The following is a 60,948-nucleotide window of genomic DNA, read 5'->3' as shown; positions in this document are numbered from 1 at the left end:
TTTCACAGAACATTCCAGAACATCAATGTTAAATTTACTCTAGAGACATTAAATGGTATATATGATTATGGAGGGGAAATATTGCAGCGGGGGACAATATATGGATAGTTCAAAATGGCCGCCGTTGTCATGGAAACTGGGGCCAAGTTTTGCATTGACCCTATGGAAAAATGCATAAAATCAGCATTTTCTCAGAGAGTAGTGAACTAAAGTAAATGAAACTGTATTGATATATAACATGACATGTGGCAATGAGATGTCTGCTTTTAGAATTTTGGAATTATCTACTGTAACCATGGTTGCAGCACAAATGTTCAAAATTTCAAAAAAGAATTAAGTGCTGCAAACTGGATGAAACTTTATAAGAATAGTAACTGGCATGTGCACAGTTGCATTTTGAAGTTAGAATTTCCAAAATGGCCGCCGTAACCATGGAAACAGCAAAATTGTCCAAAATTTCAAAATGCTTCAAACTTAATGAAATTTAGCAAAAATGATAACTTGCAGGTGTAGATGCACTCTTTGACTTTGGAATTTTCAAAATGGCTGCCGCTCGCCTGGCAATGGGGGGACGAGGGTGCCATCCGTTATTGCTAGCAATTACAAATCTAGTTATTATTCTTTTTCTTCTTCTTCCTCTTCCGTCACTTTAAAAAATGAACTTGTCCGCAGCATTTCTCCAAAACCGCTTGTCAGATTGACTTAGGATTTCATTAAATGGTAGACTAATATGTCTAGGTGAGCCATCAATCTTTCGTTTGTGCATAGGGGTCTATTCAGGGGTATTTTGGGGGTAGAAAGAAGGGAGGGGTTTACTATAGAACCCTATGGGATTTTATTTTCTTAAATTTTCAAATGAATATAACTTGAAAACTGTAAGTGATAGATACATGCAGTCTTCAGAAATGATTATAGGACAATAAAACAAATCACATGAAATATAGAGGAGTCCCTGGGAGTTCATCCACACCCCCTTCAATTTGAGAATATGCTTATATCTTGTAACCGATCCAGATCCCCACCCCTAAACCATATATATTCCTGATTGGGACAATAAAACAAATCAAATGCAATTAAAGGGAGGTCCCCGGGGGTCATCCCCACCCCGTTCAATTTCATAATGTGCTATTATCTTGTAAACGGTCCAGATCCCCACCCCTAAACCATATATATTCTTGTAGGGGACAATAAAACAAATGACATGAAATTAAAGGGAAGTCCCTAGGGGGTCACCCCACCCCTCTTGTTTGAAAACTTGTAAACGGTCAACATCCCCACCCCTAAACCATATATATTCTTGTATGGGACAATAAAACAAATCACATGAAATCAAATGGAAGTTCCTGGGTTTCACCCCCACCCCGTTCAATTTGAAAATGTACTATTATCTTTTAAGCGGTCCAGATCCCCACCCCTAAACCATATATATTCTTGTAGGGGACAATAAAACAAATGAAATGAAATAAAAGGGAAGTCTGGAGGGGGTTACCCCACCCCCTCTTGTTTGAAAACTTGTGATCGGTCAACATCCCCACCCCTAAACCATATATATTCTTGTAGGGGACAATAAAACAAATGAAATGAAATAAGAGGGAAGTTCCTAGGGGTCACCCCACCCCCTCTTGTTTGAAAACTTGTAAACGGTCAACATCCCCACCCCTAAACCATACATATTCTTGTATGGGACAATAACACAAATCACGTGAAATTAAATGGAAGTTCCTGGGGGTCACCCCCACCCCGTTCAATTTGAGAATGTACTATTATCTTTTAAGTGGTCCAGATCCCCACCCCTAAACCATATATATTCTTGTAGGGGACAATAAAACAAATCAAATGAAATGTAGGTAACTTTCCTGGGGGTCACCCCCCCTCCATGTTTGAATACTTGTAAATGGTGGAGATCCCCTACTCGTAAGCCATATATATTCTTGTATGGGACAAAAAAATCAAATCAAATGAACATATAAATGGCGAGTTATGGGAGCTTTGTTTGGGAGACTTCGTAACAGCATCCTGTTACAATTACTTCTGGTTATTTATAACTGTTAATGTGAATGTCTTTTTGGTTTTATGAGTCTTTGTTCACTCCTTGGTTTTGATTGTTATTGTCTTGTTAACATGCATAAAAAATATATTGTTTATATCACTTCACTTGTCATCATACCTACTTCATTAGTTAAAAAATCTAAATTTAACCCATCAACACAACACAATTACTGACATAAGAATAATTCGATTCTGTCACCAATACAAATTCACCGCGAATACAAATATCTGATAGTTTATATCAGTGATCCCACATTGACAAACGAATATGTAGTGATATCAATATGTCTTAAAGTGTAGGCTATGTAAAAAATAACTTCAATTTCCTCCTTGCATAAGATCGATTGATGGATTTATTCAGATGTACTTATTGGCATGATTGATTCTGTCTTGTAATCTCGATCTTGGTTTAATATTCCAAACCTAATCAATTTTATGCTATCATATGTTGGTCTAACCTATGAAGACCAATATCACTGTTGATTCTTCTGATGAAAGACGAGGAACAAAACTCACCACAAGTCATTCTTTGCGACTAATAAACTTAATACATGTACATACAAAACCTAAAGCACAAAAAGAGTAAATTTTCTAAGTCTGTAGGGGAAGAGAAATTGGTTAGATGCCGAAAGCAGTATTATAAAAAAATTCCTGAAAACTACTGTAACGACAGTGTGCAGAACTTAGTAAATGTAGGACGATTCCGACTGCAGATATCAATTCAAAATTGATCGTTTGTTTTCCAATGTCAATCTTCGTGACCATTAATAGCATTATTACATCAGATTAATGAAGTGTTTGAAAAAATATTGTCATTAAACCTTACTACCTTTCAAAACATTGCAACTGGTAATCATGGATGTTTAGATAAGCACCAACGATTTAATGTGGTACCTCACACTACAGGGAGATAACTAGTCAGCTAAACGTGTTATCATGTTGTATTGTTAAGGAAATATTAAGCTTCTCAATGATCAAAATTAGTGTTTGTCAAACTGCTATGTATCCAACAGTTTTTTCCCGAGAAAGTGATTGCTTCAAGTTTTTTGAAATTTTTATATTTTTTTCAATGCTTCATAATAAATATTTTGTCAAAATTGTAAGAAAATTAAAAGAGCCAAATTAGTTTTAGTCAAGGTGTTGGGTACCACCTTAAATCAGACTGGTAAGTGATAACCCTATTTAATATTCAATGATTGATAAGCAATTGAAATATCACTTGAACATAACTAACGTCAGTCGAAAAATTGTAAAAAGAGAGGCTAAAGATACAAAACGATCATTGAAACTTATTCAACCACGAGACAATAAATTGAGAACGCAATGGCAAGAAACGTTAAAGACGAATAGACAAATGAAAGTACAAAAAATTCTTTATCAAAAACTAAATACTGATGAACACGCCCCCGTTACCCCCCCCCCCCCCCCCCCAAAAAAAAACAACAAACCAATAAAACAACCGGGCTCATTCTAGGGATAACAAGGTATAAAAATAACTTATACCAGGTACTCCGGAACATAGTGTTATAAGATAAGTTCTCGATATAAAAGGGGTGCACCAAAACAGTCATTGCAAAGTTAAACGCAATATATTCATAGTCGTTTAAAGAATATTTTTGCCATCCTAAACTGGAAAATCTGATGATTCATCACTAAAACTTAATAAAGTTGAGCATTTGAACAAACTAAGATGGTACAACTGTAAAAACAAAACAAATCTATACATACGAATGCATTGTTCTATCGTTTTGATATAAGATCACCAGATCGGTATGTCCTGCAAACATAATCCCTAAATATTGCGTATATAATAGCTTTCTCAATTTGAATGCAATTAGCTAAATTTAGCTTCCAGACATATTGTGATGAAAAATGTCGAATATTGCATAATGACAAAGAAAATCTGAAAAATATAAGAAGATGTGGTATGAGTACAAATGAGACAACTCTCTCGTCCAAGTAACAATCTTTAAATAGTAAACTATTATAGATCAAAGTACGGTCTTCAACACGGATGTTTTTTTCGTGAATCAATCGAAATACTTTATTATTATTCTTTCCTATCTCAAACTGGAACCCTGCTTAATCTGCAACTATTGAAGATTTGATTTGATACTTTGTGTTTTAACGCCACTTCTATACATCGCTTTTAGGCTATTTCGTGGTGGCCAGTTTTTTATTGAGCGAGGAAGACGGAGTGCCCGCAAAAAACCACCGACCTTCAATTGAAAAAACTGACAATCCTAGTCAATTAAGATTGGAGTCGAGTGCATCCGCACGAGCGTGGTTTGAAATCACAAACTCAGTGTTGAATGGCTAGTGCCAACTATTAAAGAAGACATCTGCATAGTTTGTAAATAGTCTTCAAATTACCTGAAAGTGAATTTTGCTCTTAAGATATTCTAAAACAGAATGTAAAGGAGATACATGCTTGTTTATATTTGGTCCTTGGTGCTATCACCTGAACAGTTATCAGTACTTGCGTGTTTACGTGAAATATCGTTCATTTGTTAATTATATAAAAATTAACTGTTTAAGTGTTGATCTTTTGAAATATTTATATTTCCCAAGTATGATTTCATTTGCCGTAAATAGTTTGAGATGTTTGTTTCTTGCTCTTAAACTTCATTTTCACTTTCGCCTTCTCTACTGATGGAAGATGGAATCAATAGAAAGAAATAATTAAATTTACAGTTTAATGTTTATATTATTATATTCAGGATTTTGGATTAAAATCAATCAACAAAAAATTACCTGTATTATTACTGATCTATGTTTCCACCTTATACATTATATATCAGTATTGTTAAAACTTTTAACACTGAGGAGGGCCATTTGATGACCCGAAATATTTGCAATTATTGTATAATTTATATCATCTGTTTAGTTTTTCCATCTTTGTGTGATGATATTCAACACTTTTTAGTGATTTGTTTTCCATCTATTTATCGGTATTGTTACACAATCTTTTAGAATCATATAATTTTTCCTGTTTGTGTAGTATTGTCAACTTTGATGATCCAATACCTATTAAGTTTACTGGTTGGTAGATTCTTATAGACTCTCTCTCTCTCTCTATATATATAGATTATTATATTGATACAAGTGGGTTATCGGATTTATCCAATCGAGATAGTTAAATTATTAATTTTAAAGTCCGAGCCTCGGCGAGGACTTTAAAATTTATAATTTAACTATCGAGATTGGATAAATCCGATAATCCACGCGTAACTGTGTAATAATCTGTTTCTCTAATGATTAAAAGATTAATTTTCTTCTTTTCTAAACCAAAATCCCCTTCGAGTGCCTTCCATTTTCCACGAAGTTGTCGATTTCATTAACACCTGTTAGAACATTTTGATCAATTCAGAGAGCTGAGAAAGGTTATGACCCTTTGACTCAGCCAATCATCTTCTGAGATCACCGGCAACCACACGTTAATTATTTTTTTTATACAATTGGTTCGGAAAGGGATATATTTCCATAGAATTAGAGAAATATATATATACTAAAGAAATTATAAATATATACGTGAATATACCTTGGTCTTTAAAAACTAGTATACAGGGATTTCCATTGGAATAGCTGTACTAGTAAAGAAATATGTAAACAGCATGTGCAATAGTGTTGTTGAATAAAACAAAGTTTAACTTGATTTAGTTGGACTGAAAATGTTATATAGAGTAAATGTCGTAATGTGAACGATTCAGTATAGTGATAGGTAATGGGTCGCACTTACGAAGTCTGTTAGCTAAGATAAGTCAAATTCTATGCACGCGTCTCTGTTGTCATTTCTAATCTCTAGTTCAAACTAATTGCAGACATTAGTATATCTACAGGGAAGATATATTCTCCTGGTGATTGGCTAGTTGTATCTTGATACCATGATGAGGAAGTAACAGATATTTTATATAAGTACTTTTTAGTTGAACATTCTGACTCATTTTGATTTCGAACAAGAGTAAATACAGAACAAATTATGGTATTTATATTTATATTTAATTTGCTTCCCATAAAAAAATCATTACATGCAAAAATCATCGCAGTATATACAGTTATTTAGATTTTTTTAAAAGTGGAAATCGTTTTGATTATTAAATTTCTATATTTGGCCATTGAAACTTATTATTAATTAACATGTGCGTATGACAAAATGTATCTTACTATTGAATTAGATTCTGTTTTAACAATGGAGCATGCATTATAATTTTTCTAGAATTTTAAATTAAGTGTTTCATTTAAAGTTTTTGACATGGAAATTAATGTAAACTAAATTTGAAATGTTGTCATTTTGGTCTCTTGTGGACAATTGTCTCATTGGCAATCATACCACATCTTCTTTTTTACAGTTTTTTTTTTAGAGCAAAAGCTCATAATGCAATGATATGCTTTAGCCTAATGAAACATTATACAGATAAAAGATACATGTATGCTGCAGTTACCCCAGTGACAATCGACCTCAACAGTCTCTTGTCACTTGTTCATAACAACCACTTGCATGTTGGGACTAGTTACATATTGGATCTCAATTTAAGCAAGTGCCACAATAACTTTTTCATTTTGTAAATCCTCTATTTAGAAACAAACCATCAAATACAGTCTGATAACGTTGTGTATACTGCAAAGATGTGTACTATGTTTAGCCGATGGATCACGATTCATTGGGCTTGGCTATAATATTCTTCTGGGAAACCCTGATGGAGGAGATCTTTCTTTAACTGGAGTCGATCCTGGATTGAAAAGTACGAGACATGTGTTAAAATTGACCTCAAATTCTGCAGGAAAATTAATTGATACAGATAACAAAGCATACTGTACAACCCATAACAGTACTGCTGTTTTCTTTGGAGGGAAGTCGTACCAGAACTATTTGTTGGGAGAATTTGTTACGTTTGGTAATTAAATTTTTAGAAATAAAGTTTATCTATCGTCAGTTAGCATAACTAGTCAACAATTTTGAGGAGAAAACTTGTAAACAATCCTGACGTTTTCGTTTGGGGTTTGTTGATTCATTATGTTAACTGGAACGGTTAGCTCACATATTCGATTTTTCGGCGATAACTTTTTTTTCTCCATTCATAATTAATAATGGAAGTAAAATCTAGTAAAGATATTTTTTTAAAAACATTTTAAAAAATGCATCATTTCATAACAACAATAAATTTTTATGAAAAAAAAACAACTAAAATACAGCAAATTCGCTCGTCCTTGTATATTTGTGCACTTTTCCTTAAATGAACGTATATTTACATTTTAGTTTAGACGAACGGAATAGTTATTACAAGTACCAGGCTCATAATTTAATAACTTTAATAAGTTGTGCTGCTAGATACCATCGTACCAATTTCTGAAAAAAAGGAACACTCGTCTGTGGCTTGAAAAATAAGAGAAAAAAAATTAGCATATACCAGAAGACTTTTTATTCTTTATTGTGGATATAGGTATTAAAACACAGTATGTTCACAGTACACATATTTTTGTTCTATTTCGAGCATCAATCTAACATTAATTGGATTAAATGTTGTATATATGTTTTAAAGGAGAATTAAGTCCCGTTTTTGGCCAAGAAAGTTTTTAAAAACTATTCCAAATTAAAAGAAAATATTTTGAAATGCATATAATTCAGGAATATAAGTGGAATGACACCTGATTTTTTATCTTATGAAGTTACAAGTATGTCATAATTACCATTGTTTTCATATGGAAACAAAAGAAATTGTAGAAATTATGCAGTTTTCTTTTTAATTTCTATTGATTATCAGATATTTTTAAACAGAATTAATCAAACGCAATATTCATCAGTTTTAACTTTCCACATTTGTTTTATATTGATCAATCATATATCTCATTGTTTTCTATATTAACATGGTATCTTTACGAAGTGAAAATATATGATGATGACATCGCACCATCTTACCAGATTTATTATGAAGTTATTTTGCAGGACCTGGTGACAGCTCAGTTTTGCCGTATGCTTTTTCGGCAAGTAGAGGTAAGTTGTTATCTCCTCTCAGTATGAAATAAACCGTCCCAGGTGACCTGTTTTCCATGTCAATTATATTTCACAAAAGACATATCTGGAACCGAACTTTTCCTCTGTCATTCAATGCAATCCATTTAAGCAATTCAATACACACACAACAAATTGCATGCGTCCGAGCCGCTTTTCTGGATTTTAACTTCATCAGGAACGTTCAAAGCCGAACATTTGAAAACCATCGATTTAATATTTTAATATTTAGCCCAGCAATGTTTAAGTGCCAATCTGCCTTAAAATCAGGCAGTGGTGAAAACACGACAAACAAAAATCTACTCAAGGCTATATGAATTTATGTTCAAAATGTATAATGTTTTGCAAATATAACTTTAGTTCCCTTTTCCTGATCTGGTCAAATCAGATATAATTGGGTTGACATGGACAAGAAGTTAACAATGTAGGGCTAGTTAGCTTAATTTGTTATCATTCTAAACAAAAAATATTTAGGGATTTCTCGACTGACCAGACACGCAGAAACAAAAGATCGTCCATTTTTAACTCAGGATGTAGGTAACTTTAAAATAGGATAGTTAGGCTGGTGGGTATTTCCCACCATGTTTGAAATCATAATTTGGCCTGAGTCTTTCAATACTGGCATTTTATTTTCAAAACTACGATGTCAAATAGCTTTTCATTCCTCAGCAGCGGGATATGAGACACAAAGCTAAGATAATGGCAGATGAACGAAATCACAGAATCATTGTTGTCTCGCTGGAGAAAGAACTAATTAAGGAAAAAGTAGTATACCGCTGTTCAATAGGCAAAGCATTTGGGACTACAAACTAAAACCGTGGGAAACACATCAGGTATTAGAGGAAACAACGAAACAACAAAAACACTGAACTGCAACAAAACAAAAAAACACAGATATACATCGAAACGGACTAGTTGATAACAACTGCAACATTCCTGACTCGGTACAGGATATTTCATGGATAGCCAAGACTCCGGCTTATATGGGAATAAATGTCAACGTGACAGGAATACAGAAGAAATCTCAGACAGAAAAATATATAAATAATATAATAGTTCATTATAACATGTAAACCACAGAATAACATCGGATACCCCCACGGTACAACATCACACCACAAACGAAGTATAAATTGTGCGCGAATCAACCAACGCCATGAAAAGTGACGTAATTATGTGACATTTATATTATCACAGTGAAATTGCTAAAAGTATAATAGATTTGTATTCTTGCAGACACGCATGGGCGTCAAGTTGGTTACCTATTCCCTATTCCCTATTCGTTACCTATTCCCTATTCCCTATTCGTTGCCTATTCGTTACCTATTCCCTATTCCCTATTCGTTACCTATTCGTTACCTATTCCCTATTCCCTATTCGTTGCCTATTCGTTACCTATTCCCTATTCCCTATTCGTTACCTATTCGTTACCTATTCCCTATTCCCTATTCGTTACCTATTCGTTACTTATTTGATTTTTAATATCCTTCCCCCTTTTTAATTATGGCATGGAATAGTTTAATATGGCTGCCGTTACCATGGAAACGGCACAATTGTAAAAAAAATGAGTTTTTGGTTTTTGGTGAACTGTTTGGATATGCTTCAACTCAGAATCATCATATTTTAAAACAATGTAGGTGCCCACTATATACAGGTGTTGGATGATTTTGGCGATCATTAGAACTACTATGTTGCCATAGAAACTACACCAAAATTTTCAAAATTCTAAAAATGCTCAAAACTTCATGAAACTTCACAGTAATGATGAGCAACATTGGAGTTGGAATTTCCAAAATAGGTCTTGTTACCATGGAAACAATGCAAAAAGGTCAAAAATTTCAAAAATAAGAATTTTCCGCAAACTGGATGAAACTTTACAGGAATGGTAACTGGCATAGGCAGAGTTGGATTTTGAAGTTAGAATGTTCAAAATGGCCGCCGTAACCATGGAAACAGCAAAAATATCAAAAATTCAAAATGTTCAAACTTAATGAAACTTTGCAAAAATGTTACTAGACATCTGTATATGCTCTCTTTGACTTTGGAATTGTCAAAATGGCTGCCGCTCACCTGGTAATAGGGGGAAGGGGTGCCTTCCGTTATTGCTAGCAATTACAAATCTAGTTGTTAATAGTCTTACATATGGTAATAGTTCTGAATTGGTTGAGGTAAAATGATCTTTTTATGACTTATTTATATGTGTTTGTGCTCAACCGATCCTTTTACTTCATGTTCGATACGCATTTGTTCCTTACTTGTTTTTTTATACGTTCTACTTTTTAACTGCTTTATGTCCGTATGATTGAAGATGGATCTTGGTTCGACGGGATGAAATCACCGTGTTAGCGCTTGTTTAAAAAACGAAGATGTGGTATGATTGCCAATGAGACAACACTCCACATTAGACCAAAATGACACAGAAATTATCAACTATAGTTCACTGTACGGCCTTCAACAATGAGCATAGCCCAAACCGTGTAGTCACCTATAAAAGGCCCAGACATGACAACCTCATACAATTCAAACAACAAAACTGACGGCCGTATTTCATATACAAAAAAATAAACGGAAATATGTAACACAAAAACAAACGATAACTACTTAATTTCAGGCTCTTGTCTAGGGACAGGCACATACTTACATAATGTGGTAGAGTTAAACATGTAAGCAGGGTGTACATCGTTTCGGAGCATGCTATTACCTTGTTTAATTCGTTCCATCACTCGCTTATAATTCGCTTATAATACGTGTATCTTACGTTGCACCTTTTAAAACATGATTTTCAATTGTTTTGTTGTCTCTGGTGGAAGATTTGGGCTCTTAGAGGTGATATAACTCTATAAGTGCATTTGTATCCGTTCCAGCGGTCGGATAATACCCTGTTAAATATTCGTTACTAATTCGCTTTTAAAAAGTTTGTTGTACGTTGCACCTTTTAGAAAAGGATTTCCAATTGTGTTCATATCTCTGGTGGTAATAATGTGTTCTTATAGATGAAATACCCCTATAAGCGCATATGTACTCGTTCCAGCGATCGGTTAATACCCTGTTACCTATTCGTTACCTATTCGTTACCTATTCACTTATAGTACGTTTGTTGTACGTTGCACCTTTTAGAAAAGGATTTTCAATTAAATTCATATCTCTGGTGGTAACAATGTCTTCTTAGAGATGAAATGACCCCATTAGAGCGCATGTACCCGTTCCAGCGCTCGGTAAATAACCTGTTACCTATTCGTTACTTATTCGCTTTTAATGCGCGGGGTATACGGTGCACCTTTAAATAAATCGTGTTTTAATTGTGTTCATGTCTGGTGGTAACAATGTGTTCTTAGAGATGAAATGACCCCATTAGAGCGCATGTACCCGTTTCAGCGCTCGGTAAATAACCTGTTATCTATTCGTTACTTATTCGCTTTTAATGCGCGGGGTATACGGTGCACCTTTAAATAAATCGTTTTTTAATTGTGTTCAGGTCTCTGGTGGTAAGAATGTGTTCTTAGAGATGAAATGACCCTATTAGCGCGCATGTACCCGTTCCAGCGCTCGGTTAATACCCTGTTACCTATTCGTTACCTATTCGTTACCTATTCGCTTATAATACATTTTTTTATACGTTGCACCTGTTAGAAAAGGATTTTCAATTATGTCCAGGTCTCGGACGGTAACAATGTGTTCTTAGAGATGAAATGACCCCATTAGAGCGCATGTACCCGTTCCAGCGCTCGGTAAATAACCTGTTACCTATTCGTTACCTATTCGCTTTTAATGCGCGGGGTATACGGTGCACCTTGAAATAAATCGTGTTTTAATTGTGTTCAGGTCTCTGGTGGTAAGAATGTGTTCTTAGAGATGAAATTACCCTTTTAGCGCGCATGTACCCGTTCCAGCGCTCGGTTAATACCGTTACCTATTCGTTACCTATTCGTTACCTATTCGCTTATAATACATTTTTTTATACGTTTCACCTGTTAGAAAAGGATTGTCAATTATGTCCATGTCTCAGGTGGTAACAATGTGTTCTTAGAGATGAAATTACCCTATAAGGGCTCATGTACCCGTTCCAGTGCTCGGTAAATCATCTTGTTACCTATTCGTTACCTATTCGCTTTTAATGCGCGGGGTATACGCTGCAACTTGAAATAAATCGTGTTTTTATTGTGTTCATGTCTGGTGGTAACAATGTGTTCTTAGAGATGAAATGACCCCATTTGAGCGCATGTACCCGTTCCAGCGCTCGGTTAATAACCTGTTACCTATTCGTTACTTATTCGCTTTTAATGCGCGGGGTATACGGTGCACCTTGAAATAAATCGTTTTTTAATTGTGTTCAGGTCTCTGGTGGTAAGAATGTGTTCTTAGAGATGAAATGACCCTATTAGCGCGCATGTACCCGTTCCAGCGCTCGGTTAATACCCTGTTACCTATTCGTTACCTATTCGTTACCTATTCGCTTATAATACATTTTTTTATACGTTTCACCTGTTAGAAAAGGATTTTCAATTATGTCCATGTCTCAGGTGGTAACAATGTGTTCTTAGAGATGAAATTACCCTATTAGCGCTCATGTACCCGTTCCAGTGCTCGGTAAATAATCTTGTTACCTATTCGTTACCTATTCGCTTTTAATGCGCGGGGTATACGCTGCAACTTGAAATAAATCGTGTTTTAATTGTGTTCAGGTCTCTGGTGGTAAGAATGTGTTCTTAGAGATGAAATTACCCTTTTAGCGCGCATGTACCCGTTCCAGCGCTCGGTTAATACCCTGTTACCTATTCGTTACCTATTCGTTACCTATTCGTTACCTATTCGCTTATAATACATTTTTTTATACGTTTCACCTGTTAGAAAAGGATTGTCAATTATGTCCATGTCTCAGGTGGTAACAATGTGTTTCTTAGAGATGAAATTACCCTATTAGCGCTCATGTACCCGTTCCAGTGCTCGGTAAATAATCTTGTTACCTATTCGTTACCTATTCGCTTTTAATGCGCGGGGTATACGCTGCAACTTGAAATAAATCGTGTTTTAATTGTGTTCATGTCTGGTGGTAACAATGTGTTCTTAGAGATGAAATGACCCCATTTGAACGCATGTACCCGTTCCAGCGCTCGGTAAATAACCTGTTACCTATTCGTTACTTATTCGCTTTTAATGCGCGGGGTATACGGTGCACCTTTAAATAAATCGTTTTTTTAATTGTGTTCAGGTCTCTGGTGGTAAGAATGTGTTCTTAGAGATGAAATTACCCTATTAGCGCGCATGTACCCGTTCCAGCGCTCGGTTACTACCCTGTTACCTATTCGTTACCTATTCGTTACCTATTCGCTTATAATACATTTTTTTATACGTTGCACCTGTTAGAAAAGGATTTTCAATTATGTCCAGGTCTCAGACGGGAACAAAAAAAATGTGTTCTTAGAGATGAAATGACCCCATTAGAGCGCATGTACCCGTTCCAGCGATCGGTAAATAACCTGTTACCTATTCGTTACCCATTCGCTTTTAATGCGCGGGGTATACGGTGCACCTTGAAATAAATCGTTTTTTAATTGTGTTCAGGTCTCTGGTGGTAAGAATGTGTTCTTAGAGATGAAATTACCCTATTAGCGCGCATGTACCCGTTCCAGCGCTCGGTTAATACCCTGTTACCTATTCGTTACCTATTCGTTACCTATTCGTTACCTATTCACTTATAATACGTTTGTTGTACGTTGCACCTTTTAGAAAAGGATTTTCAATTGTGTTCATGTCTCTGGTGGTAACAATGTGTTCTTAGAGATGAAATGACCCTATTAGCGCATATGTACCCGTTCCAGCGCTCGGTTAATACCCTGTTACCTATTCGTTACCTATTCGTTACTTATTCGCTTTATATACGTTTGTTGTACGTTGCACTTTTTAGAAAAAGATTTTTACTTGTTTTCATGTCTCTGGTGATAACAATGTGTAATTAGAGATGAAATGACCCTATTAGCGTGCATGAACCCTTTCCAGCGCTCGGTTAATACCCTGTTACCTATTCGTTACCTATTCGTTACCTATTCACTTATAATACATTTGTTGTACGTTGCCCCTTTTAGAAAAGGATTTTCACTTGTGTTTATGTCTCTGGTGGTAACAATGTGTAATTAGAGATGAAATGACCCGATTAGCGTGCATGTACCCGTTCCAGCGCTCGGTTAATACCCTGTTACCTATTCGTTACCTATTCGTTACTTATTCGCTTTATATACGTTTGTTGTACGTTGCACTTTTTAGAAAAAGATTTTTACTTGTTTTCATGTCTCTGGTGATAACAATGTGTAATTAGAGATGAAATGACCCTATTAGCGTGCATGAACCCGTTCCAGCGCTCGGTTAATACCCTGTTACCTATTCGTTACCTATTCGTTACCTATTCACTTATGATACATTTGTTGTACGTTGCCCATTTTAGAAAAGGATTTTCACTTGTGTTCATGTCTCTGGTGGTAACAATGTGTAATTAGAGATGAAATGACCCGATTAGCGTGCATGTACCCGTTCCAGCGCTCGGTTAATACCCTGTTACCTATTTGTTACCTATTCGTTACCTATTCGTTACTTATTCGCTTTATATACGTTTGTTGTACGTTGCACTTTTTAGAAAAAGATTTTTACTTGTATTCATGTCTCTGGTGGTAACAATGTGTAATTAGAGATGAAATGACCCTGTTAGCGCTTATGTACCCGTTCCAGCGCTCGGTTATTACCCTGTTACCTATTCGTTACCTATTCACTTATAATACGTTTGTTGTACGTTGCACCTTTTAGAAAAAGATTTTTACTTGTGTTCATGTCTCTGGTGGTAACAATGTGTAATTAGAGATGAAATGACCCTATTAGCGTGCATGTACCCGTTCCAGCGCTCGGATAATACCCTGTTACTTATTCGTTCCTTATTCGCTTTTAATGCGCAGGGTAAGTATACGTTGCACCTTGAAATAAATCGTTTTTTAATTGTGTTCATGTCTTTGGTGGTAACAATGTAATCTTAGAGACGAAATGACCCTATTAGAGTGCATGTACCCGTTCCAGCGCTCGGTTAATACTAGTACCCTGTTACCTATTCGTTACCTATTCGTTACTTATTCGCTTTAAATACGTTTGTTGTACGTTGAAATCCTTTTTTAAAAGGTGCAACGCACAACAAACGTATTATAAGTGAATAGGTAACGAATAGGTAACGAATAGGTAACAGGGTATTAACCGAGCGCTGGAACGGGTACATGCGCGCTAATAGGGTCATTTCATCTCTAAGAACAAATTGTTACCACCAGAGACATGGACACAATTGAAAATCCTTTTCTAAAAGGTGCAACGTACAACAAACGTATTATAAGTGAATAGGTAACGAATAGGTAACAGGGTAATAACCGAGCGTTGAAACGGGTACATGCACGCTAATAGGGTCATTTCATCTCTAATTACACATCGTTACCACCACAGATATGAACACAAGTGAAAATTCTTTTCTAAAAGGTGCAACGTACAACAAACGTATTTAAAGCGAATAAGTAACGAATAGGTAACGAATAGGTAACAGGGTATTAACCGAGCGCTGGAACGGGTACATGCGCTCTAATAGGGTAATTTCGTCTCTAAGATTACATTGTTACCACCAGAGACATGAACACAATTAAAAAACGATTTATTTCAAGGTGACACGTATACTTACCCCGCGCATTAAAAGCATATAAGGAACGAATAAGTAACAGGGTATTATCCGAGCGCTGGAACGGGTACATGCACGCTAATAGGGTCATTTCATCTCTAATTACACATTGTTACCACCAGGGACATGAACACAAGTGAAAATCCTTTTCTAAAAGGTGCAACGTACAACAAATGTATTATAAGTGAATAGGTAACAAATAGGGAACGAATAGGTAACGAATAGGCAACAGGTTATTTACCGAGCGCTGGAACGGGTACATGCACGCTATTCGTGTCATTTCATCTCTAATTACACATTGTTACCACCAGAGACATGAACACAAGTGAAAATCCTTTTCTAAAATGGGCAACGTACAACAAATGTATTATAAGTGAATAGGTAACGAATAGGTAACAGGGTATTAACCGAGCGCTGGAACGGGTTCATGCACGCTAATAGGGTCATTTCATCTCTAATTACACATTGTTATCACCAGAGACATGAAAACAAGTAAAAATCTTTTTCTAAAAAGTGCAACGTACAACAAACGTATATAAAGCGAATAAGTAACGAATAGGTAACGAATAGGCAACAGGGTATTAACCGAGCGCTGGAACGGGTACATATGCGCTAATAGGGTCATTCCATCTCTAAGAACACATTGTTACCACCAGAGACATGAACACAATTGAAAATCCTTTTCTAAAAGGTGCAACGTACAACAAATGTATTATAAGTGAATAGGTAACGAATAGGTAACGAATAGGTAACAGGGTACTGTAAACCAATTTATTTTCGCGAATACTTTATTTCGCGTTTTACCCTTTCTTGACCAATTTGCGGCTATTTAATTTCGCGATTTTCTGATTTACTTGATGAAGTTTAATAAGGAAAGATCCAAGTTTTACATATTCGCGACGATTTATTTTCGCGTTATTTTTCTACTCGCGAAAATCGCGAAAATAAATCGCTCGCGAAATTAAGTTGGTTTACAGTATTAACCGAGCGCTGGAACGGGTACATGCACTCTAATAGGGTCATTTCGTCTCTAAGATTACATTGTTACCACCAAAGACATGAACACAATTAAAAAACGATTTATTTCAAGGTGCAACGTATACTTACCCTGCGCATTAAAAGCGAATAAGGAACGAATAAGTAACAGGGTATTATCCGAGCGCTGGAACGGGTACATGCACGCTAATAGGGTCATTTCATCTCTAATTACACATTGTTACCACCAGAGACATGAACACAAGTAAAAATCTTTTTCTAAAAGGTGCAACGTACAACAAACGTATTATAAGTGAATAGGTAACGTATAGGTAACAGGGTAATAACCGAGCGCTGGAACGGGTACATGCACGCTAACAGGGTCATTTCATCTCTAATTACACATTGTTACCACCAGAGACATGAATACAAGTAAAAATCTTTTTCTAAAAAGTGCAACGTACAACAAACGTATATAAAGCGAATAAGTAACGAATAGGTAACGAATAGGTAACGAATAGGTAACAGGGTATTAACCGAGCGCTGGAACGGGTACATGCACGCTAATCGGGTCATTTCATCTCTAATTACACATTGTTACCACCAGAGACATGAACACAAGTGAAAATCCTTTTCTAAAAGGGGCAACGTACAACAAATGTATTATAAGTGAATAGGTAACGAATAGGTAACGAATAGGTAACAGGGTATTAACCGAGCGCTGGAAAGGGTTCATGCACGCTTATAGGGTCATTTCATCTCTAATTACACATTGTTATCACCAGAGACATGAAAACAAGTAAAAATCTTTTTCTAAAAAGTGCAACGTACAACAAACGTATATAAAGCGAATAAGTAAAGAATAGGTAACGAATAGGTAACAGGGTATTAACCGAGCGCTGGAACGGGTACATATGCGCTAATAGGGTCATTTCATCTCTAAGAACACATTGTTACCACCAGAGACATGAACACAATTGAAAATCCTTTTCTAAAAGGTGCAACGTACAACAAACGTATTATAAGTGAATAGGTAACGAATAGGTAACGAATAGGTAACGAATAGGTAACAGGGTATTAACCGAGCGCTGGAACGGGTACATGCGCGCTAATAGGGTAATTTCATCTCTAAGAACACATTCTTTCCACCAGAGACCTGAACACAATTAAAAAACGATTTATTTCAAGGTGCACCGTATACCCCGCACATTAAAAGCGAATGGGTAACGAATAGGTAACAGGTTATTTACCGATTGCTGGAACGGGTACATGCGCTCTAATGGGGTCATTTCATCTCTAAGAACACATTTTTTTTGTTACCGTCTGAGACCTGGACATAATTGAAAATCCTTTTCTAACAGGTGCAACGTATAAAAAAATGTATTATAAGCGAATAGGTAACGAATAGGTAACAGGGTATTAACCGAGCGCTGGAACGGGTACATGCGCGCTAATAGGGTAATTTCATCTCTAAGAACACATTCTTACCACCAGAGACCTGAACACAATTAAAAAAACGATTTATTTAAAGGTGCACCGTATACCCCGCGCATTAAAAGCGAATAAGTAACGAATAGGTAACAGGTTATTTACCGAGCGCTGGAACGGGTACATGCGCTCTAATGGGGTCATTCATCTCTAAGAACACATTGTTACCACCAGACATGAACACAATTAAAACACGATTTATTTCAAGTTGCAGCGTAAACCCTGCGCATTAAAAGCGAATAGGTAACGAATAGGTAACAGGTTATTTACCGAGCGCTGGAACGGGTACATGCGCTCAAATGGGGTCATTTCATCTCTAAGAACACATTGTTACCACCAGACATGAACACAATTAAAACACGATTTATTTCAAGTTGCAGCGTATACCCCGCGTATTAAAAGCGAATAGGTAACGAATAGGTAACAGGTTATTTACCGAGCGCTGGAACGGGTACATGCGCTCTAATGGGGTCATTTCATCTCTAAGAACACATTGTTACCGTCTGAGACCTGGACATAATTGAAAATCCTTTTCTAATAGGTGCAACGTATAAAAAAATGTATTATAAGCGAATAGGTAACGAATAGGTAACGAATAGGTAACAGGGTATTAACCGAGCGCTGGAACGGGTACATGCGCGCTAATAGGGTAATTTCATCTCTAAGAACACATTGTTACCACCAGACATGAACACAATTAAAACACGATTTATTTCAAGTTGCAGCGTATACCCCGCGTATTAAAAGCGAATAGGTAACGAATAGGTAACAAGATTATTTACCGAGCACTGGAACGGGTACATGAGCGCTAATAGGGTAATTTCATCTCTAAGAACACATTGTTACCACCTGAGACATGGACATAATTGAAAATCCTTTTCTAACAGGTGAAACGTATAAAAAAATGTATTATAAGCGAATAGGTAACGAATAGGTAACAGGGTATTAACCGAGCGCTGGAACGGGTACATGCGCGCTAATAGGGTGATTTCATCTCTAAGAACACATTCTTACCAACAGAGACCTGAACACAATTAAAAAACGATTTATTTAAAGGTGCACCGTATACCCCGCGCATTAAAAGCGAATAAGTAACGAATAGGTAACAGGTTATTTACCGAGCGCTGGAACGGGTACATGCGCTCAAATGGGGTCATTCATCTCTAAGAACACATTGTTACCACCAGACATGAACACAATTAAAACACGATTTATTTCAAGTTGCAGCGTATACCCCGCGTATTAAAAGCGAATAGGTAACGAATAGGTAACAGGTTATTTACCGAGCGCTGGAACGGGTACATGCGCTCTAATGGGGTCATTTCATCTCTAAGAACACATTGTTACCGTCTGAGACCTGGACATAATTGAAAATCCTTTTCTAACAGGTGCAACATATAAAAAAATATATTATAAGCGAATAGGTAACGAATAGGTAACGAATAGGTAACAGGGTATTAACCAAACGCTGGAACGGGTTCATGCGCGCTAATAGGGTCATTTCATCTCTAAGAACACATTCTTACCACCAGAGACCTGAACACAATTAAAAAACGATTTATTTCAAGGTGCACCGTATACCCCGCGCATTAAAAGCGAATAGGTAACGAATAGGTAACAGGTTATTTACCGAGCGCTGGAACGGGTATATGCACTCTAATGGGGTCATTTCATCTCTAAGAACACATTGTTACCGTCTGAGACCTGGACATAATTGAAAATCCTTTTCTAACAGGTGCAACGTATAAAAAAATGTATTATAAGCGAATAGGTAACGAATAGGTAACAGGGTATTAACCGAGCGCTGGAACGGGTACATGCGCGCTAATAGGGTAATTTCATCTCTAAGAACACATTCTTACCACCAGAGACCTGAACACAATTAAAAAACGATTTATTTCAAGGTGCACCGTATACCCCGCGCATTAAAAGCGAATAGGTAACGAATAGGTAACAAGATTATTTACCGAGCACTGGAACGGGTACATGAGCGCTAATAGGGTAATTTCATCTCTAAGAACACATTGTTACCACCTGAGACATGGACATAATTGAAAATCCTTTTCTAACAGGTGAAACGTATAAAAAAATGTATTATAAGCGAATAGGTAACGAATAGGTAACGAATAGGTAACAGGGTATCAACCGAGCGCTGGAACGGGTACATGCGCGCTAATAGGGTCATTTCATCTCTAAGAACACATTCTTACCACCAGAGACCTGAACACAATTAAAAAACGATTTATTTCAAGGTGCACCGTATACCCCGCGCATTAAAAGCGAATAAGTAACGAATAGGTAACAGGTTATTTACCGAGCGCTGGAACGGGTTCATGCGCTCAAATGGGGTCATTTCATCTCTAAGAACACATTGTTACCACCAGACATGAACACAATTAAAACACGATTTATTTCAAGTTGCAGCGTAAACCCTGCGCATTAAAAGCGAATAGGTAACGAATAGGTAACAGGTTATTTACCGAGCGCTGGAACGGGTACATGCGCTCAAATGGGGTCATTTCATCTCTAAGAACACATTGTTACCACCAGACATGAACACAATTAAAACACGATTTATTTCAAGTTGCAGCGTATACCCCGCGTATTAAAAGCGAATAGGTAACGAATAGGTAACAGGTTATTTACCGAGCGCTGGAACGGGTACATGCGCTCTAATGGGGTCATTTCATCTCTAAGAACACATTGTTACCGTCTGAGACCTGGACATAATTGAAAATCCTTTTCTAATAGGTGCAACGTATAAAAAAATGTATTATAAGCGAATAGGTAACGAATAGGTAACGAATAGGTAACAGGGTATTAACCGAGCGCTGGAACGGGTACATGCGCGCTAATAGGGTAATTTCATCTCTAAGAACACATTGTTACCACCAGACATGAACACAATTAAAACACGATTTATTTCAAGTTGCAGCGTATACCCCGCGTATTAAAAGCGAATAGGTAACGAATAGGTAACAAGATTATTTACCGAGCACTGGAACGGGTACATGAGCGCTAATAGGGTAATTTCATCTCTAAGAACACATTGTTACCACCTGAGACATGGACATAATTGAAAATCCTTTTCTAACAGGTGAAACGTATAAAAAAATGTATTATAAGCGAATAGGTAACGAATAGGTAACAGGGTATTAACCGAGCGCTGGAACGGGTACATGCGCGCTAATAGGGTGATTTCATCTCTAAGAACACATTCTTACCACCAGAGACCTGAACACAATTAAAAAACGATTTATTTAAAGGTGCACCGTATACCCCGCGCATTAAAAGCGAATAGGTAACGAATAGGTAACAGGTTATTTACCGAGCGCTGGAACGGGTACATGCGCTCTAATGGGGTCATTTCATCTCTAAGAACACATTGTTACCGTCTGAGACCTGGACATAATTGAAAATCCTTTTCTAACAGGTGCAACATATAAAAAAATATATTATAAGCGAATAGGTAACGAATAGGTAACGAATAGGTAACAGGGTATTAACCAAACGCTGGAACGGGTTCATGCGCGCTAATAGGGTCATTTCATCTCTAAGAACACATTCTTACCACCAGAGACCTGAACACAATTAAAAAACGATTTATTTCAAGGTGCACCGTATACCCCGCGCATTAAAAGCGAATAGGTAACGAATAGGTAACAGGTTATTTACCGAGCGCTGGAACGGGTATATGCCTTCTAATGGGGTCATTTCATCTCTAAGAACACATTGTTACCGTCTGAGACCTGGACATAATTGAAAATCCTTTTCTAACAGGTGCAACGTATAAAAAAATGTATTATAAGCGAATAGGTAACGAATAGGTAACAGGGTATTAACCGAGCGCTGGAACGGGTACATGCGCGCTAATAGGGTAATTTCATCTCTAAGAACACATTCTTACCACCAGAGACCTGAACACAATTAAAAAACGATTTATTTCAAGGTGCACCGTATACCCCGCGCATTAAAAGCGAATAGGTAACGAATAGGTAACAAGATTATTTACCGAGCACTGGAACGGGTACATGAGCGCTAATAGGGTAATTTCATCTCTAAGAACACATTGTTACCACCTGAGACATGGACATAATTGAAAATCCTTTTCTAACAGGTGAAACGTATAAAAAAATGTATTATAAGCGAATAGGTAACGAATAGGTAACGAATAGGTAACAGGGTATCAACCGAGCGCTGGAACGGGTACATGCGCGCTAATAGGGTCATTTCATCTCTAAGAACACATTCTTACCACCAGAGACCTGAACACAATTAAAAAACGATTTATTTCAAGGTGCACCGTATACCCCGCGCATTAAAAGCGAATAAGTAACGAATAGGTAACAGGTTATTTACCGAGCGCTGGAACGGGTTCATGCGCTCAAATGGGGTCATTTCATCTCTAAGAACACATTGTTACCACCAGACATGAACACAGTTAAAACACGATTTATTTCAAGTTGCAGCGTATACCCCGCGCATTAAAAGCGAATAGGTAACGAATAGGTAACAAGATTATTTACCGAGCACTGGAACGGGTACATGAGCGCTAATAGGGTAATTTCATCTCTAAGAACACATTGTTACCACCTGAGACATGGACATAATTGACAATCCTTTTCTAACAGGTGAAACGTATAAAAAAATGTATTATAAGCGAATAGGTAACGAATAGGTAACGAATAGGTAACAGGGTATTAACCGAGCGCTGGAACGGGTACATGCGCGCTAAAAGGGTAATTTCATCTCTAAGAACACATTCTTACCACCAGAGACCTGAACACAATTAAAACACGATTTATTTCAAGGTGCACCGTATACCCCGCGCATTAAAAGCGAATAGGTAACGAATAGGTAACAGGTTATTTACCGAGCGCTGGAACGGGTACATGCGCTCTAATGGGGTCATTTCATCTCTAAGAACACATTGTTACCGTCTGAGACCTGGACATAATTGAAAATCCTTTTCTAACAGGTGCAACGTATAAAAAAATGTATTATAAGCGAATAGGTAACGAATAGGTAACGAATAGGTAACAGGGTATTAACCGAGCGCTAGAACGGGTACATGCGCGCTAATTAATAGGGTCATTTCATCTCTAAGAACACATTCTTACCACCAAAGACCTGAACACAATGAAAAAACGATTTATTTAAAGGTGCACCGTATACCCCGCGCATTAAAAGCGAATAAGTAACGAATAGGTAACAGGTTATTTACCGAGCGCTGAAACGGGTACATGCGCTCTAATGGGGTCATTTCATCTCTAAGAACACATTGTTACCACCAGACATGAACACAATTAAAACACGATTTATTTAAAGGTGCACCGTATACCCCGCGCATTAAAAGCGAATAAGTAACGAATATGTAATAGGTTATTTACCGAGCGCTGGAACGGGTACATGCGCTCTAATGGGGTCATTTCATCTCTAAGAAGACATTGTTACCACCAGAGATATGAATTTAATTGAAAATCCTTTTCTAAAAGGTGCAACGTACAACAAACGTACTATAAGTGAATAGGTAACGAATAGGTAACATGGTATTAACCGATCGCTGGAACGAGTACATATGCGCTTATAGGGGTATTTCATCTATAAGAACACATTATTACCACCAGAGATATGAACACAATTGGAAATCCTTTTCTAAAAGGTGCAACGTACAACAAACTTTTTAAAAGCGAATTAGTAACGAATATTTAACAGGGTATTATCCGACCGCTGGAACGGATACAAATGCACTTATAGAGTTATATCACCTCTAAGAGCCCAAATCTTCCACCAGAGACAACAAAACAATTGAAAATCATGTTTTAAAAGGTGCAACGTTAACGTAAGATACACGTATTATAAGCGAATTATAAGCGAGTGATGGAACGAATTAAACAAGGTAATAGCATGCTCCGAAACGATGTACACCCTGCTTACATGTTTAACTCTACCACATTATGTAAGTATGTGCCTGTCCCTAGACAAGAGCCTGAAATTAAGTAGTTATCGTTTGTTTTTGTGTTACATATTTCCGTTTATTTTTTTGTATATGAAATACGGCCGTCAGTTTTGTTGTTTGAATTGTATGAGGTTGTCATGTCTGGGCCTTTTATAGGTGACTACACGGTTTGGGCTATGCTCATTGTTGAAGGCCGTACAGTGAACTATAGTTGATAATTTCTGTGTCATTTTGGTCTAATGTGGAGTGTTGTCTCATTGGCAATCATACCACATCTTCGTTTTTTAGCAAGCGCTAACACGGTGATTTCATCCCGTCGAACCAAGATCCATCTTCAAACATACGGACATAAAGCAGTTAAAAGGTAGAACGTATAAAAAAACAAGTAAGGAACAAATGCGTATCGAACATGAAGTAAAAGGATCGGTTGAGCACAAACACATATAAATAAGTCATAAAAAGATCATTTTACCTCAACCAATTCAGAACTATTACCATATGTAAGACTATTAACAACTAGATTTGTAATTGCTAGCAATAACGGAAGGCACCCCTTCCCCCTATTACCAGGTGAGCGGCAGCCATTTTGACAATTCCAAAGTCAAAGAGAGCATCTACAGATGTCTAGTAACACTTTTGCAAAGTTTCATTAAGTTTGAACATTTTGAATTTTAGATATTTTTGCTGTTTCCATGGTTACGGCGGCCATTTTGAAAATTCTAACTTCAAAATCCAACTCTGCCTATGCCAGTTACCATTCCTGTAAAGTTTCATCCAGTTTGCGGAAAATTCTTATTTTTGAAATTTTTGACCTTTTTGCATTGTTTCCATGGTAACAAGACCTATTTTGGAAATTCCAACTCCAATGTTGCTCATCATTACTGTGAAGTTTCATGAAGTTTTGAGCATTTTTAGAATTTTGAAAATTTTGGTGTAGTTTCCATGGCAACATAGTAGTTCCAATGATCGCCAAAATCATCCAACACCTGTATATAGTGGGCACCTACATTGTTTTAAAATATGATGATTCTGAGTTGAAGCATATCCAAACAGTTCACCAAAAACCAAAAACTCATTTTTTTCACAATTGTGCCGTTTCCATGGTAACGGCAGCCATATTAAACTATTCCATGCCATAATTAAAAAGGGGGAAGGATATTAAAAATCAAATAAGTAACGAATAGGTAACGAATAGGGAATAGGGAATAGGTAACGAATAGGTAACGAATAGGGAATAGGGAATAGGTAACGAATAGGTAACGAATAGGGAATAGGGAATAGGTAACGAATAGGCAACGAATAGGGAATAGGGAATAGGTAACGAATAGGTAACGAATAGGGAATAGGGAATAGGTAACGAATAGGCAACGAATAGGGAATAGGGAATAGGTAACGAATAGGGAATAGGGAATAGGTAACCAACTTGACGCCCATCAGACACGCACAGGAATACAATTATTGTTATTTTATAATTGTATTTTCTCAAAGTGACAAAAAAATGGAATTGTGTTTGTTATGGAGTTATTATTTGATCTTTCTAACAAAGTCGGTTTTTATTTTAATAATTTTAATTTATTTTAAACTTAAAATCATAGAAATGAACACGCAGATTTATGTTCTTTACTTTTACATACATAATATAAAATGTGAGAATGCGTAAATTCATTTTTCTAACTCTGTTTGGTACATAGTTAAAAGAAATTAGTCGCATCTAATATTTATATATTACAAACAGTTTTCAAAGACATTGAGCACAGAACTACCAATAACCACGACGTGCTCAGAGATACAGAAACTGTATGTAACAATGGAAGAACGAGATATGTCTTACCGCCAATGTATCCTGATCTTCACAAAGTCACGGACGAGTTTGCAAGTGTTGTTTGTCACCTGCCTGTACAATACAATCAAGCTATATATCGTCAGTTCTTAGATGTATGGGGAACTGTAAGTAAATGCTTACCAAAGTAGGGGACCGGATTGTAACTGTTGACAGGGCTTCAAGTGTTTGTATGTATAGTTCAGATGTTTGTATCCAAAAAGACAGTTAAAAAAAGATTTTCTAGATATAAAATCATAATTAGATTAATCACAAGCAAACACTTCGTTTGACTGATGCGCGTTGGCCATTAACAATATATACATTTGTATATTGCTATAAACACTACCTTTGATATGGAAGACATCATGCAATAATGAAAAGTATAAAAACAATTCTACCTCAAAGGTTTATAAAAAAAATAGTTAGTACATACAAGCTGACAAATAAAACGTTTTGAAGTTGAAAACAACTCTCCCATTCCTGGCTTAGTCCATGCGTAATACAAATGATATACCATATATAATTTGTTTATGCTGTCCAATTGATTGAATTTCAGCACGTGGTAGTTGGAGTGGACATTGGAACAAAAACTGTTAACAGATATGAACAATCAGCGTCACAAATAGCAGAAATTCTACAGTCGGTATGAGAAGTGTTATTGTTTTCATTTCAGTGAATAACGTATCTATGAAAGTACCTTGTCATTCCAATTTCAAATATTAAAAATTCTCAAGACCAGTCGTTTAGACCATTTATTTGAGTATGTATGGGGCATTATTCTTTTTATAAAATCAAAGGAACACTCAGGTTGACAATGTCGAGGAAAGCATCTGAAATATAAATCGAACAGAAAAGGATGAATATGAAGAACATTGAACTTGGAGAATAATATATACTATTCAACTGATTATACATATTGATAGTTTAATCAATATTTGATTGGTTGAGACTATCCCACGTGTCATTGCAAACATCTTCATATTCCTTTCTGAATATCATAGTCCCCTCTGAAGTGTAGGTACTCCCTCATGCGACGTAACGCGCGTTAACTATACATACGGTTTTTAACTTCTATTATTTTTGAATAGCTATAGCAAAAATCATTATTTGTTCAATTTTATTTCAGTCGTCAGGACCAATATTTAACTTTTGATCCGTACTTTTTATCAATGTGTTTGTCGCGTTCAGTTATAAAAAAACTTCGGGAGATATGAAGCTTTGCTCACCTTCGATATATCACATTTTCCTCGGGCAGAACCCTCGTGACATATGAATATTCTTGGGTGAACAAATATTCATATCTCCCTCAGGCATGGGAAATAAATGTATAGTATTATGAACAATGAAAAAAATACACTTTAAATGTAGATCAATGTTTAAGTATGCAATGTAAATTGTCTCATAATAGGCCAAAAAACGAATAAATGTTTACAAATTTACTAACAAACTGAAAACCAATTTTAAATAGCAATCCTAATATTTTTTTTAAATATGACTTTATCAACATTACACCTACAGAGTTAGTTCGGTTGATATTTCCGGAACAGGTTCTGCTCTATGGTCAGGTTATTGTCTATTTGACACATTCCCTATTTCCATTCTCAATTGTATTCACGTTTATATGAATCGATGTTAATATCATGATAGTTTAAATAATAACATTTGCTTTACTTTTGTATTTAGTACGACATGGAGATAGGATCAGTATCTGTAGAAGGTTTCATGGGATATGGTACGGTATATACACTATATATCAGTAAGCTGAGCCATAGCGATATTTACAAAATAAAAGGAGGTGATTTAGACGGTACATTAAGCATTGGAACAATAGACAACCCAGAACCCCTCGCTTACAAAATGGGAACAATCGCTAACTTTATTCAAGATGCGTTTTGGAACAATTCAACTACTTTCTTTTCAAATGGAATTTGCAGTGAAATAGATGGGTTAAATCTGCAACAACGTCAAGCTAATGTTTTGAAGGCCATGGGTGAATACCCAATTTTAAATGGACTAACATCAAAACCACTAGGTGAGTATCATTAACATCCTATTTACTAGTAATGCACAGTTCCAATTAAATAACTAACTAATTAAGTCATAAGCTACTCCCTTTCTCTTTTTACAAAGTTATTTTCGTGCACAGTAAAAACAAGGATTTCGTTAGCAAACATGTTTTATATTTATTTTCAGTTTGTAAAAAATGTTTAGGATAAACATAAATCCTATTCCGATGTATTATAGCGAGATAGAATTTAAAACAACTTTAGTGGACTTTTGACAAAAGAGACGAAAAATACTAAAGTTATAATTAAAAGCATTAGTCGAAAACAAACAGAAAATGACATGGCAAAAACGATGAGAAGCTAAACAACAAAATACAACATACAATATTAAAAACTAAAGACTGAGTAAAGAGGATTCCAACAAAATCCATTGGTGATATCAGATGCTCTAGAAGAATAAACATATCTTGCTCCACGTGTGGCACATGTCGTGTTGTTCAAGCAAGTACACTCAACTCTGATTATAAGTCTAACTCGTAAGGTCCCGTTTCAGGAAAAGTTTCAGTTTGTGAATACAACAAGTGGAACATATTCGACATCATTTATGAAACAGATATTCCTAAAGGAATATCTATTGAACTTCACCAAATGAAACTCTTGATTTAATAGCTTTATTATAAGCAGCAACCCTTTACCAAGAAATCATGATGGGGAACACAAGATCATGTGCATTACGATTGGTTAGCCGAAATAAATATTTTCTGTCGCAAAATTTTGTTCTCAACCGACCTAAATTATCCCGTTCTAGATGTAAGCCAAGATATGAGACAAATTCAAATGAATCTGTTGCATTCGTTAGTTAATTTTTGATGGAGTATATCTTTAAAAAAAATATTTACAATTTTTATTCTTCCAAATAAGCTTCTCTATGAAACCAGCTTCACATTGATAAAGGAGCAAGTCGTCTAGAAATGGATTACAGTTGGTTCCTGTATTAATGGAGAATGTTTTTTGAAAAAAAAACCCGTCCTCCAAATGTAAAAAATATGTTTCAATAAAAAAATCAAACATCATGATAATCTCAGTTGCAGTAATTTGTTTTAAATTGGAGAATCTTGAAAAAGTACGATTATCATCTCAACAACTCTATAGACGGTATTATGTTGCGTTATTAAATGAATTTTAGAATTTAGAAGTTTATATGCTTTAATTGTAGATCCAGTTATCAAAATTCCTATAACCTGGCCACATGGTACATATGGTTTATATCATCCTAAAAGTGGATGTCCTAAAGCGGCATTTACCTGGGAAGAGGGATGGAATCGCCAAGATGCAGAAGATAGTAGAAATGCTGATGGGTGGTCACCTACAATACACTTAGATGGTATTTTATTTTATTTCAATTATTACCCAAACAAATACAATCGTAATCTTTAATTTTGAGAAATGTTACATTGTATAACTTAGAGGAACAAGAAAATGTATATGTCCATCTTTATAGATGCCGTAGTGTAAAGCAAAAATCATAAAACAGTTAAAGATAGACAGTAGGATGTTTATAAATTCCAATCCTGGTATACATTTTGAGTTTATTTATCAAGTAGTTTTGATTGATATAGGTAGATAAAAACACAAGTTGTATTTGTTTTTTAATATGAATCGTCTGTACATTTTGGAGTTTAGTGTGGCGTCCACTTCGCTGAAGTAGTTAACATCATTATCTAGGGCCAGCTGAAGGCAGGCTTCGCTGCGTTGAAGGCCATTGGATTGTGTTTATGATATTTCCGTTTCCATTCTCTATTTAATTATGTTGTAAAATAATCATGCTTCAAAATATACATTGATATCAAATGTATGATATATTGTCATTCTATCTATTATTTATTCTATATTTAGGTTAATATGTATCAATTTTATGTTTTAGCTGTCAAACTTATGTTGACCGATTTCACTCAAATTTTCATATTTGATTTATAACATACTAATACGTATATTCACATTATAAAAAGTCTAAAATAAACAAAGCGTGGGATCGATAATATGTATCAGCATTTCATATATATTCTAGTTTTAACGCCATCTTGTTCACCATTGATGTGACCTCCGAAGACCGACGGTAATATAACCCAATATAAACAAAATATTGATAAAGATAGATAAAAGATAGCAAACTCGTTTTCAGGTCCTTTTGATTTCTTTTTTTTAATAGGTTAAGAATATGTGTTAATCATAGTTTGTTACGAATCAGTTTTTGTTGATCAAATCAGTCAAAACGAATGGTTCACCCTTGTTCTACTTTCAATGCATGATACTGTTTTCTTTTTCAATAACTGAACCCGCCTAATTCTTGCGTATCCCATCTTTATATAAGAATAAAGATTAAAGGTCAGATGACTATATGAATTTTTCTCTTGCAAGTGAATTACTTTTCAGCGATGTTCTTTAGCTTGTATTGACAACATTTAACTAAACTGGCTGCTAAAATCTAATTTCTATTTTACTATTTCACTTTCATTAATGATTTTATCAATATAAAAGTCATATTGGTTTTATATCACGCCGCTAATGACCCTTTGAAGATCTGGAAATATGGTATCGAAATCTCATTCGATGGTGGTTAATTTCCCATAACTGTAGCACTAAATTGATCTCCGTAACCACAATTTCCGACATTTCAGACCATCACATTGGCCATTGGTTTTCACAACTCTTCATATAGTGTAAACATATTTTATTAATTAAATTCAGGTAAAGTAATGTACACAAATAGGCATTTACATAATAATACATGTGAAATAATTAATAGAATCCAGAAACAAGCTGTTAGCTTATATTAATCCGTTTCCTATACAATACTTGAATCCCAAGATAAGATTGCAACAAGACATAACAAGCAAATTTTTGTTACAGACTCAGTAAAGACCTCTGGAAAGCCCATATTTCATTTCTGTATCAAAACGATAAACGAAAACAAAGATTATGAAAGAGACTAGCCAAAGGGGAACTACTGTATATTGAAGAAAGGAGACTGTCCACAAGGTATTTTATAACCAATGCATTACCTTCTCTTAGTTCAATTCATTTCTTATCATATTGCATTTCTATGCCATTTATTCTTCAATTGTGTTATTTGGAAATTTCTAAAGCTAATGCTGAGGGCTATTTAGCGACCATAACTACCCACGAGGTTCTCGGGCGGTCGGTAATTTTTCTCGCAAAAAGAAAAATTATTAATCGTTGATGAATAATGGGCGTGTGTTTCTTCTTTATGTTAGCGAGTGATTACACATTTATAGTATTAGCTAAAACCATGACCATAAAAAAACGGAATTTAAATTTGTTGAAGAAATCCTTTCCACAAATAAAATTGAGAATAGAAATGGGGAATGTGTCAACGAGACAACATCCCACCATAGAATAGACAACACAAAGGACACTTTTAAACTTGCCTCATTGAGTTATAAAACAAGATTTAGTGTAAATTTCAAAAAGTCCAAAGCGTTACGACGAAGTCAGCTCGTATAGCAATATTTCTATGCAAGAGAAAAGAAGCCATAATTAAAGACTTTAGCTGGTTGTGTCGGTCATCTTGTTTTCAATTGTCTTTGCTTTGTTGGCCATTACGATTAAATATTATTAGCAAATGATAATGTCAATCATATTTTCAAAGTCATATCTTTGAAGTTTCTCACAGTTAAATTTTTGAAAATTCGAGAATTGATCCTGTACAGTCAAATGCAGTCAAGTTTAGCGTTTTGTTATTCATTGATAACATTCTGGCGTATCACAAACAAACTACTTTTAACGTCTCATTTCATTTGCCGAAAGATTCAAATACAACAACAATTGTAGTGTGTAGAATTGACACAGGTGACCGACAATGGAATGTACTACGTTACTACGAACGTAAAAACAAGGATCTTTGGTCAAAAGAATTAAACAAATAGTTAGTGAATTTCAAAAAGTGGGGTCGAGATATTATACTGATACTCATATTTTGTATAAAGTAATATTCTGTCGCATGCTGCAACACAATTATCTTGTACCTCATTATGAAAAAGTTTTTTTAAACATAAAGAAAAAATAAAATACGTGCGCCGTTTTTATACAGAAGAATATATGTACTACTTTTGATTTCTTTGATACTGACGCTAAGTAATTATCCTGGCAATGTCGTTGTTACTTATAATAATAAGGATTTCATAATAATGATCCATTACTATAATTTATGATGGGTTGTACATTCCTCTTTTATTGTTTTCATGCTATAAAACAAATACACAGTAGCTTTATTTAAGCGTTTGATCATTCAGAAATCACGCAATAACGTATCATACACGGATTTAATTGTCCCCGAAATATAGAAACAAAACAACAATATTCTTGTCATTTGTGCAAGTGAACGAAGAAGTAGTGTATGGAATGTATTATCATGGTCAGAACGAAATTTAAATGGATTCAGTGAAGGCATTTTGGTGTAAAAAGGATAGAAATGATACATCGGCGAAGTTTTTTTTCTTTTTTCGTATTTCTCTTTTATTTCTTTATCTTTTCAATAGAAAATGTAACATATTTCCAATTAAAATGTATTTATAAAAATGACATTGTATTTATCTTATATGTATTATACTGTATGTATGTCATGTATATGTTGTAATTGTTGGAAATGAAAAAATAAAAAGTTAAAAAAAAGGTTTTTTCTTTTGCTCGTGTGGAACTAAAAAAATAAATAAATACTTGTGGAAAATGTCGTAGGTTTAAAAAACAATATGAATTTACTGTTTTGGATTCAAATTTGATTAAAATTCATCTTTGAATTTCATACCACAAGAATAGAATAGAGCTTTGCACACAAACACTTGTTTAAAATAAAGGAAAGACAGGATGACGATTTATGAAAAAAATAAAATAAAATAAAGTAAAAGACAGGACAGAGATTACAACTAAAAACAAAATACAGAAAAAAATGTTTCATCAAAGACCGCCTCTTCCCCATTCAAATTAAAATTGTTTCGTCCTTAATCTGGAATCAATTGACAGAAAACAATTGAATTAAATATTTTGACGTAAAAACTGTTTTTAAAATTTTACTATTGCAAAACTTTATAAAATCAATGAATTTTACATGCACATGTATAAAAGCTAGAATTGCTATGGGATAATCAAGAACACAATCATGTAGTACGTGAATACGACGATGGAAGTTTTTAACGACCATGACCGGCTACATGAATATTGATCAGTCCATTCAACTTTACTTTAGTGTTCTATTTTCGTAGGAGTGAGTTCGAAGGTTCGAATTAACCAATGAAAACGATCGTTCCTTTGCGAGTTCATCTAATAAAGTTAGTTTGACTAACAATGTCGCACACCCTTTCGTTAAGCTTGGTCGCAGTCAGGTGTAAAATTTCATGAAACTTATTTAGAAAAGAAATCGACAATTTTTCAGACTTAATTTTTTTTCATATACGAAATCTCTTTTGGATCCTTAAGTAACTAAACTTTAATTATATTCGAAAAAAGAAATTTAACATAATTTTATTTGAACACTATTTTCAAAATAATCATTATCTATCTCTATTTGAAGGGAGGGGTATGGGAGGGCGCGCGGTCTTAAAAACTTTTACTATTATATTCTTCCTTTTAATCCTCATTGCTTGATCATCCCATCATGTCTTTTACAAATCGTGTTTAAGGTTTTAATAGTGGATCGATAAAATGGGATGATGAAGACCACGACAATGCTAACAGCCATGCGGGAACATTGCCTGATGGATCGTATGGTGGAGATACAGTCATGTTCTTTTGTTGCAGGTAACTTAGAGCAATCGTAGTCACCGATTCAAATCATAAATTAAACTGATTCACCGAAGTAAAAAAAATCGAAAGGAACTAGACCGGGTGCTTAGACGGAATAACGTCTCTTGCTATGGTACAAGCTAAATGCTAAAAATGAAATGTTTGTAGTTTCTAGCTGATGAATAGAAAATTGCTTTTTAAATAAAGGAGTAGGGACAATAAGACCATCATTGGTCCAAATATTACTGCAAATTTTAAAAGTTATAATACTATTCTTAACTAAGGTGTTCAGAACATAAAAACAAATGTCGCGTGAAACGAGTTACCATGGCAACAAATTGTGATGCCATCAGATCAAAAATCTTATGTTTTTGATTTATATTTTCTGACTCTATGCATTTCCAAACAGTATGTGAACATTTGAAATAGTTGTTTTTTTTTATTTTCTTCTGGGCCTTAATAGACCGTTAAAGATCAGGTAAAATGTTTTTTTCAACTTTTCCCTTTCCAGAACTTTTCAAAAAATAAGTTGGGTTACTATTTGATGAAAGATTGCCTTATGAAATATTTTAAAAATTTAATAGAATGTTTTGGTCTTCTAAAATACCTCTTAGTTGATATTGGGAGAATATGTGATCACAGGAGCACCTCTTTAGTTTACCTTAAATTGAACCTTATATATGAGTTTTGATCATCGGCAAATCACTGTTGTCTCTTCTTTGCGAATGGCGATATAAAATCGACGACAAGTGATGCGTAGATGTCAAACTTACACTCTTTGTTAGCTGAGGTAAAACGACATTATCATTAGAACGATTGGTGACTTATTTATAGAATATTCCAACTGAAAAAAATTTGCTTTATGATTGGGAAATCCTAATATATAAGAATCCATTTGTAACAGATGAAAAATGGTCTATCAAATGTGTTTTTCTAAACAGATTCATTTGTACATAATAGTAATTTCACCCCATATAAAAATGACAGATTTTGATTGGTTGGTAGAAAATGTATTTTTCGCATATTCTAACATTTCCTCATTTTAAACGAATTTGTCTGTTTTTAACCACTGCCGATGAATATGACTCAAATATCCATTTTTGTCGTGGTATTTGACATTTTGGATATTCCTTTTCAACCTTCGTGAGCTTCATCACGATCAACATATTCAGATATGACGTTACAGAAGAAAGCGCGCTAACGCGTATCAGTAAATTATTAATTCCCACTGTTCTATGACTTATCCTCAAAATTATTAATAAACATGCTAGGATCGTTATGCCTTTACTTTTCTGCATTGGCTAGAGGTATAGGGGGAGGGTTGAGATCTCATAAACATGTTTAAACCCGCCAATTTTTTGCGCCTGTCCCAAGTCAGGAGCCTCTGGCCTTTGTTAGTCTTGTATTATTTTTAATCTTAGTTTCTTGTGTACAATTTGGAGTTTAGAATGGCGTTCATTATCACTGAACTAGTATATATATTTGTTTAGGGACCAGCTGAAGGACGCCTCCCGGTGGGAATTTCTCGCTGCATTGAAGACCTGTTGGTGACCTTCTGCTGTTGTCTGCTCTATGGTCGGGTTGTTGTCTCTTTGACACAATCCCCATTTCCATTCTTCATTTCATTTTTTTTTAGGAATTACAGCTTGCTAATAAAAAAAAAGATTTCCTTTAACCGTTACAGAGAATTTCAATCCAAATCTATTATTAACAGGTATATGATATTGTGGAGGGGTATTTCTAAAATACACCAACCAGTCTTGGGACCAAATTTTCCTATCCTGGCGGTACGGTTAATTTTACAGTCCCTTGACTGTTTTTTTTTGCAAATACCCCTCCATAATATGATATATCTGTTCAAAAGGAAGTCCTTTATTTCATGCAAATCATCTAAAGTGTACTGCTATTTATTAATCTTTCATAAATAATTTTGTAGAAAAGATGGAAACTACCAGACTTCTATATTGCTTCCTGTCGATCGTCCATTTTATCTTTTAAAATATACTAGTCACTGTCAAGAAGTTTTCGGCATGACTGTCAGTGAGGAGTATTATAAGATGGATACAGAAGATCACCATAACACAGATGCAGTCTCTGGTTCTCACCCTAATATTATAAACCTGCATCATGATCCTATCATGTATTTCTGCTATTATGAGAGAAAAAACAACTTTCCTGCACGGATATTTGGAAGATGAATAACAAATCAGAATACTTTAAAGTGTGTTTTTTTCTGTGAAAATAAAGGAAACTTTAATGACACGAAGAGAAAAACACAAATACTAAATCATAGAAAGATAGGTTAATCTATTCTAATATAAAAGACATTCATATATCCTCAAAACCTTATCTTGAAGAGTCTTTGGATTAACTCCAATGTTTATATCGTTTATTCCAAATGACTGCGAATAACGATTATTTTTCAGTTAGACCAAAAACAAAACAAGAGAGCCACACTTCTAGCGAAATCCATAGCTTCGTCACTATACCTGTAATAAGAAACCAAAAAAAAAAAAACATACATCAATCAAATGTGGTGTCAAATCTTGGAGAGACAGACCATGCGCGATCAAATGAAAGTCACATGACCCTAAGTGTATGTCCCACTTCAGTTCTTTGCTAATGACGATTGATTGATTGGTTGTATCTAAACTCCACCTCAACACAAAGAGACTATATCTGTATATCGCGGCATCAGATACTGAGGAACCTGATTTCATAACATATTTGAAATGGTGCATGTTATGCAGTGTTAACGTTTTGGAGTCTAGTTTGACGTCTTGGAGTCTAGTTTGACATCTTGGAGTCTAGTTTGACGTCTTGGAGTCTAGTTTGACGTCTTGGAGTGTAGTTTGACATCTTGGAGTCTAGTTTGACGTCTTGGAGTCTAGTTTGACATAATGATACTAAATGTAATCTTGATATCAATCATCGACTGTCCCTCTGATATCTTTCCTGTCTCTAAAACACACCATGGCGATTTTTTAAAATGTATATCTTTACTTTTATTGCTCTTTTATTTTTGCGTATTGAAGATCAAGTTAATTGGTGAATACAAGCTATTGATGGAAAACAACATTTCATGTTTATTCCCGCTTCAAAATAAAAATATCAGCAAAAGCAAAATTATAATTATTTAATCCTGGTATCTATGATGAGTTTATTTAATAAGGCAACAATCTACTCGGTAGATAGTGCATCAGTATTAACAATAACAAATGACACATTTCACTCCTGAATTTTAAGTTGGACATAAACATATGTTCATATCTTAAAGCTTATGATTTCCTTTCCCTAATGACACCTGCCCTGAGACAGCTTTGGATTTTCGGTTTTGACATAATTGATTGTTTTGCTCTCTGACGTGTGATGTTTTAGTTTTAAAACACCTGATGAAGGTAACTCAAGGAACACATTTACTGTGCCCTTAAATCATATCATTTTCTTTTACGATCAATGGATATTTACCGCTGCTAGTAGATAATCAATCCGTTGATAGGCATAGGTTCTGTGTTGGTATGATCTACATTTGTACCATGAAGACTTATTCCAAAAGACAACTTGTCATACAACAACAAAGTTAAAAAAATAATAAAATATATCTTCCTTATGTAGTCAAGACATACTGAAAGTGGCGTTTAACACCAACAATCGGATAACGATGACCAAACCCAATACAGTACATATAATTCTAGTAATAACAGACGGTGGAATTCCAAAGTAAGACGCAATACAAGAGCCCAAAGCTAAGAATATCAAACTAAAGCAGTTTTTGTAAGACAACAATCAACAGAAAATAAGACAAGTTAATGTTATTATTTTCACAACCTGTATTTTTTTCTCAACACGCAAGAATGCTTTAATGACATGTATCATTTTGATGAAATGTAAAAAATAAGTCTTTTTTACAATAAATAACTGGCTACGTACATTGATGTAAAAGATAATCGATATTTTAGTGTCAGCTGAATAATATACTTCCGATGTTAGGTAACTTATACAATTAATGGGAGCAAAGAAAAGTTAAAAGAGGTTTGTATTTCTTTATTTAATCATGAAATAAGCTATGTGCGTATTAGTTTTCCAACATTATATCATTTTTGTTCATACACATGTACTCTTATCAGTTTTTAAACAGTAAAACTCAAAATAATCACAAATTAACAATTCTTACGCAATTCGATATACGTCAGAAATATGTTTCCTTTTGGAATATATATATCTGACTTAGAATAGTATATCTTCTTTAAATGCTTAAATAAAACAATGGAATGATCAAGAGAACTATTATATAACCAAAGCATTTAGAGCAAATCTGACAGGGTAAAATTGTTCATCAGGTAAAGATCTATCTGCTCTGAAATTGTCAGACGAATTGGACAACCGGTTGTTGGGTTGCTGTCCCTGAATTGGCAATTTTAAGGAAATTTTTTGGCTATTATCTTGAATATTATTATAGATAGAGATAAACTGTAAACGGCAATAATGTTCAGCAGATTAAGATCTACAAATTAGTTAATATGACTAAAATGGTCAGTTGACCTCTAAAGGAGTTATTGCCCTTTATAGTAATTTTTTACCAATTTTTCTCAACTTTTTCTAATCTTTTACAAAATCTTCTCTTCTAAAACTACTAGTCCAAATTTAACCATACTAGGCCATAAACATTATTGAGGTATCGAGTTTAAAATTGGTGGCGGTGACCCTGCCTACCAACCAAGATGGCCGCCATGGCTAAAAATAGAACATAGGGGTAAAATGTAGATTTTTGCTTATAACTCTGAAACCAAAGCATTAAGAGCAATTCAGACATGAGGTTGAATAGACAACTTTCGAGTTCGATGCTATTCCCTCAAAAACTCTGGTTTTAGTGAACGTCATTTGTGCGTTTAGGGGCGTCGTCACTTCCATTCCAATGTCGAGCGAGTGGTTTGAAAACTATAATTCTATATTGTACGAATTATTTGGCAAATCGAATTCTCAAAATTGACAATCAGCATTGCTGTCATTAGGAAATTGTCATTAAGTACCTACTTAACAACCATTATTTCTAGTTTATCCTGCACAATGACGATCACTAAGACGCTTGATGAACGTCAATAGTGCAGGGATACAGGCGACCCCCTCTATCTGGTAAATGACGTCATAAAGGCGCGTATAATTGACGAGTTTTTTCCGGTGACGGATGAACTCGAAAGTGGTCTATTGTTTTGCAAGTCAAGATCTATCTGCCCTGAAATTTTCAGATGAATCCGACAACTGGTTGTTGGGTTGCTGCCCCTGAATTGATTGATTTTTTTTAAGGAAATTTTGCTGTTTTTGGTTATTATCTTGAATATTATTATAGATAGAAATAAACTGTAAACAGCAATAATGTTCAGCAAAGTAAGATCCACAAATAAGTCAACATGACCAAAAAGGTCAATTGATCCCTTAAGGAGTTATTACCCTTTATAGTCAAATTTTAATAATTTTGAAAATTTTAACAAAATATTTTTCTCTGTAACTAATGGGCCAAGTTCACTATCAATTGAGATAATTGTAAGAAGCAAGAATGTTCAGTAAAGTAAGATCTAAAAATACATCACCATCACCAACACACAATTTTGTCATGAATCCATCTGCGTCCTTTGTTTAATATGCACATAGACCAAGGTGAACGACACAGGCTCTTAAGAGCCTCTAGTTTCTATTGTATTTTTTTTTTTGTTTCCTTTTTTTTTATTTGTATTTTGATTAATTACAATTTCTGGTGCATAAGTCTGCAGCCACTGTATTTGAAGGGAACTAAGGATGCAGTCCGTTCTCTATTTTCAACAGTCCCTATTTTCGACTATTATTCGATCTAGAATAATTCATGAAATAAAGACATTTGGCATATTGTAATATCAAAAGAACGTACTTAGTGACTGGCCTTAAATGTACCGTTATGATGTGAAGTATTAACACTTAATGACATTAATAAAGATGTGCAGTTTGGTAACAAGCTCTTATATGCCAGATACCGCTGCTAAAACTTCAAAGTATATACATAAAACACTTGAAGGTTGCACTTTGTAAATACAGCTGTTTCTCAAAACACGCCTCTTTTGGAGAGATCTTGAATATTCAGAGAAAATTAATTTTGTTTACATACTGGTTCCCAGTTATGCTCTCTGTGTTCCATCTCACAGAGACATAATTTGGGAATGTTACCAGTAAATAAACATGTGCATATTGTTTACATTGAAACCTGTGGTAATCTTTCATTCGACAGTGATATTGTTGGCTTTTTTCAAAACTACCTCTACCCTTTTTTATTGGGAAATCAAGTGTCATTTTTATCAAATTGAGAAATTTATAATAAACCAGGAATTTGACTGAAACTTCAATTTGCAGACCCCCTTTCAAGAGGTAAACCCTTATTTGAAATAAGACCCCTTATTATCAGTGATGATACATAAATAGACCCTAAAATCTGCACATATAGTCATTTTAGGCATGCAAAATGTTCAAATTAGTGTTTTCAATTTGTATTCATGCACTATTACTACTGTGACCGCACTGTTTGGGAAAAAAGTTGTATTTTTGGGAATAATTTTAAGCCATTATTTTTTCAAATTGGGATTTTTCTCCAGGGGAAAAACCCTTAATTCTCCGGCAATTTAAGGCAAACAATATCACTGTTCGAGGTAGGGGTAGTTAAGAAAATTAGTATTAGTCTAAACTCTTAGAAGTTCAGGTCATATAAACGTGAAAATATGCCGCACAGCCCTATATTCGAGGCAGGGGTAGTTAAGAAAATTAGTGTGAGTTAAAACTCTGAGAAGTTCAGGTCATATAAACGTTGAAAATATGCCGCACAGCCCTATATTTTGACCTTTGAAATAAATGTGGTGCATATGAACTTTCAATTCTAGTATAAGATTTTTTTCAAAACTTCATAGTAAAAGTGGTACAATTTTAACCGTAAAAAAGAGTTCCTGTGGGAAATTGCATTGTCAATATTTACAGAAATGCAACCTGAAAAGAACACAATACATAAAGAGATCCTTTTCAGTGGTGACGTACAGTCAGAGAAAAAAGATCCCTGCTTTTCTTTTCTCGATAGCAGTAAATTATACTTATAGGTTAATAGGTTAAATTTAACAGGATTAATTTATTCTGTTCAGGCCTAACAAATAAATTCCCGCTTGACAATATTTGGTTATAATAGTGTATCTTTTATGTTTTACGCTGACTGATTTTCGCCATTGAAAGACACCCATTAGGTGATATCCCTCGGGGAATTACTTTATTTAGTGTTATTTTTTACAATAAATAACTAGATACGTACTTTCATACAATTAATGTTAAGATAATCGATATTTTTGTGTCAGCTGAATAATAAACTTTCGATGTTGGGTAACTTTATACAGTTCGTGGGAGCAAATTGTAATAAAAAGAGGAGTTTCATTTCGTTTATTAAATCATGAAATAAGCTATGTGCGTATTAGTTTCCCAACTATATATCATTTGGAAGTTACTGTTTATACAAATGTACTCTTATAAATTTTTAACAGTAACACTCTTAAAGTTCATACATCAATAATTCTCATGGAATTCTAATCGAAAACTGTCTTGAATTTGCTTTCATTTAGAAAGTATGTATCTAACATGTTTAATTAAAACAAGTATGTGTTCTTTTTTGACTGATGAAATAAAACAATGGTATGATTGAACTACTAAATTAATATTTTGCTTTCTTCATTTGATAGAGTCGAGGTGCTCCTTTTCAATAACAAACATAGAATAACAAAAAGAGAGATCGACACAATAAAACAAAGGAGTACAAAGCGCTCGACTGAAATTTGTCTAGAATAACTTAAATCTGAGATAAATTATTCTAAGATTAACAAACTGTTCAAGACAAATGATTCTATGATTATAAAAATGTTCCACACATATTCAATTTAAAAAAGCTTACGATTATCCACAACTGAAGCACTGTATACCTGTTGGACATATTGGGTGAACACATTTACAATGTTAAAATCTGTACATACACAATTTCTAATTTATTTCCCCAATACCAAATAAGTAATGCATCTTTATCGTGTCGAATCTCCTTACTTTAATGTTTTCTGTCTACATTCCATCTTTGCCTTAAGTATCAATAATCGTAGACTAATTGGATTTCATCTTTAACCTTGTCCTGTCCTTCGCATGTAAGTTAACTGAATAAAAGGAGGTTTATGTGTATATAGAATTGGGATAAGAAAGAAACAACTGCATCTTTGTTTTGTATTTCTCAAAGATCAAAATCCCTGCACATAACTTTTAATATAAAGCAAGCAACAATCAATCCATCATTTAAGTTTGCATTATTTCGTTTTTCTTTTTTGACAATGTGGTATTTCTAAACACTTTTTTATTACGCTTTTATAATATGATTAATTTTAAATCAGGTTTTATTTCTGTGTACATCTTGGGTGACAGTGCGACTCAATTTTGGCTAGATAACAATTGGCAGTAAATTACACTTATAAAATGAAAAATAATAAGTTTAATTTATATTTTAAAAAATCCTCATGGTATTCATAAATACTTTAATTGGCGTGACTTGCATGGATAGATTTGCCGCCCTTTAAAGGTACTTTAACATATTATGGCTTCAACTTGTGTCTATTATTTTGTCTGCTATTTTCTCTATTGTGCTTTCTTTATTTCCTTCCTTTCTTATTTCTATTCGTATTTGATATGATCTTCTTGTTTACAGTGCCCAGCCAATGAAACAGAGTACCAGTCCAACTGTCCGTCTTTTATCTACACTGTTGTCTACAATTACTAGATCTATCCATTACACAATTGGCATAATGTCCTTTCGAAAAAGAATTAAAGTTTAAGCTTGACCATCTTCCTGGCTGTAAAATGTTTGCAAAAGTTGTGGTCCATTGACATAGAAAGCTGGCAACAATCTCATAGTATTTTAACCGCTTCAAATTATCAGAGTGTATTATTTATGATGTAACAAATGAACATACTTAGTGACTGGCCTTATATGTACCATTATAATTTAAAGTATTCTAACTCTTTATAGCATTTATAAAGCTGTGCAGTTTGGTAACAAGCTCTTATATACAAGATACAGCAGCCAAATATTCAAAGTACATACATGAAACGTTTGAAAAGAACACAATATATGTAGGGATCCTTATCAGTGGTGACGTACAGTAAGAACAAATTTTATCCTTGCTTTTCTTTTCTCTGTAGAAGTAGATTATACTTATAGGTGACTAGGTTAAATATAACAGGATTAATTAATAAATTTTAAGGCCTAAAAAAGATATCCCCCTTTAACAATATTTGCAGTAGGTTATAGTGTATCTTTTGTGTTTTATTGCTGGCTGATTTTCCGCCTTGAAAGACATTAATTACGAGATATCCCATGGAAAATTACTTTATTTAGTGTTATGTTTGACAATAAAGAACTGGCTACGTACAGTTATACAATTGATGCCTATAGATAATTGATGTTTTAGTGTCAGCTGAATAATAAACTTTCGATGTCTTTCGGTAACTTATATAGTTCCTGGGAGCAAATTAAAATAAAAAAAGAGTTTCATTTCCTTTATTGGATCATGAAATAAGCTATGTGCAGATTATTTTTCCAACTGAATATCATTTGTGTTTATACAAATGTACTCTTTTTTTTAACAAATTTAAATATCAATAATTTTAACGCAACTCTGATCGACCAATGTTTGTTTCCCTGTGGGATGAATGTATCTGACTTAGAAAAGTCTATGTGATTTTACTGCTAAAATAAAACAAATGAATGATTTAGAAAACTTATAGTATTTCTTTGTCCATTTGATATAGTCGAGGTTCTCCTTCTTAGTAACAAAGAGGAGAATCAAGAAGACAATAATACAAAGAGCTCGACTGAAATGTTTCTAAAATCATTTATATCTTAGACAAATGTTTCTAAGATTATCAAACTGTTCGAGACAAATGCTTCTAAGATTATCAAACTGTTCGAGACAAATGTTTTTAAGATTATAAGACTGTTCGAGACAAATGCTTCTAAGATTATCAAACTGTTCGAGACAAATGCTTCTAAGATTATCAAACTGTTCGAGACAAATGCTTCTAAGATTATCAAACTGTTCGAGACAAATGTTTTTAAGATTATAAGACTGTTCCAATCATATTCAATTTACAAAAGCTAACGGTAATCCAAAACAGAAGCATAAACTATCTTTTTAAAGAATACATATATATAGTGTTCTATATCTGCACAAATATAATTTTCCTTTAGTTTCCTCGATTCCAAATTAGCCTAACATCTATATCGTATCAAATCTCCCAATTCCGATGTGTTCTGTCTACAATCCAGCTTTCAAATTGCCTTTTAGTATCATTAATCTCAGACTAATTGGATATCATCTTTAACCTTGTCCTGTTCTTCACATTTTAGTTAACTGAATAATTAGACAATATACGTATAGTGTCTTGAAATATGAAATTCATTTGTATGAGGCTTAGAAACGGGGGAAATGCGAGGTTCTATCGAGCATTTCCCCTGTTTCGTACCGAATACAAATAGATTTCATATTTCAAGACACTATACGTATATTGTTTTTATACTGAAATCGATAAAAATTAAAAAAAAAAAAAAAAAAAAAAAAATATGTAACAAACATTGTTAAAAAAGTGTTTGGAATTTCCCTCTTGGGTACCATTTTGGGGTGTTTCCCTATGAGCGTAATCCAGGTGGTAAACTTTGACATTTTAAGGAATTAGAAAGGGGAAAATGAACTTAATTAATAACATTTAATAAACATGGTATATAAAATACCAATTTGAAGACATAATAATTTTAAATTCATAAAAGATTGACCATTGTTACTACACGTCGTCATGGTTGTGACGTGACGTTGTAAGTAGACGGGGCTTATAGGTGAGTTGAGGTCATTGACGTGTAAAGCTAACGTTTATACGTATAGCTTTATCTGTATAGTAAAATAGCTGATTGCAGTATAAAAGGAGGTTTAGGTGTATATGACATTGATTTAAAAAATACGCAACGCCCAAATAACATGTTTTGTCAGATTGCCTGGATATGCTTAAAATATTACCACTTGACCTACAGCAAGCAGCAATCAATTAATCATTATTGCGTGTTTTTTTTTACACCACTGATGCTTTACATTTTTGTCTACTCTATCTGTGGCTGCAAAATGTTTGCAGAGGTTGTGGAGACATAGAAAGCTGGAAACAGTCACACTGTCTGTTGACTATTTCAAGTTAGCAGCGACACTTATTGAGGATGTAACAAATAAACGCACTTGATGGCTGGCCTTTAATACACTTTTTAAATGATTTGAAGTATTAGCTTTAAAGGCGTTTATAAAGCTGTTCAGTTTGGTAACATGCTCTTATAAAGTTGTAATATAGCGCTGTCAGTTATTAAAGTACACACATATGATGATATAAAACTTTAAATTTGTGAAGAAATAATTTTTTTTTCTCTCAGTAGCAGTAAATTCTACTTATATAATAGGTAAAAAATTTCAGGAAACTATACATTTTCAGGCATAAAAAATCAAGAAATCCCCCTGCCACAATACTTTCAAGATAAATTGTGTCTTCTTCCTGTTTCGTTTTGCTTTTGTTTGTATTTGTTAGCATTTGTTTATTTGTTGTTTTTCGTTTGTATTCGATGTTGTTTTTATTTTAAAAGGCTTTTGCATTTTTCAAAGAAACGTGTTGTCTTTCAACATGTTCAATAACATTCGATTTTCCCAACATTCATGGCGTATTGATGAATTAATTGTTTGCATTAAAATTCTACAATAAATTAAAGTAGGTTGGAAATCAAAGACATATTTATTTAAAGTATAATAAAAAGAAACACAAAAAAGAATACTTAACTTTGTTTTGGGTTAGAAATTGAATATATATAAGCATAACCCCTTTGAACATGTTGAACCCCCGACACTGTTGCACAACCTATCGTTTTAGAAAGTAAACATTCTTGTAGCGTGTACGAAGTATTAATATTTTATGTCATCCTATCTCTAATACATTTGTACCACAGTACCAATCACTATAGCAGTAAGTGTTTGTTTACCTTACAGTTATACTATTTGTATCATTAATTAGAGGGCTTTAGTTATTTTTGGCACCGTGTTAATATTTCTTGTTGTTTTACTAGCATTTGTACAGGATAAAAAATTTCTTTAATATACAACATATAGTGTAGTCAGGTAGATTACATGTACCATTTGTATTTCGGCAAACTGTTAGTTGATATATAAATCTAAGGACTGAAAAAGCAAAATAAAAAATCCTTTTTTTTTTTTAATTACATAAAGTAACTAAGGTACCGCATTCCCAGATAAATAATATCACAGAGTGGGAACGAAACAGTTCGGTTTTGATGCGTATTGTTATATGATTTTGCAATGTGATTATGGACTTTTGAATTGATTTTCCTCTAAGTTCAGTATTTTTGTGATTTTACTTTTATAGCTGACTATGCGGTATGGGCTTTGCTTGTTGTTTACGGCCGTACGGTGACCTATAGTTGGTAATTTCTATGTCATTTTGGTCTCTTGTGGAGACTTATCTCCTTGGAAATTATACCACATCTTTTTTTCATATCCATCGTACACATTTTGTTTTTGTCTCTGATATAGTCACCTTAAAAGGATTGCTTGATAGTATCTTAATTGTCAAAATGACTTGTTTTATGCTTATTTTCATTTCAAATACCATAGACGAATATAATATGACACCAAGAAACAACCAATGCAATGCATATGCAATGTATTTAATAAATTTCGCCAAGCAGGAATTCTACAGGAAAGCTCCAAGCGATTGTACAATAAAAATATCCGACATGGAGAAAATAAATATATTTGGATTTCTACGGGGACAATGGCTTTGAAACTTTCCGACAGGTAAGACTATATATCAGAAAAGGTACATGTGAAAATTCAGGCAGCAAACATTGATTTTTCGGTGTTTTTTTTTATTGCTATTGTGTGACAATTTTGATCGTTTTACACGGAGCTCCACTATTCTAAGGAAAACGTTTGGATGCATATATCTTTCTTATTATTGTATTGGTTCATATTTACATAAAGAATGTTTTAACTACCAAAACTTGAAGCAGAAACGTTATATAGTAGCATAAGTGTTAATCAAAGTTTCCATCAAGCAACTTGTTATTTTGCAAATGTCGGGGCGCCGCTTGACAGTCTCCCGAATGACCAAATTATTAGAAAACCGTACAATTCCGTTTCCACACTGTGAATACACCATATGCTGCCACTAGTGTTCCTGCTGAGACATTATTCTGTATGTATTTTAATGTATAGAATAAGAAAAGTTTGGTCACTTGTAGAACAACATAGAAAACCAAAGACCAAGCAACACGAACTCCACAAAAAACTGGGAGTGATCTAAGGTGCTCTGGAAGGATATGCAGACCCTGCTCCAGATATGCACCCGTCGTGTGGCTCGTTATTACAAACGCTGTAAATAGTTTAATTTGTTAGGTCACATTCTTGGAAAGGGAACGGGAGTGTATTTACGACATTACGAACATATCCGATATCATCTGTGAAACGGATATTCCGTAACGGCCAACCAACTCGTGATGACGTCCGTAAAGTTTACGAAGGGGTGATATCAAACTACCATATTAAATCATCAGCATTATGATTAAAAAAATAGCAGATAAATAAATATTTGAATTTATTACATTTGTAGATGCATGTCAACAATAAGCAATGCTAGGGAATGTTAAAGGGCAATAAATGAGGTAATGACATTGTTCATCACATAAAACAGTTACTGCTTCTAGGATAAAATGGTAATGTAACAAATATAAAAATTGTTCAACATAACATAGGAAAATAAACAACATAATGCACGTGTATACGTATCGAAAGTTATTTCTTTTGATGGCAATCTAAGTCGAAAAGCATATCTTGTTTGGAGACAACTTCTTAATTTTCTGTGCAATATTGTGAAAGAAATTCATTTAACATATATAATGTTTAATAATCATTTCCAGGGTTTTTGTTTTTATTTTAATGAACGAAAGTAATAGAATAATGTCAACGGTTTTTTCTGGTTATTTACATGTGTTGGTCATAGTTCATGAAATACATGTATGAAATCGTTGTCAAGTGGATGCGTAGTAAAATGAGTGCCATGTTTTCTTAGTCTTAATGAATTGCTGTTCCGGAAATTTGAGATGTTGACTTTCTTCGTACTCGGTTGTGTAATTGCCATACAGATATTCGGCATCGTATTTTTGTAATAATTTTTGCCAAGTGCTTCAGGATATTCTTCATTACACATGTAGTCTTGGTTGACAATTATGTAACATCAGTGAAAGTGTTAAAATCAGTCTGTATCATGAAAGATTATTCTAATGCTATGATCGTTACACTTTTTTGTAATGTTGGCTGGTGTAAAGTAGAATCGTCTGGTTGTTTTAAATTGTACTTGTGCTTTGAGCTCTTTAGTGTGTCCTAAATTGCACTTTTGTTTTGAGATCTTTAGTTTGTTGTTAATTATACCTGCACTTTAGTTTGTCCTAAATTGCACTTTTGCTTTGAGATCTTCAGTTTGTTGTAAATTATACCTGCACTTTGAGCTCTACTGTTTGTTTTAAATTGTACCTGTACTTAAAGCTCGACTGTTTATCCTAAATTGTACTTGTGCTTTGAGGTTGTATCTTGGTTCTACACTGTACTTGAGCTATGAGATCTGGCTAACTGTGGAATGTAATAACGTTCTACTTTGTACAACCCCACAAGTCCGCACCTCCTGTCCTTCAAATGGTCAGCAAATTGTCTCGCGAGATTTAAACAATTCATCCCTTCTTCACATTCAGCAAGAACGAGATAACTAAAGCTGTCTCTTTCAGTTGTAGATCGTAGAAATGTAATACGACGTAATTTTAAGTCTTTCGGACATTTCCACAAAATGACTTTAGCACCGCTCCATGACATCCATCTCCGTTCGAGATTTTCTGTAATGTCCATCGTATGGAATGCTGAGAGAATATATACACTGTCTTTTGAAACTGGGGTTCTGGGGAGTTGTTTGACGGCTTCACGAACAATACATTCTTCTTCGTCATAGCAACCTTAAAAAGTAAAGTATACCATCTCTGTCTTTTGTGTCTTATAAAACTTGGACTGCATTTTTTTTAATGAAGAACTATAAGAACTTTCAAATTATGAGAATGAGCTGAACATATTCGTATCAAATATAAACCGGTACAAAGAACATACACTTAAAATGTTGTACTATTACATCTCTGTATCAAGGGGTGCCCGCTAACATGTTAAACCCCGCCACATGCTGTATGTGGCTGTCCAAAGCCAGAAGCCTATAATTCAGTGGTTGTCGTATGTGGCTGTCCAAAGTCAGAAGCCTATAATTCAGTGGTTGTCGTATGGTGCTGTATATCATATATGTTTTTCTTTCATAGTTTTTAACATAAATCAGCCGTTATTTTTTTTTGTTTGGATTGTTTCACATTTTTCATTTCGGTGTTTTTTATGAGTCATAATGACTGACTATGCCTTATGTATGAGTATAGGTTTCGCTCATTGTTAAATACTGTATGGTGATCTATAGTTGTTAACTTCTAAATCATTTGGTCTCTGGTGGAGAGATGTCTCAATGGTAATCATAACACATCTTCTTATTTTTATACTCAAGATTACCACTGTAAAAGAGGTATGTTCAGGGTATAGTTTGAAATCTAATGACTTAATTGTTTGTTGTGGCAAAGTTTATATTTCTGTGACAGCATATTTACAAATCCCGCCAAAAACGACGCATGTTTCGTTCTGCACAGATTACAGATTGTTTACTGGCAAACTGAAGTCTTGAAATCCTTCGACGGACTTTTTCTATTTATCTTTATAGATACATGTATAGATTTTTTTTATAAAACATACCACTGACGGCAGTCGAAGATAACTGATGATTCATACAGATTTCTGTCTCCTCAGATTTGAGCGGGAGTTGATTATATGTCATAAAAAGAACATTTACTGCTTTTATATAAAAGTTTTGTCTGTAGGAATATATTGAATGGATATAAGTCACGTAGAGTCCACGTTGGATATAATAATCACGTTAACTGATTTATAGTTTTTGATGTTTATGTATTGGTATAAGACATTTGCTCACTTGCTGCGGTATTGATTATATGTTGTAGTCTCATTCCGCGTCAACTAATTTGTTGGTAAGAAAATATAAATCATTGGTTTTATTAAACATAAAGTAACAAACGGAAATTAATTTAATTAACCATATATATATATATATATATATATAACTATAGATCTATACTAGTATGCCTTATTAGTCAACTATTGAAAAACCAGAACATTGAGAAATAAGAATCTACCAATTTGAAATAGGAATATCTTTTATATTAAAGAAATTTTAAACTCTCCATTAATGTACCAGTAATTTGATGCATCAATACAGTTACAGGATTTTTTTTTATATTATGAAGAGGGGAGATAATTCTGCATACCTTCTTCCATGAGTCTTCGAGGTTCGATATCTGCAGAATACTGATGATTTTGGATTCTAAGTATGTTATTAATACTATGCTTCTGTAAGGGTTCCCACGAGATTTGTCGAAGGTCTCTCATTCCACCGTAAAATACGGAATAATCTACATACAGAAGGGTTCCTGCAAGGCAAAGTCAATAAATACAATATTCAATTTAGTTCCAGTAAAAACTGTTTGGGGAATTCTAGGTATATACTGTTAATGGGAAACTTTTACATAAAGCGTGATAATAATAGTAAGACAAATCTATGGAGGACTATCAGTAAAAGTTCAAAAGCACTTACAAGTGATATATATACATGTAACTTTCCACATAGGTCAATATAAGTAATCTGTTTACACGATGTTCCAACAATTGATTCTATGTAGAGGAAGTTATTGATATTTTAATACTACAATTTTTATGACAATAAAACGCAATCCTATATGTACACAACTTGGTCATTATTTTCAATATCATTTTATTATTTTCCAATTTTACAAACTGTACCTTTGAGGTATTTGAACTTCAATATTTAAACACGAATCATACTGTAATTTGGAATATTGACAACTTAAACCGGATCAATCATTTTATAATGAATCTATAAATTTCTTTCGAGGAAAAATTAAGACTGTTTCAATATGACTGCTTCTGGGGTTTTAAAATGACATTTGAAATTCGATTTTAAATAGTTGGTGTCAATTTCACCGCGTGTTTGTTTCGCACGAAAGTTATTAAAAATCAGAATAGTGTTAAACTCAAAATATTATTCAACGTTATTGGCTTGGTTGAAGGCGTTAAATGCTACATTTATATGTTTTAAGTGGAAAGACAATTTTAACCAATGCACATTTTATTTTATCTGATTGATAAGTATATTTGATTTAATATATAATATAACAGAATTTGGATTTCGGAAAATAATGGCCTTCTTATACAAATATTTGGTTTACACAATACAAAATCTATCAAAGTTCAATTTAGAGCTATTTACAGGTATTAGTAATTAGGGTAATGATTATGATAAGAAATAAGCAACACAGATTATAGACCATCTTATTACATACAAGCAGCTGGTGTACTTAACGGATTATTTAATATATTTCAAAATTATTTGAACATGTTCTTGGGCTTAAAATAATATCCATACAATTTCCGAGGACAGTTAAAGACCTATTTCATATGTTTTTGTTTCATTATGCATGTTATGCAAAGTTTGTTGTAATTATTTTATAACAAAAAAGCCATCCTTGATTGTAAATGGTAAATATCGAACCATGATGACAATGTCCAACAAGTATTTTCGAATCAATACAACATAACTAAATACTTTGGTATACAACATTAGTGTATCATATATCTATACATCAAATTATCCTGACTATCTGAATAACAAAAATGGAGATAACTGTCCATCATATATCGAAGGTCAATAACGGATACATCAATAGGGCACTACACGGCCTTCAACCATGGGAAACCCGATAATGTTAAGAATGCTGAACAGGGTCGTCCCATTATCAGGACTTTATCAAAACATGAAATGCTGAATAGAACAGAATAGAACAGATGATTGCTAAACAAAAAAACAAAAAACAAAAAACTTGCATGGCTGGCAGCAACCAACAAAATCCACCACAACATTATATATGCTCCGGACTGTGACAGGCACAATGAACCGTTACAAGTAGATGGAAACTGAAGATCAAATAGAAAGAAACCCTATGAAAAGGTTCTGAAACGTAATAAAGGGCCTGGTACGTACACAAAGGGAACGCGACGTGTTGACCTCGAAATTGAGAACTCCTACGACGAACAAAAATATTCCTGAACGGCAAAATTAGTTCACGATGATTAAAGTTTCATGTGAAAACCTTATATGTGTTTTAACAGATACTACACCGATTCAATGTATCTTAATATGCATAGGATGTTATTGTCTCGTAATTAAAAAATAAGGCGAAAGTTACGTTCACTTTTATTATCAATAAACTGAGTAATAAACACTCTGCCTCTCCTTCGTTCTACGTTGTTGGTATGAATAATTCAGATTGTTTTCTCTGTCAAAATGTTCGATAGCATACAATTGATATAGTGCACTATTGATATTCTGTCTTAAATTATTAAGCACATGCATCTGTTGTCTAATTTACAATGTCATTATTGAAGGTCGTATATTACAGTGCTCTACATGTAGTTGTTTACATTTTCGGCCTTTTGTCTCTAATGGATTGGACAGTTGTCTAAAAATCATACAACATCTTCTTACTGTTATAAAGTTTTATACAAAATAAGAATGTCTTCCACGGGTTCAATAAATATTCTCTATTCTTTTAATTTAATTTTTCATTTTTTTCTCTATTCACTGTTGGGTTTGTTTGTTTGTTTGTTCGTTTGTTTGTTGTTGTTGTTTTTTTTTGGGGGGGGGGGGGGGGGTGCATTATTTTCTATTCTGTAAACCCTATCCAGCCTTCGTATATTGACCTACAAAATTCTAGAATTACTTATATACTCTCCATGTTCTTGTTAGCGTTGTTATTTGTAGATATTAAATATTTTGTAGAAAACATAAGCAGTATTTGATTATTAGCGCTGTGATATCCATTAGGTTAACTATAATTGTTTATCAGATTGTATATTAAATATAGACTGCACGTGCTGACACGTGCATCAAGACAGCATAATAAGAGTTAATGTCATACGCTTATCATTTATTCGTATTTTTGCAAAGTAATTTGGCAGGTTAAGTTTGATGAGATTATAATAAATCATTTACGTTTGGTCAAACCTCTTTAAGGTGACTTGGGAATAGAAATATGGTCACTAAGATCTTCTTCCGACCAACAATAAAACCCTGGTCAAAGTGGAGCATCCTTTGGCTGTTAGGTGTGTACAAGATCACAGCCACTTTACATTAAGAAAGAGGACGTTGAATCCGATGCCTCGTGTAAAGAGAGGTAACCACCTCTTTGCATGCTAAATCCTACGCAACAAATCTTTGAGAGTCCGTGTGTAGATTATTTAACGGCAAGATTTTTTTTGTCCCTCAGTATCCAATATACCCTCATGTATCATGTATATTTCTGTTAATGTGTTCTCGTCATGAGCATGTAAAGTAACCAACAATCAATCTTTTAATCTTTTGGCATGTTTGGTCAATAGAAAACTAAAAAGAAATGTCCCAGATAAAGTGTGTATTTGATATTCTGTAAAATTCTGTTTCGTAACTAATACAAGGTCACAAATCGTGTTGTAAGACATCATATGAGTAGTGTGTCGTCGTTTATTATCAGAACCATTTTAAAAATAATAAACAAAATTGAGATTCCATAACAACAGACTTTTGATGACGGTAACATAAAACCTTATGTAATCTGTTTTTTTACTTCTACTTCTAATAAGAAATCGAGCATAAATCTTTAATAAGACAATGCCTCGTAAAATACGGTTAGCTGACCCTGCAGCGGAGAAATATATACCCGTACTTAGATTAAGGTGAATTTCAATAGTTGAATTATATTACCATTCTGATTGAATATGTGGATCATTGTGACTTGATTTAATTGAGGTGAACCACAAATGCATCAATGATTGATGCCAAACACGATTTGTCCATTCACAAAGTATCCCATAAAGCACAATGTGTGCTAAAAAAATGTATACACATAATTTGATGTGTATATATGGCAGATCTTTATACGTCTTTCGTCTATTAATTCACAACTTTTTTATACTTGGGCTGATGTATAGGCATGATAGGTGTCATATTGAGTACTCAGGCATTGTGGAAGTAGATGATTTTGTTGACCTTGATTTTTTTGTGTCGTTTGGCTGCTGTTTTTAAAGCATATCAAACATCTCCTTATCGGCCTATTATATCACTCGTCCTGTCAAGTTCCAAAAAATAACGTCATCAAGACTAGTATAGAAACAGAGAAAAGTTCTTTTGATTGCATTTTAGAGAATGAAACTTCTGTTTGTTTTCTAAGTAAAACTTTGATATACATACACTATTTACAGAAATACATATCCTAATAATCAGTTTGTTGTCTTTGATTAACAATAATTATAAGACGTGTATACACACATAAATATATAACAGATGTAAGTAACTCACCTCCAGGGTCGACATTCTTAAGTAACATTCCTTCTAAAAACGTGGCTTGTGACGCGTTATATTTGGCTGCTTGTTTCCAATCCTTCACCATACTTTCTTCGTCTCTATAAAACTTAAACTTAGCTTGAACATTGAAACTCAAAGGAAGTGACATTGTGTGCATTTTGGTTAAAACACACATTCACTCTAACACTTTTCGAATCACAACTGTCGCATTAAAATCCCTGATATCCACAGATTGGATTACCATTCGTGACGAATATATCATTCCTATAATTTCCAACTACGAAAGATGTTTCTCTCCAGGGACGTCGTCAATAATGACACAGAATTTTGATTACATGATCCCTAGAACAGCTCGTGTTTATTTCATCGTTAGTATTCTACAAGATCAATCGAAAAATTGCCAGAAATACACTGTAATCAAAAATCAATGGTCGGACATAAACCTCGACATAAACCTTTCCATTTTCATTTAATAAATGGTCTTTGTTATTTTGCCTTTGTACATTTTCAATGCACTTTAATGTAGAATAGAGAGCCTTCTTCTAAACACAAGATAACGATTACCTATACAGAGCCAACAGAATCAGTATCTATTGCAACTAGTATATGATTAATCCTAATAGCTACTAGTACTTACTTTTCCCTTCAGTACATGTAGTTTGTTTAATTGAATATTGATTCGTATAAAGTAATCTATGGTCCATTATAGAACAATTAAACAAATATTACCCTATCAATACAAATACGATCAGAAAGATCGACTAAACTTTTCCATAATATTCGATATTTATCTTCACTGTGATTTTATTAATTAATTAATAACTCGTATTACGTTGATATCGCTGCGAGGAAGTTTTTATTGAAGTATTTGTTTATAAACCGCGACTGGTTAGTTTTACAGCGTGTTTACCAATAGCATTCTATAAAGTTAGTGATTGAATTCTAAACAAGAAATAACAACAGGAACGAAAAAAAAAAAACCACACTTTTATATTGAAAGGATATATACAAGAATAATTGTCATCACAGACAATCCTCGACAGAGAAACACTACATTAAAGATTGTGTGTCTGGTGTTTGTATGTAATGGGTCGTGTTGCATGGGGGTAGTTTGTAATTATTATAGAAAAAATTCAAATCGGGATTTTTTAGAATATAATTTAATTTATTTTTAGTATATACAGATATCGTGAATTTTTAGTATATAAATCTGGTGTTTTCTAAAGTATTTAATTTGGATCATTAAATAAAAGTGGACCATGGCGAAATTGAAAGAACAGTTAATTGTCAGCTATTTTACCAATTCATTTCGTTTTGAACATGATTAAAATTGAGAATGGAAATGGGGAATGTGTCAAAGAGACAACAACCCGACCAAATAAAAAACAACAGCAGAGGGTCACCAACAGGTCTTCAATGTAGCGAGAAATTCACGCACCCGGAGGCGTCCTTCAACTGGCCCCTAAACAAATATATACTAGTCTATATGATTGACTGTACATGAAACGTTTTGGCGACGGATCCAAGTTTTTCAAAACAAGGAAAGGGATCGGGAAAAATGTGAGGTTAAGTCACCTATGGTACTCGTTTATCGAAAGGTTAAATCATATGAGGTACAATACTATGTTAAATGAAATCTTAAGTCATATATGTGATACTCGGTTAAATCTAAGGTTAAGTCACCTGTGACACTCGTTTAAACACAAGATTGAATTTTCTGTGAAACTCGGTTAAATCTAAGGTTAAGTCACGTGTGGTACTCGTTTAATCAAAGGTTTAGTCACGTGTGGTAATAGTTTAATCTAAGGCTAAGTCACGGTTGGTACTCGTTTTATCTAAGGTTAAGTCACGTGTGGTACTCGTTAAATATAAGGCTAAGTCACGTGTGGCACTCGTTTAAACACAATATTGAATTATCTGTGATACTCGGTTTAATATAAAGTTAGGTTACTTGGAGCAAGCTTTATCACATGAGCAACATTCCAATCACTAACAAATGTATAAACAATATAATTGAGAATGGAAATGGGGAATGTGTCGAAGAGACAACAACCCAACCAAAGAGCAGAAAACAGTCGAAGGCTACCAACGGATCTTCAATACAGCAAGAAAATCCTGCACCAGGAGGCGTGTTTCAGCTTGCACCAAAACAAAAATGTGTACTAGTTCAGTGATAATGGACGTCATACTGAACTCCGGAATATACAAATGTAGTTAAATTTAAAATCATACAAGACTAAGTTGAAAGGCAAGAGAATCCTGACTTGGAACAGGCGCAAAATGCATTCGGTGGGGTTAAACATATTTTTTTTAGATGTCAATCCTCCTATACCACTAGTCAATGTAGAAAAAAACCAAACACACAGCAATAAGCACATTAAAACTCAGGAAGTCCAAGTCCAATGTCAGAATAGATAAAAAAAAAAAAGAAAAAAAAAGAAGAAAGAAACTAAACAAAACGACAATGATACATAAACAAAAAACTACTAGCAGCTACTGACATGCCAGCTCCAGACCTGAATTCAATTGAAATAGATATAACTCAGACTGTTACAAAATTCAACATTTTTGCACTTATTTTGATGTTCATAAAAATACTGAGTTAACTAAGATTATGTTCTGGATATAGTTCATCCTCTCTTGAAAGCAAAGTGTTTTTTTTCCACACTAGAAATGAATACCGATTGCGAAATAAGTTATAAAAAGGTCATCTAAAAATCAGTGGCATTGCGATTTTATCTTTCAAAATCTTGAGTTGATATCAACAATTACTTTTCGGAAGATTTTATGTCACCGAGCGCAATTCTTATATAAAGCTTGGCTTCATAACTATGGCATAGCACTAAATGCAACGGGTTATGCAATGTTTTAACCACCATTAACATGATTAATAGAATGGTCACTGGTAACAAATCTGGTTTTCATAAGGGTGGATAATAATTTTAGTTATACATGTGTTTTGCAATCCAATTTATAACAGTACAAAGACATATTATATGAACTACATAGAATCCACTATATTATTTTAACACTATATAGTTTTAAATGCAAAATTATCAAATATAAAAAGTATGAAAATGTTAAATCTAGTTACATAAATATAGATGAATAACTATTATATGGAAAAATACTCTCACATTATAGCGATTTACGTGAAACAGTTTGAATAGACAATGCTGTTGTATTTGAGTACTTTGAGAAGAATAAAATCTTTCAAACTTTTCTTTAATCCAGAATCTGATTTTGTATTGAAAAACATAAATGATTGCATTTTATTTACAGACGATACTTTTTAAATCTTTTTTTTAAACCGAGAGTGAAGGCAGAACTGCTACCTGTTTCTTGACATAGATGTAGCTGTAAATAACTGAGTTTTATACCTTGATAATCATCTATAACAATATAGATATCATAACATATACACAGTATGTATAAATATCGTGAGAAAACGTCAATTTGTTGGCACAGAATACTGCAAAACATGCAAACATAACGAGCTTATGTTATATTTTATAATGTGCAGCAGAATACTGCAAAACGTGCAAACAGAAGGAGCTCATGTTTTTTTATAATGTGCAGAACAACCTTTATGATATCTTAATGACTTAAGGAATAAATCATGTTTGAACATTTGATATCCAACTTCTTTTTGAATTTCCATATTACGCTATTTGTTGTATTTTGACATCTAGATGCCTTGTGGTTTGGGTGTTGTTGAATAGCCGTCTCGTTGACTTGTATACGACATATCTTTTTTTTGAGATATGAACGATGAATTGTTTTTTATTCTCTCGCTCAAAACACTGAGTATTCTCTAATGATTGCAAGAATAACAAGATCAATCTAAAACTATCACTTTTTATCAATTTAGTTCCATTTTAAACGTTAACCAATCATCCTTCATTTTATTTCCCCCTTTTTAAAATGTTAGCTATAAAAAAAAACCATATTTAGCTGACCTAAAACAAAATGAATTTAGTAGTTCCACTCTTTATCGATTAATTCTAATTTCGACACTTACGATGTCGGAAAAAGGCTCTTGTTTACACCCCGTGTTATGCACGACTATATAACAGTTATCTACGCATAGTGTAGGAGTAAAAATGCATAGTTCATCAATTACGTCATTTTATTTATAACACATAATCCATTGACAATTTAACCAACAGCAAAGAAACGGCTTCTATTTTCGATTAATTTATCAAATTGAATGCGTTTCATCTCTTAAGTTTATTATTTATTTAACAGATATTCCACATTTGGTTCTGTTATGTCGCAAAACTGACTGAATAAATATAAATATCCCCGGAGAGTAACGCTGGTAACAACTCAAGACATCTTGATTCATGTTTTGGCTTTCTACTCATGAGTCACATTCAGTGCGAATATTGAATGAACTAGCTGGTACTTTAAAAAAAAGATTTAAAAAGAACGATTGCTTAAGAATTGAATGCTCTTTTTTGTAAATTTATTGGGGTGTAAAAGCGATGACCGAAGTACATTTTGTATGAAGCGCGGAAGCGTATGAAGCGCGGAAGCGCTTCATACTAAAAATGTGCGCACGGTCAACGCTTTTACAACCCTATAAAGTTACAAAAAAAGCATTCAATACTTATAATTACATTTTTACCTATAGGATCATGAAAACACGCCTTTTATCAAGTTTTTATTTCATTTACCTGTGCACTTTATTGTGGGACCTCGTGTCATAATGAATGAAAAGTTGCATTGTGTAGTGCAATTGATTAAGGCAATTTTTTGGTTCTTCCCTCGCCTGGATTCGAACCCATGCTTCTGACACCAAATCGCCTGCACTGTAGCCGTCCCGCAAACGACCACCTGGGCGTCATAAAATATATATATATACTAGCTAAGGCTCCGTTTTGAAGGCTGTCCTTTGACCAATAATGGTTTACTTTTTACACATTGTGATTTGGATGGAGAGTTGGCTCATTGGCATCCTTACCACATCTTCTTACTTATACATTGTACACTCTTTTGCATTTGAATACTTGTAAAAACAACGGTTTACTTTTACAATTCATACCTCAGAGAAAGAGTGCTATGTTTTAATAGTATGTATTAACTTTTTTTATTCCAAATACTAATTATAGATGTGGTTTTGAGATTGGAGTCGTTGAGCTGCTTTAACCCTTTACTACTTCTGTTTTTGATATCTGAAATGAAAGTCAATGTCAATGACACTAACTGTCAGATGCACATGCACTCCTTATAAAAACAAGAGTGCACACGCTGAAATGTCTCGCCTTCTTTACTAATCATTGATATTATATTAATAGACCTAAATATAAAGCTTTATTACAACTGTCACATTAACTCAACCTTAACCAAGAAAACGAAACAGTGATCAATGAACCATGAAAATGAGGTCAAGGTCAGATGAACCATGCCAGGCAGACATGTTCAGCTAACAATTCTTCAATACAACAAATATAGTTGACTTATTTCTTATAAATTAAGACCAAAACACAAACACTTAACACATAGCAATGGACCGTGAAAATGAGGTCAAGGTCAAATAAAACCTGCGTAACAGACATATAGATCATAAAATATTTCCATACACCAAATATAGTTGACCTAATGCATAAAGTATTACAAGAAACAGCTGCGCCATGAGCGCATGATACGCCCGACGTCTTGTGTGGAAGTTTTATGCAGTAATCATAAATAGTTTCTGAGAAAGTTTTAAGCAATAACCATTTATTGTTTTAAAGACACGGCGGGACATGTGAACCCCCCCCCTGTTTTTTTTTTACAAATATCACTAAAATAAAATTTTGAATCAAACCAAAAAGTAAACAGATCTTTAGATTAATATAACAAAGAAGTGTGTAAAGTTTTTGAGATACGGCACGACATGTAAAAAAACCCTCCCCCTTTTTTACAAAATACTCAATAACTCAAAAATAAAATTTTGAGTCATCACCAAAAAGTATACAGATCTTTAGATTAATATAACAAAGAAGTGTGTAAAGTTTTAAGCAATAATCATAAATCGTTTTTGAGATACAGCACGACATGTAAAAACCCCCTCCCCCTTCTTTACAAAATACTCAATAACTCAAAAATGAAATTTTGAATCATCACCAAAAAATATACAGATCTTTAGATTAATATAACAAAGAAGTGTGTAAAGTTTTAAGCAATAATCATAAATTGTTTTTGAGATACGGCGCAACATGTAAAAAAAAACCTCCCCCTTTTTTACAAAATACTCAATAACTCAAAAATAAAATTTTGAATCCTCACCAAAAAGTATACAGATATTAAGATTAATATAACTAAGAAGTGTGTAAAGTTTTAAGCAATAATCAAGAATCGTTTTTGAGATATGGTGCGACATGTGAAAAAAAAACACCCCTGTTTTAGTAATAAAGTGCCTGAACTCAAAAAGTTTAAATCTTATTTTCACCAAAAAGTATACAGATCATT

At 34.0% G+C, this 60,948-nt stretch overlaps 1 protein-coding gene and 1 pseudogene across 1 annotated transcript; one reads left to right on the top strand and one right to left on the bottom strand.

The window, feature by feature from the left end:
- The first annotated feature begins 5,882 nt into the window (after positions 1 to 5,882).
- LOC143048492 (uncharacterized) lies at positions 5,883 to 36,025 on the top strand (annotated as a pseudogene).
- Positions 36,026 to 48,021: 11,996 nt separating this feature from the next.
- LOC143048488 (uncharacterized) lies at positions 48,022 to 55,156 on the bottom strand. The gene is made up of 3 exons (XM_076222172.1): positions 54,487 to 55,156; positions 50,345 to 50,506; positions 48,022 to 48,934 (listed from the first exon to the last, which is right to left on the bottom strand). Exons 1-3 carry the CDS (start codon positions 54,665 to 54,667, stop codon positions 48,528 to 48,530), a joined length of 750 nt encoding a protein of 249 aa, XP_076078287.1. The 5' UTR covers positions 54,668 to 55,156; the 3' UTR covers positions 48,022 to 48,527.
- Between the last annotated feature and the right edge of the window lie 5,792 nt (positions 55,157 to 60,948).

This window comes from Mytilus galloprovincialis, chromosome 10 (genome assembly GCF_965363235.1).
Source record: "Mytilus galloprovincialis chromosome 10, xbMytGall1.hap1.1, whole genome shotgun sequence".
Taxonomy (NCBI): Eukaryota; Metazoa; Mollusca; class Bivalvia; order Mytilida; family Mytilidae; genus Mytilus; species Mytilus galloprovincialis.
This window is presented reverse-complemented; position numbering and strand designations above follow the sequence as displayed.

Bases quoted from the DNA above. Each gene is read 5' to 3' on its own strand.
- LOC143048488 (XM_076222172.1), bottom strand. From the start codon at position 54,667: ATGTGTGTTTTAACCAAAATGCACACAATGTCACTTCCTTTGAGTTTC. The intron at 50,507-54,486 runs GTGAGTTACTTA...TTTGCCTTGCAG, and splicing joins TAAGAATGTCGACCCTGGAG to GAACCCTTCTGTATGTAGAT. The intron at 48,935-50,344 runs GTATGCAGAATT...TTACTTTTTAAG, and splicing joins TCGAAGACTCATGGAAGAAG to GTTGCTATGACGAAGAAGAA.